This window comes from Brachyhypopomus gauderio, chromosome 1 (genome assembly GCF_052324685.1).
Source record: "Brachyhypopomus gauderio isolate BG-103 chromosome 1, BGAUD_0.2, whole genome shotgun sequence".
NCBI classification, from domain to species: Eukaryota; Metazoa; Chordata; class Actinopteri; order Gymnotiformes; family Hypopomidae; genus Brachyhypopomus; species Brachyhypopomus gauderio.
Window position 1 is genome coordinate 28,464,818 of NC_135211.1, and position 72,089 is coordinate 28,536,906.

At 47.0% G+C, this 72,089-nt stretch overlaps 1 protein-coding gene across 1 annotated transcript; it reads left to right on the top strand.

The window, feature by feature from the left end:
- Window positions 1–5,398: 5,398 nt before the first annotated feature.
- Window positions 5,399–60,526, top strand: LOC143518652 (ephrin type-B receptor 2-like). Its single transcript, XM_077011706.1, has 4 exons — window positions 5,399–5,685; window positions 52,399–52,478; window positions 59,574–60,258; window positions 60,516–60,526. The coding sequence occupies exons 1-4, from the start codon at window positions 5,634–5,636 to the stop codon at window positions 60,524–60,526; spliced, it is 828 nt and encodes a 275-aa protein (XP_076867821.1). The 5' UTR covers window positions 5,399–5,633.
- The last annotated feature ends 11,563 nt before the right edge of the window (window positions 60,527–72,089 follow it).

Sequence of the window (72,089 nt, forward strand, 5' to 3'; positions counted from 1 at the left end):
TAATATGTGTACAGTACTTTAGATTAATTAGAGGTGGTCAGGGCTTCTGGTTTTGTGATTAATGTTCTGCAGACTAATGGCTAACTTCATATTTTGGCAGACAGTCACTGAAGCACTAAGAGGATGATGACGGTGAGTAAGCTGAACTGGTACAAACCACAGTCCTCCATGGGGATGGACCAGTATGGATCAGGATGGACCAGTATGGACCAGGATGAGCTTCAAGCGATGTGGAAACAGTGGCTCACAGAATTTCTGATTTCTGAGCCTGTGTTCACACAACAAAGAGTGTAATTGCTTTCAGCATATATTTACTTATTTTCCAATCATTTTTGCAGCTTGCTAATCACTACATTTGTTTAGAAAACAATTAAATTAATAATTTGGGAAAATATCAATTTAACACAAGTTTTCATGCAAAACTAAACAACGTGATGAAGAATTTCTTTAATGCAAATTCAAACAAATACTGAGCTAATGGGAGTTTAAAGTTAGCCAGTAGAATCATGCATCACTTGATGGCTATTAAAACTAAAGAGCAATCTTTGAACACCAGTGCTCAAACACATTTGAGTTAAATGAAAGATTTGTGTAAAGACACAGGATTTCACACAGGATTCCCGTAGTCAGTTTCATGTCTGTACTGAAGTACTGAATGTGTCTGCCTAAAACCCTTCACGCTTATCTCAGACTCCTAAGGGTGTGGTACCTCAGAGCTTAACCCACATCTTCTACAGAGGTCAGGGATCTCTCTCTTTCTCTCTCTCTCTCTCTCTCTCTCACACACACTCACACACACAGCACAGCACCCCACTTCAGTGCCTGCTCTCCTGAAGGTCTTGGGTAGCAAACCCTGTCTAAACACAGATAAGGGCTGTAGACATCTTGAGTGCTTCGTGAGAGGAGGAAGGTCAACTTTAAGCGGTTTCATCTTTAGTGGCTCTTTGTTTGAAAGTGTGCAATAAACGTGGCGATTACAGGTTTAAGAGAAAGGCAGACAGGCAATAAATGACGCGTGTTAATTCCCACTGAAAGCCAATGCATTATAGCAGCAACTGTAAGATAACGTTCCTAAACATTTTATTAAAAGGTTTTATTTCCTGTGGAGAAATACATTTGATTTGATTTGGACATATAAAGCAAAAGGCAGAGCTATAGTGAGAGGGGAAATGAGGATTCACTTCCTGTAGGGGGCGCTGTTGATGCAGTTTGGCTGTAAGCTTAGCCAATGGTAGCAAAGTGTTCATCGTGGATCTCTTGACCCTTAATCATGTACTGTTTATATGTCACTGACTGAGTCCTGAAATTTGTTAAGTTGATTCATTAAATTAATTAGACTTGTTGGAATGAGCACTTGAGCAGAGTTTAAGTTTTAAGGCACTGACTGAATGTTGAGTGCTTTGAGAAAAGTATAAGTTGTATTAGTATAAAAGTAAAAAGTAATTAGTAAAAAAGTATATATAAGTTGTAATAGGTAGGCACACTCACATAATTAAACATGTCAGGATTTGTAAATACCAAAATAAAAACGACAATCTCGGTTTACATCATGCATTAGTTAAAAAAAAAAAAAACCCAGCAGATATCTGGGAAAGAAATATCTTAACTGCTTCCAGTAATAACAACTGTACCTTTGAGAATCAATAACACCAGGAGCAATAACATTAGTATTTACTTTTCCATATTCTTCTCTTTGAAGTGTGCAATGTTTGAGATAAAAGAGCATATTCATTTATCTGGGATAGTGCCTTTTAATGACTGCATGCCAGCTGTGAGTTAGCAGTTCCTCCGTAGTCCAATCACGGTAGACATTACTAAACAAACTGCTGGTCTGAAGTCTCAGTTTAGTTCTGAATGCCATTCAGTAGTGGTTCATTTATCCACCTGAATTATACATCTTCTATTATTTTTTTCCCATTAAGAACCAGTTTGTGGAAAAAAACTCAAAAGGTAATGTAAAATCAATTATATTTTTAGCAGGCCATGTTCCAGTTTTACACACCCATGCTTGTATCTCCCTCTTAGGAGTTCTATGTTTTGTTTCTAAAACGTGGTAGTCAAAAACAGTCATAATAGTGAGAAATAAAATATGTGAAAATGCCCAATAATGTACAAAATGAACATTATTTATGTAAATAGCACTGAGGTTTGGTAATTCTAACAAATGATTTTATTTCAAACCTCTGTGTTTTTAATTGAAGTTAGTGATGCAGCCATTGTGTGGACAGGCCTAAATATCCAGCATGTTTATTCATTAAGTAACCATGGAGCCTGAAATCTCAACAAAGCCACAGGGACATTGAAAAAGGTATTTATATTATAAACGTGCCAACAATTGAAAACTGCAGAATTAGCCCTGAAAATGTCAAGGTAAAAAAGTGGGCATTTTAAAACTTAATGAATAGCATCATAATTGTTGCATAAGTTAAAATAAGGGCCTGAAAAACAAAAGATTATGACACTTCACCCAAGAGTTTTATATGCGGCGGGTTTTCCCCTTTGATCTACAGCACCACTACATACTGGTATCAATTCTCCATACACATTCTTTTCCATACGGGAAATAATAAAAATTATTTAAAACATTTTTTTAACCCGATACTCCAGCAGACATGAGTGCAAACGTTCAACCCTAATCTCAGATGGTTAGTCTAGCTGTATCTCCTTTGATATTCCTTTTTCAGACTGGTTGGTATTTTTTGTGTAAAATACTGGCAGTTCTTTATGTTACAATAACAGTTTTGCTCCAAGGGAGCATGAACTAACAAAATATAGATTCCAGTTTCAATATTGTGGGCTACAATAAGTTAATCTGACCATCGCCCATGGGTCTCTGATGGTTTAACAGATAGCTAACAGAGCAATGTCTGATATAGTATAATCATCTAAATCTACTTGGCCAAGTCGCTAGACAGGCAGAAGTAAAATCAGCTACCGAAGTGAATTCTGTCTCAGCTTTTTACATACGAGTCTCCTACGACCTTGACGGATTACATTATAAAGACACTTTAGTTGACACGCTGAAAAAGTGCAGCTCAGAGACTGCTCTCCTTCAGCTGAAGACCCATCGTCTCTCTACTGCCACAATCTAAATTCACATTAAGTGCAGTTTCAATTACACCTTGAACTTGACTGACACTGCAAAACGGGTCTGTAAACCTTCGCGGAAATTCCACAGTTGTGTTTGCAGCTAGAGACACAATGGAGCATAAATTCAGTTGTTGTATTCTCATCAAGCGTGAATGACAACGTCAACTGTTTCTCCCTGAGTATTCTACTAGCAGCATTTCCCGGGCAATTTCTCTTTCATTGCTTCCTCCATTATCCTCGCTGTTGAAAACACAAATCCCAGAGACCTGAGCTGAAAGACAGTGCCACTTCTGCTCGCAATATGTGTTTTAATACGCCAACTCAGAGCTCAGCAAGCTACTTTTGAGCGAATGGAGGTGATTAAGTAAGGCTTACTCTCAGGTCACAGTCTTATTTCAGAGTAAATCCATCTCACGAAAAAGATTTCACAGAGCTGGGAGTGTCTTTCTGATTTTGGAGCAATCCTGTTTTTGAAAAACACTCTGGTAATCCTAACATTTCAAAAGACCACGTTAAGAAGAATATTAACGTGACCTTTTGAAATGTTTTAACATTTTTTTTCCAGTATGAAGTTTTACTCATTTGAAAGCAGCATTTATTCATGAAAATAGCTGCAGCGATAGTGCCTTTCAGTTTAACGTTAACCGCCATCATGCAAGCCCAGAAAGAATCCCCCATAATCACTGGGTGGCTCTCGACGCTTCCTTTCAAAATGACAAAACACAGCCAAATAACAGGGAAGACGAGGGAAGATGTGCTGCTACAACTACCTGGAAATTCAGCTGTGAAAGGCACTGAGAGAAAACAAGGACCACATTCAGCGCAGGCCCACTTAGGGCCGACGTGTTGGCAGAGGTAACAAGTGGCTTTGTTTTGATACCATGTGGAACGTATTCACCAAAATTCCACAAGACACTTATTCACGTACTTTTGTCTAAGCAGGAAAGTCTGTTTCACGACTGAAAGTGCATAATGTTAAACACAAGCCATGTGTGGTACGATTCCCGTTACAGTCACCTGGGACCAGGTATCCATTGCATGATGCTTGGGAGCTGCCCCTGTAAATGTATTACCCCCGAGAACTGAACGCTGACACCCAGATTATTATTATATTTGCGTTTTTCTCTGCAAATGATAATGCAACCCTTTCTGTTTCAAATTGTTTCATTTTACATTATCTTGGGTGAAGCTAAATGATGTGGAGAACGGTAGAGCAGACGCATAAGGTCAGTTACTCAGTATATATTATAATAACAGAACAAAGACAACCTGCACCTCTTGCCAAGAAATGTTTTCTTTGGAATAGGTGATTTGGAAAATAACATGCTTCTTTCATCACGAGACTGCATCGTTTTTTTCAAGCACCCCAGTGGCACAAAGGAGGGTATGAATTATGGTCTTTAACCATTTCAGAAAATGCCTTTCTCTTTATCTTTATATCACAAGCTGGATACCAGAAGAGAGACGATGTTTCCTCTTTTTTTTATTACTGTAAGGAACTGGGGTCATTGTGACAGAGAAACACAAACCTCGACGCTGTAAGCTACATTACTTTAAAGGTGAAAAGCAGTGTTCAGAAGTCGTTTAACTACTGATGTCAAGTTCTGTATACAGCTTTCCCACCACCTCTTCCCCTGCAGTTATAGACTGGCGAGAACATAAATATATCATTTTTCCTTCCCCACCCCCAATTCTAACCATATCATCAGTAGGTTGTAAGCGACGTCGTGTGTTATTTGCTTATGACCGTGTCGTTATATTCAAATATGGCTTAATGGACCCCGTCTTTTTATCTGACCAGTTTTTCTGCTGACAGTGAAATATTTCACACAAATGATTATTCTTATTCAGAAAATAGAAAAATAATGCGTTTTTGCACAGTTAAGCCAAAAAAATCCATCACCTGCTGGACAAATGAAAGAAAATCTGAAGTATGATACAGTGTTACTAAGTTTTACACCGCGGTCAAGCTATCTCTCGTGATCGCAGTAAGTCACCTTACCTGAGGACACAGGATTCTCAAAACACAAAAACAACGCCCACTGTTTATCCAAACAAGCACCACGACCATCCACTCTCAATCCCAAGCTTTCCATAATATTTAAACATTTTAACGACCATCCAAATATAAAGCCAAACATTAACTCTCCTCTCTTGATTGACAGAAGGGGAAAACGAGATTTCGGCGCGGGGTAGGTTTGTGTCACACTTTTATAGCCACAAGAATGGAAAACGCACTCGCTAGCTTCTTATAAATAGAGCCATCATGGAAAATACAATATTTATTTACCGATTTTGGACACCGCTATATATTTTAGTAATATTGTGAGCGATTAATCTTACGTTACAGCGGGCCCCCTTGTCTGCTCAATTTGGTTTGGTCCAAACTTGGTTGGGATTTTAGTTCTGTGTGTATGGCATCGCATTCACCCAGCAGAACGTGCAAGACTACCGCTCCGCGCCAGCGTCTGCTGTCAATGGCTTTCAGGGCTCGTTTTATTTGAATGTCTGGACTTCTTATATTTTCGCCCTGAAAACCAAGAATGGATATCCTATGGATTTTATGGATACTACCTTCAGCACTGGCTATTGAAGGTAAGCCATTTGTTTCCTTGGTTTTATGAACAACAGCATCTTGCCGAGAGTGAGAGTTGGTGGTTGTGGCACGTTAGGTTTTGAATATCGTTTCCGAAATATTTACCAAAGCAATGTGTAAATAAATACCGAATTATAGGAATTAATAAGATGACTGAACAAGAATAAATAGTTTAAACCATACCTTTGACAAACATCGTTACATCTTTTTAGGTAGGCTGTTTTGATTGGGACTCACCAGTCTGGTCTACGTGAGGTGCTACATGTGAAACGCACCCTCCACTTTATTGAGGTTGTGCGCTCGCTGTATTTACAGCTCCGTGGTTCTCCTTCAACCGGTCTCCTCATATAGGTTCGCTAGGAAACGGTGGTGTCGCTTGTGTAGAAATGAAAGCTTTTTAAAGGTATGAATTGGTATTCCTGACTATTCCTAGTGTCAGTGTGAGAATCACGGGAGCGGGGATGCTGGGCTCAGCATGTTCTGTTGGACAATGAGCGGGTCCTCACATTAGTCAGCGGTCCCACTGTGGCCGGAGGACGGGCACGCAAACGAGTTCAGTGCCTTTGGCCCAGTCGGGATTTGCGTTTCCTGGTTGTTGGCAGACAGAATCTAGACATGCAGGTAGAAAAGCTCCCCCGTGTCCAGTACCATAACTAGTGGCTATTGTAGACCGTGGTCTGTTACACGTGATACCATATCGTTTAAGCAAAAAATATAATTAAAAATTAGAGTGGGACGCATTTGGTGATTCGCAGTGTTATTTTGTGGAATAAAAGTACTTTGGAGAATGCGCATAAAAATGGTATTTCAAAAAGTAGTCTACATTGGGAAAAATCAATTTTGAGAAGAATAAAGATGAGTTTATCAATGAATAGTTTTATTTATATTCGTGTTTTGTGATCATATGAAATCCCCCTGAGGCCCTGCGTGTAGATTTCCTTTTAAAGAGACAACAAAACTGTAGTGCATTATGACTCATATCTATGCAACACACAGTGCTACACTCCTGACTGCGGACGGAAGATGACCCCTTCGGCTTCTCCACGTACAGGACCGGGCCAGAGTGCCGGAGCGCATCTTTACTGCGACATTTCTCGCAAAGCGAGTACAGCAAAGTTTCCACCGCACCACTGTTTATACTTGACTTTGGGTTTCAAACGCCTCAAGTACGTCTAAGTAGAAGTTGATTATTTGGAAAGAGGTCATGGCGTTTTGTCTCAAAGAAAGACACTCTTGAGCCAACTCTTGAAAGACCTTTTTCAGGAATTTAAATGTAAATGGATAATTATCATGCTGGCATGTGTAACAGTGGTAATAAGATTTGTTTTTTTTTAAATAAAAAACAAGCAAACAAACAAACCTGAATCAGTGCTGTATTATTGCCTGTACATTTACAGCTTGCTGCTTATTTACATAATTGATGCAGTGGTGAGTTATTTATTTTTTAAAATAAAGACATTTAATAACGGTGAACACGTGGAAGGTGCCACTCGAGGTCAAAGTCTCATTTTATTTCCGTTCGTACACCGCGGTCGTCGGAAGGCCCTTTGAGGCCCTGCTGAAACAGCCGCGTGCTGAGAACACCCCCGTCTTTTCTGTTGCTGTTGTCGGACCCTTGTAAAAGACATGATCATCTTTATGTCCTTTGCCCTCTAAGACCTCATAAAATTCTGCAACAATCGTGTAAAAACTATTAGTGTTGTATTAGTGCATGCAAGATGTATTATTATTTTTTTGCACTTGAATTTATACTGATTAATTTTGAATTCAAAATCTATGTATTACAGCAGTCTTATTGCTAACATAACATGCATCACATTTCCTCTGAATGTCACCTTGTTATATTTTATGAAGATGTATCTAAGTATTACAATAATGTTATACAGTTATATTTTGAAAGGTTGTTTTTCGGAATTAATTTTGCATACTATTTGCAATGGAATATGAAGCAATTCTGTAGTTAACATGCAATCTTTGTTTCTATATTGGTGAATTCATCATACTGGCAGTGATTTTTGTTTCTGTATTGGTGAATTCATCATACTGGCAGTGATTTTTGTTTCTATATTGGTGAATTCATCATACTGGCAGTGATTTTTGTCTTCTGTCTGTCATCCTAGCACTTTGACCAATGACTTTGAAGCATTGGATTACCATATGTAAATTTAAGAGGTGAAAATAAGGTCAGAATCACTTTAAAAAAAGATACAGTAATTATGATCAGTTTAAATATCACAGTTTAAAGTAATTAAAGCAAAGCTATATCACTTAACATAAACTCAGAATGGGTAAGACATTAATGAAAGGGTCAGTGTTTCAGCCTAACTGTGGCCCTCATCAAATGGCCACTGTGCCGTTAGGACATTTGCAGTGTGTTTGATGTCGTTTTGTATGTACGGACAGACTGATTCTCTGAGTCGCAGGATGGGTTCGCTGCTTATTATGGGCTGGATGTGTCTGCCCGTGCAGGGCTTGCCTGTGGAGCTCCTCTTCGTTGCGAGTAGTGTGAAGGCACGGCACTAGGTCACCCCAGCCTCATTTTAGACCATGCCTCCATTTAAGGGCTGCACAGAGAGATAAGGCAGACAGCTTTTGACCAATAGGCGAGCTATTGGATGTGTGCTGTAGAATGGCGGTCGTCTCGGTGACGCTGAAGTTTTCCTCTGTCTCTCACGTCCAAACGCTCTGCCCTGAACTCGGTACTGCGTGAAATTTGTTCCTGATGCTTCAACAGATGAATTTCCAAAATGGAGAACAAATAATTACAATGCGTAAAAATCTGTTGATTTCTTATATTTGCCTAAGTACATGAAACATTATAATTGTCTAAGTACAATAAATAGCAGAGCATGTTAGTAAATTATAGGATCAAGGACAATGGTATACAATTACATTTGCAACATTTATACTGGAAAGAAAGGGAAGTGATACAGATGTGTGCAGTACCCTCTCCATAACTTTTCATTACATGTGACAAGGTTACATCTCAATTAAGGCCATTAGAAATATTGTATTTCTCTAAATCTAAGTGATTTGTCTCTTGGTAGTCAGGTTTGGCACGTTATATTGCTTTTTAATGAGGGTTTCTGGTTTCACATATTTCCACATGGTTTAAAAAAGATTGGTACATCAGTATGGGTCTGGAATATACCTCAAAAACGTCTAGAAATCATCATGGTCTAAGATATTTTTATGCAATTTTGGTATTTCCTTCATAAAGCATTGGCACATAGTTATTTTTATAGGTAAGACAGCAGGCGTACACAGTCTGGTTTGGCTCTATGCACTCCCCTGTTCCATCTGAGTTGCACACTTCCATGCATAAGATTCCTTGCATTTCGTTTGAGTTTGAGCACACTTTATGATGTTTACTGATCTTGTCTCCAAAGTAATTGTATCAGTGCTACACAACTGACTGTAAATGAATCATGGCCATGTGGGTGATTTGAAATGTCTGGAGACCCGATGTCATAAAATGTCAACAAAAGCGCACAGGCATGCAGTGGTGTCGGACCACGGCAATCTTTTTTTCAGAAATGCTGTTGACTGTAGTGAATAGCTTGTATATCTCTTGTCATTCGTGACCTTTTATGTGTTTTTAAAGACTGGGGTAATTCTAGCTCATTGTAATAATAGTCTTAAACTGGGTAAGGCTATTAATGTAAACAGATCATAATTAGCAGTTGTATTTAACAACATCTAAGTGACAGCCTTTAGATTACACTGAATCCTAAACACCGTAAAAACCCATAAGTCCCCGTTTATGTGTTTTAGCGTGCTGTTGTGAGAAGGCACTGTTCAGCAAAGCTTTTGTGATCTATTGCCATAGCAGTCTGAAGAACACATACTGAGGCTGTAGTGATTAAAGCTATTGTTTGATAACTGTTGCTAGCTGTTTTCGGCCAGATATCAACACTTCCGTCCTAAAATGCCTGCCAAGTTTGAATAATCTGCTTTCAAATGTAAATGCAGGCAGTCTGCTTCCAACTGTACACAGAGTGTAGGCTGCTGAATTCTAAGCCTACACACTGCATTCGTTTTTTTTGGAAGGATAACAAAAGCCAGGGCATTAGGGTTGGGTGGGTGTGTGTGTGTGTGTGTGTGTGTGTGTGTGTGTGTGTGTGTTGAGGGGGATCTGAAACAGGATTAGGTAAAGGTAAAATGAGTGGAGACTCGTGGTGTGGTGTTTTTGTCCATCAGGCAGCTGAGCAGATGCGGGCCGATTGTCTGACCCCCCAACACCCCACCTCTACCCCCCCCAACACCCCCCCCCCCCCCACCCCAACACCCCACCCTGAATCCCCCCCGCCTCCTCAGTAGGTTTCATCAAGGCTCCGTTCCCACCCGGCACCTAATCCATGCTGCCCGCCGTCCTTCCATTGTCACTCTGCATGCAAAATTTCAATTAGTGCTGGTACCAGTTGTTTCTCTGGTGAGCTGCCGTCAGGTTTCACTGCAGTTTTTGTTGACTGGCCTGACTGAGCACATAGAATGGCCTGACCGAGCAGTCAATTTACGATTGTGGAAGGACAGCGGTGTGCTGTTTTTACATCAAATCATTTGTTTTATTAATATTACCATACCACCCCTGCAGCTCTGAATTCTACATTTTTGAAATTAGATCATAGAATACCATTTATTCTAAAAAAATTTCACAATAGTCTGAGAATTTTCAATTGTGAAATCTTTGAAAACACGTAACCGCTGTTCTTGACAATATCACTTAAAATAAACAACCTTTTGCCCTGCTGTTGCTTATTTTGTGGACATTGTAGGACTCTTTCGTTACATAGTGTGTGTGTGTGTGGGTGTGTGTGTGTGTGTGTGTGTGTGTGTGTGTGTGTGTGTGTGTGTGTGTATACCCAGTAGGGGGTGCTGTAAATGCTGTGTGTCTTTCAGGTGGCTCAGTCCAGTGTTTTAGTTTTATAATGTCATTCTGTTACATGCATGTGTATACAAAAAAACAAAAAATTCATCTTGAATAACCCCACAGAGCTGACAGAGTCCAGAGTTGAAGGAAGCTGTTTTTTTGATACAGCTTTACTAATCCACAAGATCATTATGAAATGGATAGCAAGAACTATATAACTCTTCTTATTACCACTATATCCACTCACATTCTCACTACCCGCTACACCACACGTAACATAACCTGCGATTATTTTACAATGAAACGTTATCTTTGAGTATAATAGAAGGCTACATCGGTCATGTCCAGACGTTTTACCCGCCGCGTTCTGAGAGTGAGAACGTAAAGGGAGATTCCAGCGCACAGGGTGGATGAGATACACCCCCTGCCACATTCCTGCCCTCCACACCGAGCTGTGCAGAGGGGGGAGCCCCCCTCCACTAACCCTGCTGAGACCACCGTAATCGATCTCTCTTCAAAGTCTTTTTATGAATCACAAACGCATCGCTTCCATAAACATGTGCTGTTTGCTAAAACACAACGCCGGTCCCTGAATGGTAGTTTGCGTTCAGTTTTGATGTGCAAGTGAAAAAAAAACTTCAGATTTGCTGTAATTGCATGGGAGTGCATGTCAGAAGTGTGCTCAAAGGGTTATTATTTGACTTGTGGGCAAGTTGCCTCCTGTCTGCACTGATGTTTTACCAGTGGCACCATCAGAAGCAGCTTTCTCCTTTAGGAGAGCAGCAAGGCCCTTTCAAATGGAGTTTCTCCTAAAATCATTTCATGCCGTCCAACCGAGCTGGGTCTCCAGGCCCTTTTAGAATCCACCGTTGCGTTCTGTTTCCACAGCAAAACTGCACTAGCTCCAGGTGCTGACAGAGAGTTTTGGCCTGGATGACGTTGGGACCGGTCTATTGTGTGGATGGGGTTTGATGGCCTGATGATGTTAGCAGGCACTGCTTTGTAGTGTGAGGAACAGTGATTGCTTTCACATGGCACTCTTAGTCTTCATGCCAACGCAGTAGCTGTTCAGCGTGGGGAAGATAAATTAGAAAGCAAAGTTCGGTTAATTCTCGGTTAGTCCGGATTTTGATCCTCAAAATGGATCACTTCCACAGCAGGCCGAACAGGAAAGCATCGGTGACAGATAAACGTTTATGACACAAAGCATTTGGGAGAGATGATGTACACTTTTCATTTGACATCACTGAAAAAAGCGCTTAAGGTGAAAGGCATTTCCCTTCCTCCCTGGAATGAGAGAAAAGTCTCCATAAACTCCCGCTGTATTAGACTGCAGACTCTTGGAAATAAGAATGACGGACGTCTATAAGTTACAGATTTCTTTTTCAACTAAAGGTCTGTGGAAGGTGGAGCTGTGGGCCTTGTGGGTTTGAGGTGATATTTTTTTCCTAAAAAGGTTAAATGATGGCTGTCTTGTTTCACCTTGAGCTTATAATCGTTTCAGTCTGCAGAAAGTAACTTGTCGACGCTCTGAACTTAATTATGTCTAGGGGAACATTGAAATCGTGCTTGGCAGTAACACGAGCGTTAAGGTTTACGTGACCTATTTAATTCCACGTAACATTTAAAATCGTATTTTTGTAACTGTTTATTTTTTTTCCTGTTTTTTCGTTGGCCTATTTTTTTTGGTTTGAATGATGTGTGTTAGCAGTGACCAGATGCAAAGTGAAATACCTCCTTGTATTCACAGCACTCTGAAACACGTTCCAAATGAAACGGAGCCAAACTCATAAGTGAAGGGCTAAGCCATGCATATGTATGTTGGTAATATTCATTGCTTGTTTATATAATGTAATGCCTGCCTGCTGCATTTTCCAAGGACAGATCACGAAAACTCACACGAGACGGCCATGGCTCAGATGGCGATTTTTAAAGACAGGCGTGAATTGTACCCTGTTCAGGTTTCTCGGTCCCAAACCGTGAGTCCTTGAGAGAGAGGCATATTCGTTTCTACCACCTCACGTGTGCTACCACACATAGACCTCACGCTGTGATCTGTACAGGCAGCGCGTAGCACTTGGAGCAGTTTCGCTAATGAAGTTTTACTTGGCTTGTTGCGTTCTGGGGCTAATTAAAAGAGTCCAGTCACATCAGTTCAACTCTCCTGATATAGGGTTCCTGGTAGCTGGGCCACTTATCCACTTTTTTACAGTTGTTTAACATAGATTAGTTTTAAAAATATATATGCCAGTTCTGGAGACCCTCATCCAGAAACACCCTGAGAAGTGTGCTGGAGGCTTGGCCCAGTGGATTAGTGTGGTTGTCTCCCATAGCTCTGTCCTTTCTCACGGCCAAGGGCAGCCTGATTACGACCTCATCTGCCTAACAAAGCACCGTCTCACACGCCTGACCGGCGTGTTAGTCCGCGTGATGTCCGGGAGCTTTCTTCTACCTAGTGGTACACCAGCATCTCTGTCTCTGGTGCAGTTTCTCTGCTGTACGGGTACTGTGTGTGTCTTCCCCAGGGATGATGACAGGGGCAGTTTTTGTTATAGTTGCCCCGGGCCATGTCGTTCAGAATACGGAGCTGTCGTGCCAGGTTTTCTGTAGGATGTACATCCACTGCTTGCACACGACAAAACAAAAGTGAGATGTAGGCAAGACTGCTGAAATCTAACAAAAATCAAACTGGAACAGTTTGTTCCACAAGCAGAAGACTTGGACAATGGAAACAAAAACGTATGATTTTACACCAAATTTGAGAAGTGTTTATTACCCTTGTCATTGTTGTATATGAAGCTCAACACTGACTATAAATGAAACCGTGCTAGTGAAGTGGTGCATAAAAAATACGTTCAAATGCCATAGAAAATTTTCACCATGGAAGTGAATATGTATTCATACACTCACAAAATATTTATATAAAAATTATTTTAATGGACTACATGACTTTTTGTCCACCATCAAACATAATTATTGAATTATCCAGAATCACCCCATTTTATTATTTTTTTAAAGCAAGCGTGGTGTGTTGGTGTCATGATCAGCTTACATCTTCTATTATGTTTGTCTATTCTCCACTGTTCTCCTTCAGGGTAAAAGTAAACATGACAATTTAACAATTAGTTCTCGACAGACCGCCAGCAGAGTGTTAGAAGACACTTGTTGCAGTTCAATGCTCGAAAGGGTGATTTCTTTCCATAATGCTCCATAAAGGAGGGGCAGGGCAACTCGTAGCACTTTTACCACTACAGTAAATCCTGAACATACCGACGCCTGAGCGACTGAAGCCTTCATCTGATGACTCAACGTGGGGACACTCTCTGTGGGGACACCCTCCCTGACCTGTGCATTCAGCTGGTGCTGAGAGCTGCTGTCTTAGCCTTTCGAGCAGTAGTGGTGCTAACATCACCCTGGGGACGCCCTTCGTCTCGGTCTCTCCACTGCAACGGCTCGTTAAGAAGCCCCTCGTTGCTGGACGGGTTACGGGGTCTCTGCAGACCTACCTCCTTCCTGGAAGTGGGAATGAAACATCGCTAGCACCTCTGTTCTGATACAGAGGGGGCGGATCCACTGATTGACACCTAGCCACTCAGCTTGATGTGTTATTGGTCGATACTGCATTTTGGAATTGACTTGGCCCCTCCCACATGTGGCCCTCCTCCTCTGGGGCCTGTTCTTGTGCGTCCACTGGATGTACTGGAGGAGCTCTGATTTAGAACCTCATGTCAGGAGGCTAATTTAAAGGAACTTGCCTTTACATCTGTAATTAAGTCACTCTCTGCATTCGAGCGAATCAAATTATGGTTAAATTATTCAAGGTTTTGCCATTGATCTGTGACTACATAAGCATCGATTGGTGGTGCAGTGTTATGCATTTGCATTCTGTGTTGGCCCCTGTTGGTGGGTGCCTTCATATTTCACTGTGTTTATTTTCCTGCAAGTCTGAGATTGTTTTGGCAACACAATGTGAGATGGAATGGAGGTGTGTGTGTGTGTGTGTGTGTGTGTGTGTGTGTGTGTGTGTGTGTGTGTGTGTGTGTGCGTGTCTTCATACGAATAGCACACATGCAGCTATTCACAACTTTCCCCTGACCTTATTAGCTAATCCATGGTTTACATGCTATCATCTTCATGATGCTAATGCTGTGTGGATAGTCGCAAAAAATAAATCTTCACAAGTTAAGTTTTGCTTTCCTGTCCTTGCTGTTATTTTTAATTTACTTAACTTTATTTAATACGTGATTTAATGTGGTTGTGTGTGTGTGTGTGTGTGTGTCTTAAGACAGTAATAGGCCTACAAACAGGAAGGAACTCAGTAGGATATTCAGACGGTGGAAACTGTATCTTGTAAACCAGGCAGGCTAATTAAACGTGCCTTTCACTCAGAGACAAAGTGTGGCAGGGAAGAAAAAGTGTCACGGCGGCAGGTATTTGTTTGCATATAATTGCATTAGCTAGACACATGGGGAATTAACAGAGATAATGAAGTGACTGTGGCTGTGGCCAGACTGCTCCGACATGGAGAGGCAGTTCTCTGAGGAGCACCAGGAATCTTCAAAAGATCAAGCAAACATTTCTTTCATTCTTTAAATTCATGCTTACTTATCAACTTACGCATTTTTTGGGGGTGAATTTGATCGTAGTCCAGACTGCAGTTAGAATGCTTTTAAAGAATACGGATTAATATTAATTTACTAAAACAATGGCTCTAATTCTTTATGCTAATTAAAAAAATAATAGGAAAAAGAGATCAGAATATGTAGAGAGCAAAATGAAGTACTGTTGGAGAAGAAATCTTTCTATTCCTTGAGGGTTCATTGACTCTGGTTCGATTAGTCGGGCCTGCCCTGGGGTGGAGCTATGAATATTCAGGGCAGACTGAGTCGGGGTAAGCTCGTAAGATCCGAGGGTGTTTAGATGAAAGGGGTGGTCTGTAAATCACTGTAGTTCTGCGGAGTTTTTGAGGCTTTATCGTACTTTCCCCAAAAGGCAGACGCACCCTTGTCCATACTTGTACGTTCCTTCCTGATGTTGTGAATGTTCTTGGATTGTCCCTTAATACTGCTCTCATGATATGGTTTTGTGATTTGTGAATTGTAAGTTAATAATTATGTATTTATTCATAGAGCTTAAGTATGTTCAGCAGAATGCAAATTTGAGAAAGAGAAACCTCTAGAATGCTAAATAACTGATTATTTGTGCTTGGCCCTATCAGTTAAAATGCAGTTCAGAGCAACAACTGTAATCAACTCTGTGAACTCTCTGAAGCTCGAGGCACTGGGAGGATTTTATGAAGTCTGAGTAATGAGTGGTCATTAGTGCTTGCTTGCTGAGTCCAGAATCACACCCACAGAAACATGCACACACAACCACACACATGTATGCACGCACACACTCAAACACAGTTATACATGGAGAAACGTGTACATGAACACCTGTAGACAAACACACGCACAATCACACATGCGCACACACACATGGGGTGTGTTCAGCAACGGTGGGGACTGGAACCACCGTAGCCTGTACTGCACAGAGGTTACGCAGCTTGCTGAAACAGGAGCATAATGTAGCAGTCTGGGGGGATATTTCTCCAAACCTTCCACCCACACCCACTCCTCAGACCCCAGTTCCTACGGTCCCTACGGTCCCTAGGGTTCACCGCTGAAGGCAGCTGGCAGCTCTGTAGGGCCTCTTGGGACACTCTGGAGCTCTATGGAGCTCTACCCAGGCCCACCGTGCCCCATTAAATGATACGGGTGTGCAGCACCGTACAGGTCAGTGCGTTAAACATCGCTGATCTCTCAGAATGTCAAATTGTTTTTTTTTTTCCAAATTAATATATATATATATATATATATATATATATATATATATATATATATATATATTTTTTTTTTTTTTTTTTTTTGCCAAAATCAGCACAAGCTGGTGTCTGTTTGAGTTAAGGGAACCGATCCATTTCAAAACTCTACCCACGATCCTTCAGCATGACATTCACAACAATGGCCGCCTGGCTGTGGATGCAGGGGACTGTACGCGCCAATTTACCGGGAGGCGGTGATTTCACTGCCTGACTGAAAAGGTTTAGGATAATCTATAAATTGAATCTCCTCTTGGTGGGTTTTATGTGAGCTTTCATTGCTTGTATCTCTCCCACTTCGGCCATTCCTATCAGAAGCATAGCAGGGTTAATCAGTCTAGGGAAATAAACAGTCCTAGCCAGTCAATTTCCCCTGTTTATGAAACGGCGCTCCCCAGGGGAGTGGCACGCATATCAATTACACCACCGTATGACCTGATTTCTCTTTTGTTCTCGGCACTGAGCTCAAAGCAACGACGTCTCCGCTCTCCCTTATTGGGAGAACGTGCTTAGCACACTGTCGGCTAAGTGAACAGGGCGTTTATTGGCTTCTGTAAAAGAGACGTGGTTCCGTAAAAGCTTCTGCTCTGTTTCCCGGACCCGTTCTCGCTGAAACTATTTTTCTTGTGCCAAGTTCTTCTCTGATTCTTCGGTCTCCGTTTGCCTGAGCATCATTGTGCTATATCTGTCCATCAGAGGTTTCTGTCATTGTTAAACACTGGGTCATCAAGGGGGTTGGGGGGGTGAAAATGTCTACAGTTTATGTTTTAGATGCGTTACCAGTCGCGGCCGCACTGTAGATGACTAAGAGCTTCTCCAAACTCAACATGCTTCTGAGCATCTGGTGACGATCTCCTTCCGTTACAGCCAGATTGTCTCTAGATATGTTTCCTCTCAGTATGAGTTTCTCTCTTTCTCTCTCTCTCTCTCCCTCTCTCTCTCACTCACTCTCACTCTTTCTGGGATTGTGGTGAAAAGTGGCGGACACATTGCGTGCATGTGGTAAGTGAATGGCTCCCTTGATGGGTTCCCTGTCAGAGAGGCTGCTGTGAGAATTGATGGGGAAAACATGTCTGGGATTATACCATGTTCCTCTTTTCCATGTAAGGATTTGGATAAAGCATGCATCATTTATTTTTTTTATTATTTAATGCAAACATTCCTAAGTTGTGTCTACTGAGTTTCTGGATCCTGGGCACCTTTGACTGATGCATCTCCACAAATTACAACAAGCTCCCCCTGCTGTCCTGGAAGAGAAATGAGCCCAGTGCTCCTCCTGCCCAATGTGGCGTTGTTCTTTGTGTGGACCATATGGCCCAAGCTGTTGTGTGTAAAATGTGGCTGGCTGGTAGAACACCTGCAGAACTGGCCTTGAAGGCACATTCGTTCTGCTGTGGCGTCTGCGGAAGCGAGTGCCCCTGAGCCAGATTAGCAGTGGAGGTGTGAACACAGGGTCAAGGGCTTAGTCAGCCTTTGAACCCCATGCCACCTAAAGCTGCCACCTTTGGGTTGAGGAACATGACCTGCTGGATTAGGTGACTGGGTTAACATAAAGGTTCCTTGTCCTGTGTACAGTCATGCATTAAACTCACAATCCTGTCATTCTTGTCTCTCTAGGGCTGCATTTGGCTGGTGACAATTCCTAAAAAAGTTAGAAAATGCTGATTTAGGACACATGTTCACTCAGACAGCGAGGAGACGTTGACGCCCCTGTTTTATATTAACATGCTGATAACATTTGACACATTTTAGCACTCGCGTTCACACTTATCCCACCTTGCCAAGATGGCTGTCTGGCTGATGGAGTCCAAACCTTTGAAAGATTTTAAAAGGGCATCAAACACCTCATGCAGCTGCCAATTCCTCCTGCAGTCTGCCAATTTATCGCCACTTTTATATTGATTGTGCTTTTTTGTGGCCAATCCCCTTCCCCCTTTGCGCAAATTAGTCTGAAACCTCTAAAAGCTTTCTGATAAACAAGAGGGAGGGTGCCAGTCACCGGAGATAGATTTATGCTTTTTAAACTCAGGAAAGAAGGTGGAGGATGAATGTCTATGCAGGAGAGAAGAGGAAAATGAGACTCTCCCTCAAGCTAGTCATCACCCTCCAGTGAGGATTAGCGTTGTCTTGTATTCTGTTTTATCCAAAGAATGAAAATGCTTCATCCTTAAACCTCATAGTCCTCTCCCCCTGCCATTGTAGGTCATGTTACTGTAAGTGCATATCCTTCTTTTACTGTGCTGCCACATGATTTAGACCTGCAGTCTTTGTTTGGTTCGGAAACGTAGGGCGTCGCATTTAGGTCGCGTTTGTCCGAAGTCCTGGTGTGATGACTAGCTGTCAGGTTTCTGTAGCTGCTTTTCAGCGGTTAAACAAGGGAGCGGTGAAACTGAACCAAACCGATGTTGTTACACAATGAGTGTGCATGGGATCTTGTAGCATCACACACCTGCATGGAATCTTAAGACTTGCACAACTGCTTCAGCTTACGGTGATTAGGGTCTGGCAGTGCATCCAAACTGACACTGTGATCATTTTAATCTAAAATGCGGTATATGATATATCCAGATTTGTTCTCAAGAGACCTTAAATATTGAAGACGTATTTCAGCACCTCAGTGTCATTTTATATCATGGTGTAATTTCATAACTTTTCCATAAATAGTCCTAAACTCTATGAATTTTATTTCAAAATAATACTATGAAACATCTGAGAAGGTGCAAAGAAACAACATCTTTTGTTTTTTGGCTGCGTGTACCTTCTCTGCTTATTTATCAGATTCCATGTATTGTGTTTTATATTCCCTTCATTGCTGACAGCCAATTCTCTCTCAATTTGAGGTTTTTTTTTATATATGGCAGAGATCTTTTTATATCTGCAATAGCTATGTTTCCATCCAAGATAAAATGTTTAAATATTTTAGACACGCCACCTTTTTTGTGTAGTGTATATAGTGTATATATGTATATAGTTTGTTGATAATTGGAGTTATTGTATGTAGGGATTTTCACCACATGCCTCTTCCAGAACTACCCAACAGAACCAGAACTACCCAACAGAACCAGACTGTAGTAGGAGAGGCAGCGTGCTGTCAGGGCTGCACCGGGGACGGGATGAGAACCTTCCTCAGAGCCATTCTACAAATGAAGTGAGCAATGTCAGAGAGACACTCTGAGGTTCTTGCGGGCCCGTGAAAAACAGCATTGCCGTCTGTTTATTAGCTGTAGCGATTAGCTGAAACAGAAAGAAATTGTCCAACAAGCTCCTTGCCTTGATGTTTGTCTTCCTTCGGCCGGCTGTGAAAATGTCATCGGTGCCAAAGAAATGTGCGTACAGTCTGCGATGCATGTTTGAGGAGCTTTATGGAAACGACTCTTCTTTGTTTGACAAAGCCAAACAAGCCGTCGGCAGCAAAATGCATATTTATTTATTCCTTTCATATTTGACGGTGGATTTTAATTTTATTTTGAGCAAAGCGTACGAAACGTCAGTCAAAACATTTCATTTTCTACAGATAAATACAGCTGCTGTAACTGTGCGTATGTAAAGGGCCTGGGAAGGGGTGTTGTAATACAGACTAATGTCAGCGAGAGGACTGTTAAACCTCCACGTCTTCCTCTCGGCCCCTCTCGGCCCCTCCCATGTTCCAGAGCTCTCTTCTCCCCGTTTGTCCAGCCATTATGTTCTCTCAGTGCTGCCATATTGACTTTTCCATATTGATTTTTTTTTTAAGCTGTTAAATCTTTCAAACATTGGTTATATTACCCAGCCTAACTGTGGTTAGCTATGCGGTGTCTTGGATCATCTGTGTATTTTCAGACTTCACTGCTGATTCCAAGGCTTTCATCATGTTTGTAAGTCACGTTCACTTGAAATTTCAAATGCGTGGCTCGTATCTAAGAACACACCTGTCAGGTAGCCATCCAAACAAGGCTTCTCGCTTTCCACGCGTTCATCTTTTTATCGTCTGTTATTTGCGTCTGTAGCAAAGTTCATCGGAGAACCGCGATCCAGAGTAATTATGCAGGCTTTTATGTGAGTAAGGTATGTAGGATATTGCTGCAAAGCTGCTATCGGTTACATGCACCACCCATGAAGTTCAAACGATTTCATTTTACACAATGAAAAGTGGAAAGCTGTTAAATACAAAGCAGCCGGAGTTTGGAGATGTTCCTGTCGTAAGCGTGATTCTACTGTGAGGGGCCAGAGACAAGGACATAAACAGTGTCAGATACACCTGGTTAACTCGGGGAGAAAATACTGCTTGATGTGATCATTAAGCTGCAGCTTTATCCTAAAGAAAAAATGTGTGTATATGGCCAGCAAGAAAGTCAGGTTTTTTTTCTGTTTAAGAATCAGTTGGATTGTATCACCTATAAAGGGTGTTTGTTTCACTTGTTGAAGTCAAGCGTATGTTTCTGGCATGGCGTTGTCATGAATTATGCCTCCGTTGGTGTGGAGGTTGAATAATGTAGAGAGGAAAGCACCTCTGTGACTTATATTAGTTTCACATTTAACCTCTTTCGTCTCTGGCTGTTTAAATTTTAAGCGCTAATGGAACATTCCTCAGGACGCCCAGCATCATGGGGAAGCTTTTCCTGCCTGCTTGCGAGTGAGCCATCAGCCCGTTCAAGTGCTTTGTCGTTTTCTGCTATAAATAGCAAAGTCAACCCCGGTTTTCTCTCTGAAGGGCAGTCAGTTTAATGCGACGTGCTTGAAAAGAGAAAAATTGCTTCAGGTGCGAAACAGCAGCATCTTTTAAGCTGTCGGGTTTCTGGTAGGCTGTTTCGGTTGCTGTGTAGACCCCCTCCTCCTCCTCCACCTCCTCCTCCTCCCTTCCCCTCCCCTCCCTCCTGCTCCTCCTCTCTTTCCCTCCCCCCCCTCCTCCTCCACCTCCTCCTCCTCCTCCACCTCCTCCTCCTCCTCTCTTCCCCTCCCCTCCCTCCTGCTCCTCCTCTCCTCCCCTCCCCTCCCTCCTGCTCCTCCTCTCTTCCCCTCCCAGACGGCACCTCAGAATCTCTGCAGCTGAGGGGAGAGTGGAGCTCATGGACCGCCTCACTTGAGCTGGAGGGCACTGCTCACTGACCCCTCCCACAACACAAGCACTACACTCACAGACAGGTACTCAAATGCCATCTTATACCCCATTGTTGGACCTCTATCCACTCTCTGTTCTTTGGAAATCGAGCCCTCTCCCTCCAGCCTGCGCTCTCTCTCTCTCGCTCTCTCTCTCTCTCTCTCTCCCGTCTCTGAGGAAGCCAGAGACTGAAGGGTCTCTTTTCGCCATGCCCAACTGCTTTCTACCCCCCCCCCCCCCCCCCCACTGCTGTGCTGGACACACGCAAAGAGAGAAATATTAACAGGAACGGACCGAGGTGGAAAGATCAATGGTGGATGAAGTATTACTTGTCACTCTGTTTTGTGTTAAGACTCCATCAGTGGCGGGTGATTTAGGAGATTTGGCGAGTGCGTCTGTTCGGCATGATTTGGCCCCCCGGTGGAACACGTCTTCCCTTGGAAGAGCTGCAGGCCCAGTGTGGGGAGCACATGGTTGTGGTTTCTTCACCTTCACAGAGCCAGTGCTGGCAGCCATTGGAGCAGAAAGGAGAAAAGGAGGAGGACGGAAAGGTGGTGGTGGTGGTGGTGGTGGTGGTGGGATTTGTAGCGCATGCTAAATCTCTCCTCCTGTCCTGCTTATGTCCAGGCAGGGACCTCAGCTTGACACTGTGTGTGTGCACGTATGCGTATGTGTGTCTGCGTGGGAGTAAATGTATGTGTGTGTGTGTGTGTGTGTGTGTGTGTGTATCAAGGAGGGATTACAGGTGGAGAATGACAATCCTGCCTGAATGTGTGGCAGTCCCAGCATGCATTTCTGCCTTCCCCTGTGCATGGGTAGAACAGAGGCGAGGAGAGATAGGAGAGCCTCCCTGCTGGGGAGATTTCGATGCAGGGGTGAAGACCTCCTCTGGTAGCTGCAGTGAGACCATGCACCATTCGATCAAAGAGCCCTGTGAATTAATTAACTTGCCATGCATTATTCAACACATTTCAATTGCTATACTCATAATAGTGTTTCTCTACTGCTCAGAGTAACAATAGAGCCCACATAATGTGTGATAATGCTGTGGCATCCTTGAACGGGAGAAAACCGCCCAGAGGATTCTCTCTCTCTGCCTCCTCGCTGCTCACACTGGTGAATCTAGCAGAGCCCTTGAGAGGCGGACCGGTGTTGTACTGAGACATATGACTTTTTGGACTATATAATCAAAGTTTTTTTTTTTCTTCAAGTTTTTACCCTCATTATGAAATAAAGCCTTACTTTACTTACTTTATGGGTTGATTTGTCGAAATGTTGTTTTTGGCCATCACAATCAGACACAAATTGTTTCTGCTGTCTTTTATGCTCACCTCTGGAATAGTGGATATATGAAACAGCACACCCACAATTACCATGAAGTAGTTCTTGATGAAAAACTGTCGTTCAGTGTCCCATTTATTGTCTGATTATAGTGCTTGGGGAAAGTGGTATGCTAAATCACAGGCTTCACATTAACAAATAGTTACAGTTCAGGCTGAAGAAATATGCCTTCCTCTGCATAACACTCCAGGATCTGTTTTGCCTATTTACATGCAAGCATGAAAAGACGTGATTTTCTTAAACCATAATAATAATAATAATAATAATAATAATAATAATAATAATAATAATAATAATGCTCATAATAAAAAGAACAAGGTTTATTCAAAATTGTCTTTAATGATTTGCAGTCTGCTAAAGAACTCCCCCTGTCAGGAATACTATAAATGCGTCAGTGTTCATTTAGGTGAAGTGTTTGGCTGTTTAGCTGTTGTCTGTTGCCTGTCCCCTTGTCTGGGTTGTTCTGATGGGCATGCACAACCATCGACTTCTTATTCTACATCGATTCTCTTCTGAACTCACAGAAAACACAGAATCAATACATCCCCATTTCACGTTCTTTGTTCTCGTTTGCCCTGCAATCTATTTAAAATGGGACCCAGACATTACCCTGTCCTGTCCTGATGGCAATGGATTTATCAGCCAAGAAAATCTTCTGCGGAGGATATTAATATTTCATGAGGACACCCTGCACATTCATAATATCCAACAGGAGAAAGAAAAAAAGCTACCGGCATCTTTATTAATGTCTAGAAAACAGTGCTCACGTTTATTGGTTTTTCTACAATACATTTGCAATTCTCTTTTTGCACATCACTTTGAAAAGAAATTGAGTGTCGTCTGCTCACAGGAGTTTTCATTTGTGTAATTCCTGCTAACAGCCTTTGAGAATTTTTTTTTATCGGAGCCTCCCTAAGACTTTAAACCGATGCCTTTTGGCAAAAGAATAAAGTTTGCCCCAACTGCTCTTGAGTTTAGGTTTCATATTAATTTTGGGGCAGTGTCTTTAATGTTTGAAGTGCTAACCTTTTCTTGGATTAACTATAGTTTCCACAGTTTGATAACTATAGAAAACTGGAACAGATTTTTAAAAAGTGCAAATCTGAAGAAAGGGGAAAACCCCCCCAAAGATCAATTTTAAATTCCTTTCATGTTTTGTAGCATCCTTGACTAGAGGCTGCTGAGAGAAACATGCATGCTCATTCAGTTTGATATTTAGCATTTTATGAAAAGGAGGGTGTTTCTGTATAGCTTAACTCCATCAAAGGTGGTGGCTTTATCTGGCCTGCACGCCTAGGAAGTGTCTTAATTTTTTATTAATTTGCATACAGAACCAACTTTCTTTTGCACCAGGCGTTTTAAACGTACCACGAGAGATGCATGATGTGTTGGGCCCGGTGTGTTGAGAGCGATATGGTCGTTGGTTCCCAACTGTGGGCGAGGGCGATGGTGCCTCGCACAGTTAGAGTCAACAGGAGGAGTTTACATGGGTGAGTAGGATCCAATATGATTTTCAGCGGGGACCATCTGTATAGTGAAGACCATAGATTCAGAATGTCCTGCCCTGACAGCCTGTCCTCACATAGTGAGACCCTGGACAGTCATACAGTCTTTGTTGTTTGGTCTGTAGTTCGTAGTTCAGATGGGGTTTGGGGATTGCGAGGACAAGTTTTAATTCAAAGATAATTCATTTACACAAATACATCACACAGGAAGAATATTAAGCAACTATTGCAGGACTCTGGTTCATTGTTAAGAGATGAGCTCAAGTGAGCGTAATTATGGCGGACAACCAGGCACACCACAGAAGACCACAGTAGTGGCCCTTCAGCCATGATGGACATTTTTGGTCACATTCATCAGTCATCGAGAACACGATCCAGCATTCAGCCATCAGTGTCCAAGGATACCACAAAAGAGAAGAACGTGCCGTGGCCTCACAGGGTTTACCACAAGATAAAAACCATGGGGAAGCCACGAGAAGAGAAAGCCCAGGTTACAGTTTGTTAAAAAGCCCACAGAAAGCCCGTATAGTCCTGGGACGACCGCTTATGTGTGGCTAAATGAAGACTAACACGAACCAGACTGATGGAAAGAGAAACGTTTTGAAGAAAAAGAATCTTGTCATCTATGGCATGCACACCATTCTTGGCCAAGTTCTGAGCAAGTTCTAAACATAATCTTAAGTAAACGTATAATGGCTGGGACCACAGGGAGGCTGTGTGTCAAAAGGGCTGTGGCTCTTTCATGATTCGGCTTCTAATTAAAGCTGACATAAACTCCTAATCATTGTTTCATTTCAGTATGGTGAAGTACAGGGCCAAGACAGCCACCGTGTGTCTGCATAGTCACTGACAGACTTCTGTGTTGTCCTTGTAGGCTGATTGAGTCGTCCGATCGGAGACTAACCACTGAATGCCAGAACTTCCTGAGAGAGAGAGTGGGAGTGAGTTAAGAAAGCAATGCAGGTGTTCTGAAATACCCAGAGAGCCCAAAGAGTGTGAAGAGTTAAGCATTCTGCCTTCATGTGAAGGTGTGAGTGAGAGAGTGAGGAAGAGAGTGAGGGAGAGAGAGAGAGTTAACGGTGGTACCAGGTAACGAGAAGCGGAGTGTATCCAGGACTCAGACTCTATGAGTCAGGGGACATTCTGCAGATAATAATCAAATATTTTTCTTGGAAAGCAGAGTCTTGTGTGAATATGGCAAACAGCTCTTTCCTGTCAGCAGTGTATTTGAAATGCTCATTACTCAAGTCATTTTTAGACAGCCGTAGCAGACCAATCAGACCAAAGCATTACACAGGCATGTGTACAGGGCATTGGCTTCGTACACAAACGTTCCTGATGCTTTAATTAAGAGTAGAGTAAGGACTGTGTCTGATTCTCTCCGGCACAGTTCTCCTTAATGTTCCATGATGTACGTCAAACACAGAGGAAAGTGTCTCATAGATTTGCTCAAGACCGCATTAGGTAATCCAAGTTGATTGGAACCAGATGTGCTCTGCTGTAGTCCACTAAAGGACTATCGGGTTTGTTTGAATTACTGATGATCAGCATCTCATTAATTGAGAGGAGTGACTGAAACCAAGGAAAGGGCGAAAAGTCTCGGACATCTGCTAGACTCGTTCACCTGTGTCTCTGTTGGAGTAATAAGCATTAATCTTCTACTGTGCTGCCTGAGAAGGCAGGTATCATTGTGCACCATTTGTGTGCTGAAGGCTGGCAAATGGCTTCCGTTGGCTGGGAGCACCTGGACTGTCAGAAGTGTGACATAATGACAGAAGGAAAAACAGACTGGGTACCAAGATTAAATTAATCCATATGGGACCAAGAGCTGTTCTGAGGCCATTCTGTACCTTGGAAACCTGGAGATGTTTCCTCTGGAGCTGGTCTTGGGGTAATATGGCCAGTCTGGATTAGACGTGCCGTGCTAGTTGTTTCAGTGCCCGACTTCCTCTGGTGTGGATGTTTTAGGGCGTATGCCCAGCACAAGTCTGCGTTCAGCCTTACTGCTCGAGGGTCACATGCCAATCTCCTCTCATCCCCCCCACTGTTGAACGTAACACTGCGTGTTTATTCCTGTCTTTCATTTAACATGCTGGCTTCAAAATGCCATTGTTTCCTGGTGCCCGGGAAGCTTTTGAGTTCTTACTTTGCTTGGCTAGAGATTTGCCTCACAGCACATTCTAGAAACTTTGTATTGTCCAATACATGAATTGCAGGTGAGCCATGTTGGATAGCAGTGGATGACCGCACAAAATGGTGTGGCACGGTCCTGGCAGATGCAGGATGTCGGACTGCCCAGGACAGGGACCTGTGCAGGGATGACTCTCTCTCTCTCTGATGTCTGGGCCGGGCTTGCCTGTGTTCTGACGGCCAGAGGCCGTGTCTCCTGGCAGGGCATCAGAGTCCGGGCCCGGGCTGCACCTCGGACTCCACTCACCGATTTATTCATGAAACGGATGCGACACGCGGCGGTTTTTTGATTGTATAAGGGGCGGAGGACAGCGGAGGGCAGGAGGTTCGTGATGAGCTGTTAGTCTCGCAACATTGACGGTCAACTTTAAATTCACCGCTGGTGCAAAATGTATAGCATACGTTATTGTGGGCTGTTGCCTAGAATAACCCACGCTGTCTCTTTGGTCTTCACAGGGCTGTGCTGTCATCAGCAGCTCACAGCTTCAATGGGCTTTATATTCACAAGAGACCTCAATCAGACGCCATGTTAGACTCTCCCATCCAGTGATGAGTAGATCCCTGTGTGTACAACATCAAATAAGCACCCAATCATCAGTGATTTGGAAAAAGATACACAATACTCATGTTTAGTCAAACCCAATTGCAAATTCCGTCCTGCAAGACGGGGAGTTGAGACTGGAATAAACAGAGCAGAGAGACGGCGGTGCTGGTTAGTGACACCTCGACCTCATTTTACCGCTGATTGTTAAAGCGCGACTGAGGAATCCCTCCTGCTCCGGGTTTGGATTGGAAAATAAATGAGGGCTTCCGTAGCGCACGAAGAGGACAGGGCCGGCTTGTTTAATTCATTCTGTTTTCAATATGCAATATGGACCTCGCCGACATGCACGGCGTGTTCAAATAGCTGCCACGAAGGCTAGGGTGCTGTGAGCAGACCGTCCATGTTGATGGACTGATTTTAGATCGTCACGTGCTTTGAAACGGTTGAAGTAAATGTTTTTTTGCTGACGTCCATTTCTCCTGCCACGTGGTGGTTGGTGGAGTTGATCGTCGTGTCGTTACACAACAGTCGTTATACCAGCATCAGACCTTTTCTTTCTCCCGATAACGGAGCAGAGTATCTCATTTGCTGAAAGAAAGTGAAGAAGAGGTACGGCGGTGGATTAGTCTGTAAATTGAAGGATTACTGGCACGGCACAGAGGTGTTTGAAGTGAGGCCAAGAAGTGACCAATCGATTTGTGGTCAGTACAAGTGTGAAAAGCACGTTCTGAGTTTTATGGAGACCAAATGTGGATGGGTATCTTCACCTTATGTAGGTTCTTTCATTGAAAGAAGGCCACCTTTCCTTTACTTCCACAGTTCATTCTGAAAAAAATCACTCTTTTCACCTGCCCTCAGTGTTTTAAATTCTTTTTGTTTTCAGACTTTTTTGTATTTATTTATTCATTTTCCCAATAAATAAATTAATCTCAATGTAAGAAAAAGAGTCATTGTTAAATCTGCACTCCAGCTGGCCAATCGTTTGCATGATTTGCATTATGACAAAATGCTGGAATCATGTGGCAAGCCCACACTGGCACATGCAGACAGCGTTGCGTCTGCCTGCGAGGGAGTCCTTGGAGCCGCAGTAATCCTGCTTTCTGAGGGGTTTGTAGGGCCAGACCCTGAGCAGAAGGGACACTAGGAAGCCATCTTTCAGCCTGAGTGAGGGAAGATGGCAGAGGTGGTATCTAGGAGAGGAGCTACGGTGGACAGGAGCAGTGTGTAATAACCACAGGATAAAAATAGGCAGGGTGGCCGAGCCAAGCAGTGGCGTGAACTACCTGCTGCTGAAAGGATCGTGTTTGCCACGATGATGACTCTTCTTTTAGGAAGAGTGAGAACTGTGCCCATTACAGGAATGCCTTTGTGTGTGTGTGTGTGTGTGTGAGAGAGAGAGAGAGAGAGAGAGAGAGAGAGAGAGAGAGAGAGAGAGAGAGAGAGAGAGAGAGAGAGAGAGAGAGAGAGAGAGAGAGAGAGAGAGAGAGAGAGAGACCACTGCTGCTGTAATTGCAAAAAGAGTTTATTATGGGATCTTGAACACTACCACTCACTGTGTGTCCTGAAGAAACACACATCAGCGCATCTCTGAAAGAGCATTCAAATAACATCTATGAAATATAGATGTACTATTTCCTGATTGTGGTAGTGATGATGATGGTGATGATGATGAGATGTGTGCTGCTGCTTTAGCTTGTCACTGCGCATAACCCTGAGTCTGATACATCACCCTTAATGCAATTACACACCAGACGCCACACTAACACTCTATTATTTTACATTTTTTGACATCGTCGGGCATAATTTGCGGTGTCTACACACACAAATGCAGTGTTTTTATCCCCATCAGCTGGATTTATGTGTATTAGAGAAAGCAGAGGTGTCCCCTCTTCACGTCCGGCTTCTTTATGAGAGTGCAGTGCTGGCCTGCTTCCAGATGAGAACAGCGTTCAGCTGGGTGTGATGAACAGGGCCGACCCTGCCAGAATCTCAGGGCCTGGCCCACACTCCTCCGTCCCCCTCCTCCTCCTCTTCCTCCTGCTCTGGACGGTCGCTCTCCAATTAGCTTTACGTTCAGCGATCCAGCTGTGATTTACACCCCAGCGCGGTGTACGCCGACACACCTGCCCCCACAGCACTGCAAACAAGGGGGCTGCTGACTTAGGCCAGCGCTCACATAAATGCAGCTATCAGCCTGCTGGTTATGTTTCATTGCACGCTCTCATTTTGAAGAAACCCCCTCTCTTGCTGTTTCTCTCTCTCTCTCTCTCTCTCTCTCTCTCTCTCTCTCTCTCTCTCTCTCTCTCTCTCTCTGTCTCAAGCTGTTTCAGGTGGATTTTGTGTCTCCGGTGTCGGTGAACGTCCGTGTTGCCGTTAGCTACCTTTGAATGAAGAAGTACAGAACAAATTGGGTTTCTAGTGGTTGATTCCCAGCAGCTGAGCGTGGAGGAGACGCACTACTTGTTTAGGCATGTGACTGTTCTCACCCCACAATAATCCCTCTCACATGTGTAGATGAGGAGGAAACACCCCAGGGAGAACTCTCCTGAGCACCCTGTAATGCACTTTACCATGAGCGTGTGTGGAATGCCCTTTAGTGGAAGGTAAATAAATAAAAGGGAGAAAAGTAAGACACGCAAACTCGTGTGCTGTTGAGACCTGAAGAGTTGCAGGTTGAGTTGAGATTTTCCGGATTTTCCAGGTTTTCCAAGGTTTTCCAGATTTGCCAAGGGCATAGCTCCTCACCGACCTCCCCGCCCTGCTCCTCCACACGTGTTGTCTGGCTGTGTCAGACACGCGCCCTTTACCCTGATATATGCAGCCCGGTGTGTGCAGCGCAGCGCAGGCAGACGTTGACCTTAAATTGCAGGATGAACCTGTTAAACTTGCAGCAAGACTGGTTTCCACTGTGTAGACAAATCGGTGGAGGATTTGTTGTATATTCTTTTGACTGATCTGATTGGTATTTGATTGATCCATGGAAACTTGGTTGATTTTCAATATTTCCATTTTGCACTCTCGATCTTTTTAATATTATACTATATACTATACTACATTTTATACACTATACTATAAATTATGTTACATTTTTAGACTATACTCCGTATAGTAGCTGTTATGGCAAAGCCTTGTTGTATAGAAGCTGGAATGGTAAACCCCTGTCGAGAGCACTGGTTTTAACACTAATCATCCACCTTTTACCAAAACAAAACTTTCACATTTCTTTTCCCTCTCTTGGGTGGAGGGGTGTGCTGGTGAGTGGATGGGGGTGCAGGAGGAGAGTGCTTATTTAGTTCCTGTCCGTTTTTGAGTCGGCAGGAGCCGCTGCTCTGAAAGGAGTGTGTGGTGTGGGGGTCTATAGAGCTGTGTTCAGGCTCTCATTTGCCTAATCTTGGGAACCAGAGTGGAGGCAGGGGTGTGTAATGACCGGCAGGGCTCACAGGGACGCACGGCCGCTGGGATAAAGTGTCCACAGGCGGGGGGGACTGTGGAGGGGGGACTGAAAGACATGAAGGTATTAATTGGACAAAAGGGGCAGCCAGCAACTTTGAACAGAAGGAGGACGCTTGTGGAATGGTCAAGCATTTAGCATTTTCACTGCTTTTGTCAAGGAGATGGGGGGGGGGGGGGGGGAGAGCGAGAGGGAGAGGGGTGGAGATTGTTGTTTTCTGGCTCAGACTTTCTCCACACACTTGTTCATTTTCTGCAGGGATGATGGGGTATTTGTGGGACATGTGACAATATTGTCCTCCAGTGGCTCAGCGGTCTGTATTGCAGCAGCGTGGAGGTCGGGACTGTCTTGGTCCAGACACAGGCTCACAAGCTCAAACACAGGCTCACAAGCTCAAACACAGGCTCACAAGCTCAAACACAGGCTCACAAGCTCAAACACAGCCCTACGTGTTTCCTCAGGCCACCACTAGATTTCACAGTTTTGACCTTGTGTAAAAAAGCTGTGGCAAGCTCTCACAGCCGTGAATCCGGCTTTCTGGGCTGATGAGGGAGGGGTCTGCGTTAGTCTGGAAGACGGGGAAATGGGGTGAGACGTGGTGTTGGTTAAACTGTAAGAGAGTGTGAGTAGATTAGGGGGCTGCTGGTGTATGTGATTGGCTTTCCTCGTGTCACAGTCGACCACCTGCCCGCGAATTTACTTTTGTTTATGTTTAATTAACCCTCATTTCCCCTTCACTCACAGTCTCAGGGGTTGAAACAACTGATTCTCACCAACACACCCACACATGTACCACACACACACACACACACACACACACACACACACACACACACACACACACACACACCTACCTATCAACAAACAAACAAAAAATAAAAACAAAGCTATATCAACAATCCTGCACTGCAAGCCTCGATCAGCGTAATGCTGTAATGATATGGGCATTACCCGGAGTAATCTACCAGCAAATTCATTATAATTCATTAGGAACAACAATTCTCCATCTCCCCTAACACACACACACACACACACACACACACACACACACACACACACACACACACACACACACACACACACACACACACACACACACACACACACACACACACACACACACACCCATAGGCTCTTTCTCTGCTCTTTAGACTCGTGTGCTAAATTGTACATCTCTCATTCTTCTTGGTACTCTTGGAACTGCAGATGTGCAGTTCCTGTGAAACCCAAGTTGTATAAGCAACATAATTTTAATAAGTCCAATCGTTTCTCTTTTATTTGGCAAACAACACTGCCTTTTGTTACAAAATCCCCCAGGTGGGGTAACTGCTTGTTCTACCCCAACAGCAAGGAAGACTACACATTAAAGATCTCGCTTGTAGATCTTTTGAACATGATTTGCTATCGTATTATCTTACGTTGCTAAAAGAAGCAAAATGTCTGATTAGACTGAGCAGCCCGTCTCATTCTACGTCCAATCAGCAGTTAATTAGCAATTAATGGCATGAATTTAGAGTCTGTGCCCACTCTTAGTCCACACTGAATCTGTAATCTGGTTAAGCAGGGTAAATAACAATACCTCTCCACGTTCCCACACTCCTGCTCCTGCAGGCCTGCCAGTTAAGCTGCTTTAAGTGGGAATCACCCCTGATCCGTGCCTGTTTCTATCTTTCCATGGTCATGTTCTCTGCTGGGGTCACCGCCACAGCTGCATGGAGCTGGGGACCATGTCTCTGTGGCAGCAACCGTGAGGATCCCTGTTTTGCTTTCTGGATTTCTTTTATTTGCCGAAGGACCACTTGCGGTAAACCCGCTCCAGAAAGGCCAGCGAAACACCATTTTACCCCCAGCCAGCAAGACATCACTTTTACCCCCCCCCCCCCCCCCCCCCCCAGCCAGCGAGACACCACTTTTACCCCCACCCCCCATCCAGCGAGACACCACTTTTACCCCCACCCCCCAGCCAGCGAGACACCACTTTTACCCCCACCCCCCCAGCCAGCGAGACACCACTTTTACCCCCACCCCCCAGCCAGCGAGACACCACTTTTACCCCCACCCCCCAGCCAGCGAGACACCACTTTTACCCCCCACCCCCCAGCCAGCGAAACACCACTTTTACCCCCACCCCCCAGCCAGCGAGACACCACTTTTACCCCCAACCCCCAGCCAGCGAGACACCACTTTTACCCCCACCCCCCAGCCAGCGAGACACCACTTTTACCCCCCACCCCCCAGCCAGCGAGACATCACTTTTACCCCCACCCCTGAGCTGCACTGTAAAAGAGTTCGGAATGCAATTCATTAGAGTCAGCAGTGTAATCCTAGATTAAAACATGGTTTCCCATTTAGAAAAGGGAAGCGGAGATGAGGAGAAGACGTGATGGAGGAAATGGGGGAGGGAGAGGGAGAGAGAGAGAGAGAGCAAGAGAGATAGAGAGAGATGATGATGATGGTGTGTAAATGCCCATGCCGTTGAACACACACACTTACACAAATCTGTGCTCAAGGTCATCGTGCTGAGCTGGCAAATGCACACATTGTATGCAGACACACATCCCATGGAGAATAGGCTGGAAATTTGATGTGTGCGCACACACACACACACACATACACCCAAGCACATGCCCCTCTGATAAGCCTGGGTAGTCTGTTGTCAAGGGAATCCATCCAAGCATTTCATAAAGAATACACAAAATACACAGAACCAAATTTCACGTGTAGTCCCCTTGGCTTTTTCAATGAAAGACAGCTGTAGAAAGCTGTAAGTTATTCAGCCTTATAACACGAGTCTCCTGTTTTCAATGGAGAGAGAGATAAGCTTCAATATATAAGCCTGGCAAACATGACATTGAACCTCTGAGTGGCTGCAGACAGAATGACGGACAGGAAGACGTAAGAACAAAGGCATGACGTGTCTACCTGTCCTTCAAATTACCCAGTTTGGGTTTGTTTGCTATCCAATTTCTAGTTCTGATTCTACCAGAGCAAAAGAGAAGAGCACGCACTCCGAGTCCTGACACACAAGACACCGGCAGACAGAGACTGACATGGAATTTGAAATATATGTTCTTTGGAAATCTCATTGTCAGGCAGAAGCTGTCTGTGTTTGACTAGCCTGTGATCTCCGAGGCTTTGACACTCTTGCTGCAGCAAACTTTGAGCTGCCAGAAAAGTTTGTGTAGAAAGTTTCAGACGTAGGTCTCGAAGTCCGAGGTAGGGGTGAAGTTCCCTGAATCCTCTTAGCGGAGCAGCTTCTCTGGCTGGCTGTGTCTTGCTGTCTCTGGTCGACTGAGCTACCATCCTGTTCCCAGTTAGAGATCTCTGGGACTAGCACCCTCCATGATGAATATCTGTACTGAATTCACACGTTTGCCTCTCAACCACCTACAGTGCTTGTGCCTAAACCCAAATGCCATTGCAGGCACACCTCCTTCTGGGTCTGCAACGATGTCATCTCTTTGGTTATGATGTAATCTCTTTGGACATCTCAAAAAAACAAACAAAAAAAAACCCCAAAACAAAAAAAAAAAAAACCTCATAGTATGTGCCTATACACTACACACAGACATGCACACATGAATACACACACAAACACAACAAATTTCTTTTAAATATCTACATTTAGCACATATATGCATTAGGTGTGTGTGTGTGTGTGTGTTTATGCTTACATTGTCCCCAATATTGTAAGCGATGAGAGCATTTTATACATAAATATTCAAAGAAACCTGCATGGACCTACTTTAGCAGTTAGCACGTTTGTATACCACCACCAGACACGTTTGAACAGATGTGCTTAATTATTGGTGCTTCGGACAAATTGTGAGTGAGTCTGACAGTAACCTCGCTGCATTAATCACAGGAAATTACACAGAGGAAGGCACAGCTCGGAGACTCAATTAACCTCTTAGCCTGAGTCTCTGTGCTGCGGTTGTCAGTGGATACTCGGCGTGGCTCTGACACCCTGACTGCTCGCTGGGGGAGGTGGAGAACATTCCGGAAACTCTACATTCCTTTTTATTAGATGTAGATATCCTGGGCGATTGAGCGCTGGACTTTTTCAGTGAAACCTCTGTGTTTGGAGAATTTTTAGATTAGATTAAGGTGTTAAACTTTTTTGCCACAAGGACAGTGGTGGTAAGATGTGGTAGTTTGGGTGGTTTGGATCTGTGTGAAAAGAGACGATGGCAGATCATCTCATCTCCGGGGAAATCAAGCCGTGGGGTGAGGTGTTGGCTAAGCCCCACCCTAGGCCGTCTCCGGCCCGCTGCTTGGATTTAGCACTGAGCAGCGAACGAAGCATTAATAACGCCGCGGCTGCTAACGGATCGGTCGCTTTTCCCGCCAGTGTACTGCGACGTGTCCCGCTGCACGCTCTACGCCGCGCGTGCTAAAAAGACCGCCCGTCTGCAGCCGCTGGCCTCTGTACCGTCTCTTTCGGTCATACAGCGGTGCTAGCTGCCTTTCTCATAACGACGGTTGTCAGTAGCTGGCCAGCAAGGTTTCCCTGGAGCACTGTGCGTAATTAAATCCATCAGTTTTCAAACACTGCACCTGTTATTCCCGCCAAGAGCTCTTATTCTTTCCACCTTCCAGATTGGCACCATTATCCTCATTTCGTATTCTACTCATGTCTGCCCTGTCACGTAAGGAATGTGACAGGAGGGCCCATGGTTATTATAGAGGATATCAAACCAGTGTGTCTACATTTGGCAGAGACGTTTCTTGTCATGTGCCACAGTTTGTGTTTTTGCATCTCCTGCTTCATGGACCGTGACCCAGCTTCAAGCTAATACTGCACAGACTGTCAATTGTGGAATGGATTATTGTAAAGACGGTCAAAAAGACACTTGGCCGGCGGGGCTGACCTCTGGTAACCCTCCTGGAGGCTGTCTGTTCCCGTTCTCTGTGTTGGCCCCACTGTGCTCGGCACTGAGGACGTTTGTTGGACTGCTTCGCCCTGCGGCGACTCCTCGCCACGAGTCCCAGTGCCGCATCTGCAAACAGACGAAAACCCCCCTCGACTAACCATACGCAGAGTTGCACGCCTGTTTTACACAGACACGCTGACAAAAAAAAATCATCATACAATCCAAAACTTTGAGGGCCATTGACATGGCTTGGATAAGAGCCCCCCCTCCCAAACCCCCTCTTCCCTCCGGTCCCCCCGTCTCTACTCTGTACAGACATTCCTTGTGGATCACTGCCCTTGCCCTCTTTATTCAAGTCCAGTGGCTGCTCCGCCACCTGGTCTGCCCCCCCATCCCCCCGCCCCTCCCCCGACGCCCCTGTGTTTCTCTTTAATGGCCTCTGATATTAATGGGAGGTGAACGCGGGCGCACGGCCTCGTGCGAAGGCCCTGGCGCGCACACACGCACACGGACCCGATTTACATGCCTCTCCACGCAGGTTTGTTCGGCTTTTCCCTGTCGGGCTACTGTCGGGGTCGCTAGTGAATCGCTCTCTGTGTCTTGTGTGTTTGTACCACACTCTCTTCCTGTCTTCCTTTCTCACTGTTGTCTCTCTGACTCTCTCTCTCTCCCTATCTGTCCTCTCTCTCTATCTTTCCTCTCTGTCCCTCTCTCTCTCATCTCTCAGTCTATGTAATCTGTCCTGCTATGTTTTACTTCCCTTTTCAGTCTCTCTCTCACACTTGCCCTCTTTCAGTCTCTCTCTCACACTTGCCCTCTTGTCCTCTGTCTGTCTCTCACCTGTCTGTGGCTCCCTCCAGCTGACCGCGTGCATTGGGGTATTGATATCTGTTGGACTTGTACTGGCTGCTTCATGCTTTGTTTAAGGTCTTTGTTTTTACCATACTTTATTTTGTTTGTGAACCTTAATCAGTAATGAAATGCATGTGACCTGCATATTGAAATTCAGTGTGTGTGTGTGTGTGTGTGTGTGTGTGTGTGTGTGTGTGCAGCATGCATGTGTTCTTTCACGTGTGTAATTAAGTGTTTGTGCATGGAAGGCTAGAAACACTTTAGCTCATTTAGCCACCTGTTGATGTCAGGCTATTAGGAGACTGAACAATGCAATCAGTGAAAGAGCAAGAATAGCCCAGCACTGAAGCAGCACACACACACACACACACACACACACACACACACACACACACACACACACACACCCTATTCCCGCATTTCCTTTTTGTCCTTTCTCCCTGTCTCTCTCTGTGAATGTTACTATTGAAGGCTTCTGCTCGAATGCCCCACAGTCTTCTAAAAGCTTGCGGAACCGCGCTTTCGCGCTTTGGTGCTTTCGCGTTCTTTAGAAACAGCGAGAATGGTCGTGCACTACCGAGGCTTTGTGTCCACCCTCCGAAGTGGCGGTCCCTGGAGTGGGTGTATGGGAATGTGGCTGCCTTGTGACACAAGCAGGAACAATGGGTCCTCCTGCCAGCTCGGCCCCTCAGGTGCACCCCGGGTCGGCGGATTTGGAACAGGCCGTCCGGAATCCGCCGGAGTCGTGTCACCTGGAGGAATTACTCAAGCACATATGGTTTCATCGTTTTATTCCGCTCCCCACCTTTTTGCTAGTGTCTGCTCCTGATTGGCTGATGTGGTTGAGCATAAACGAATGGTGCCTGCGGGCTGCTGGGTTTGTTGGCTGATTGTTTGGTGCTCATTATTTACGTGTTTAAGTTGAAAGATTAACAACGGAACTATGGGAAACTACACGAGCAAACGCCTGGAAAAAGAAAAACCCTTCAGTGTTGAAGGCATTGCTTTTTGAATTTGGCAAAAGGCAGGACATTTTGTTTTTGTCTGACATTATCAACAGTTATTTCATGCTTTTGATTTAGCACGAAATAGGCCTTGTTGAGGAAATCAAATATTATTTTATGTAAATTGCTGAGGTAAATAACCTGGAAGAGTTTCTTATTTCGACAGCAGACTTATATTTTGCCTCGGTGGAACCACTCCAATCAGCACATAGTTTAGCATGTCTGGAAATGACATTGGCCTCCTCAGCGCGACCCAAATGGAGGTGCCGTCTAGCCTGTGGCACACAGCCGCAGCTCGTAGCTGCTCTCTGCTAACCTCGCTCCACTTGTGTTCCTTTGGTTCTGTCTCCTCAGATGACCGGGTTTAATCACCGGACTCTGCTGATGCTTTTATCACTTTCCATTGTTCATTGGTAAAAGGGGTCGTAGGTGGACAGACGTACATGTTTAACATACAGCATTGAATAAGAGGGTTGTGGGTTTGTGCAGCAATAATAGACTTCCTGCTGAATATGTGGGTCGTGGTTTTGTGGAAGGACAGAGTCACAGGTTATAACAGCCCAAATGTGCTGCCTGATTTGGCTCTTTCCAGTTTATGAATTTATCTAAGAACATGTTAACAGGCTTATGAATGGAGGTAGTAAATTTATTAGTCTGTGAAGTGTTTAAGAATCAAGCTAAAGGTGGCCGTGGCTGTTTAAACACTGGGGTTCCCATGCCTATCTGTTGATAAGAAAATGCAAACCTCTAAATTTTCGTAAGTGACGGTAATAGACAGAGAGCAAACAGTGTGTGTGTGTGTGTGTGTGTGTGTGTGTGTGTGTGTGTGTGTGTGTGTGTGTGTGTGTGTGTGTGCGTGTGTGCGTGTGTGCGTGTGTGTGTGTGTTGTGTGTGTGAGAGAGAGATGGGGCCACTGGACATTCCAAACACTGAGGCGAAAATTAAAGGCACAGGCCTGAAGTCTTGAACAAGTCCTGCATTGTTGACTCGTATCACACCAACCTTAGCCAAATGTTTGTGTGCATTTCATCACTGAAGAGTGTGCCTGTCCTCTGTGCCTGTGCTCATGAGGTCATTTCAGGTGATGGGGCGGTCCGGCTAGCCAGCAGAACCCCTTCACCTCTGCCCTTCATCCCAATCCATCACGCACGCCCTGCCGATAGTGCGTGCACGAGTTTGTTTTGACGCCATGCTGAGCTGTCCTGCTACAGCCTTCCCAAGGGACGCAGCATTGTACGAGACTCACTCGGGTTCGCTGTGGGTGACCTGTGGGTGAGCCGGCCTTATTCCGGCTGAGCGGAAAACGTCTTCAGGCAAGGCCTCCGTCATGCGTATCCCATGGAGGAGTTGGGAGCGTGAGGTGATGGAGGGTGAATACAGACCGAGGGAATGTGATGTAAATCATGAGGGAAATGAAATATAGATGGGGTGGTGGTGGTGTTGGGGATTGATTTTACTGAATCATTCAAACGTGATATTTTCTGTTAAAATTTACTTCACCATACTTGGCACTGGTAATTTAGACAAAACGTTCTGGTAGTGCGCAAACCTTCTGCAGATTTGTAGAGCATTATGGAAAAAAGACATTTGTCTTTTGAATCATAATACTAATGAATTTTGCACAGCACTACCAGGAACATTAACTAACAGGGTAAAAAAAAGGCCCTGTGCAGCCCGTATGGGCCACCGACAGAGCTGCAGACGCCAGACCCCGCACATGTCTGCTAAACCCGGGCCTTGATGAAGGCTTAGCCTTGATTCATGCCATCAGATAAGCCACGTTGCTCATCATCTTTACTGCTCATTGGATCCAGCGACGTCTGATGGTCTTTTAACTGCCTGGCTCCTGGAGATCAAAACTGTACACACTTCATTTCGAAGCTTTTCTCCATTGATTCATTACCTGCGTAAGCCCGTGGTAATCGGAGAAACGAAAGCCCGGCCCGGGTTTGTCTTGGAAGATGCTGGTGTTGATCCTGTGGAGTTCGTGGGGAGCCCCAGTTAGATATGTACTGCTGCTTGGTGGCGACTCCTTCAGTGGGAGGAATTTAGCAGTCATCAGAGATCCAGAGGTTCAGATTCAGTGCGGTTTGTTCCTTCTGCTGCTGCCCAAGGAGGATCCATCTCAGAAATCTCCTCACTCATCCCCCGCGTCACAGAAACATGTCGTTAGCCCTCTCTGGATGCGCGGACTCTCTTAAAGCACTCCAATATCTCAGCGAGACTAACGCCAGGGCGTCAGTAACCACCGCACTAAAGTAGTGCGCCCGGTCGCCCCGGCGACCCTGAGCACGATTGCTGCACTTCGTCTGTCACTTCCAGAGTGGTGTTTGGGTTGGGACACCGGCCCGGCCCGTGTGTGGCTGGCCAGGACTCTCGCTGGGCGGTAATGGACGGGGCAGGAAGCCGACTCTAGAGCCCACTCTCTCGTTTATAGCTCCCAGAAGGCCATGGCCAGCCATAACTCATCCAGCTAAGAAGGGCTAACTCATTGGCCTGGAATCTGGGGTGAGATATTACCCCTCCCTTTTTATTCTCCTCCCACTTTTAACGTGCAGGCGCGGAGGACGCTCGTCAACGCTCACCGCGGGTGCGAGCAGCATCGCCTGTCTGCTTGGTCCGGGGAGGCCTGCGAAAGGCACGGCGGCAGAGATGAGGATTGTGAGCCCCACCCGGGCTGGATCAGAACCTCCAGGAGAGCAGCCGTCAGCTCTTAAGAGTAATCTGGGCCAGCTTTGATCCTTATCTGCAGCCCTGCCTCTCTGCTAAAACCCTACGCTTTGGCTTTCTCATCACCTCTTAATACTTGCGTCTGATGGGGAATTTTATATATTTTTTGCGTCTGTATTAAAGAATGATTTGAATTTGAGGTTTTCATCGGCTCATGACGAAATGTTTTAAAAATGGATTTTTGTTTCACCAGTGGCAAGAAAGACACAAGATTTATTGTTCGCTCGTAGAGAAACTAAGACTGAGACGTGATCATTGTCACAGGTGGTTATGAAAATGGAAGTGTCCAAGCGTAACTTTTTTAGTTCACTTCACGAGGGAGGACGCACTCGAGAAATCCGAGTTTGCTCCTTTGCTTTCAGACCAGCCTGTACCTCAGACCTTCCCTGCCAAATGAATCTTGGCCTTAGTGGACTCCGGCTGACACGGCATTGATAAAACTGGACTACACACGGGCCGCTGAGATTCTTGGCAGGCCGGCCTTGTATCAGCTTCCTTTAGAAGACCGTTGAACGCTCACATTCAGAAACCAGTGTTCCCATCCCTGCAATGAAGCATCCCTCTGCAAAAACGGGTGGGGAGCGTCTCCTCCAGCCCCTCGGACGCGAGGCCCGCTTGGGGCGGATGCTGGGATCGTTGGCTTTACGAGGCTTCACTAATAATTATAGCACTGCCTGTACGAGCCACGTAGCTTATCAGGCCTGGGTGAGCCAGCTTGATAATGAGGTCACGGAATTCCGAACATATCGCATGTCAGCAGGACAGTTCCTTGTGCAGGTTGCGTAATTTGCACTTTGGCGAAACACTTCCAGATTACTTGTGGGCGTAATTTGAGGCCGTGAAAGAGGCTGTCAGGCCGGTGCTTTCATCTTTCCTTATCAAGGGTGGGGGCGAAAGACTACACTGAATGTTATGCTTCTAAATGGTTTCTGATCACACGTTTGCGGAGATGTGATGAAACTAACTGTGCCAATTAGAGAGGCTTAATTGCGCTTGGTGCTAAAGCTAGTGTGACCTAGGAGTGTCTAACTGCTCTGCAGGAATGTGAAGATCTTCTGGTTCCTCTCCTTTAGCACCTACCCTTGTTTGTTTGATCTGTGATGTTTGGCCTGTTTTCCAGGGATCTGCTGCTGATGGCTTCATCCTGATTAAACCCAGACCTGAAAACAGATGCCAGCAACTTTAGTCATACTGTATTTAGTGAGCTAAAAAGTGTGCTCGTTTCTAACAGGCAATTCTTTATGATCTGGTCTGGGGTTTTTTTCTGTACCAATGTTCCATCCACAGGATTTAGCAGTATGGTGTGAATTAAAGAACTTTGGACTAAGCCCTATCTGGATGAATTATGAACAGGAACTATAATCACTCATAACTGAGAATTATGCCCTGTCGATACAGAATATGCGAAAAACAGAAAAGAAAATACGAGAGACCCTCTCTGGTTTCAAAGGGCACTTTCATCATTTAATAATGCTACTATTGACATTGAATAAAATGCCAAATATTTAAACAATTGCTTATTTAGGGCACAACAAAATACCATCTTCAGGTGATTTTCTGTATACGTGTTTATATGGGACATAAAGGAGGTTTTATGTTAAACCCTCTCAGTCCAAGCTGAGCTATCTGTAGCTCAGTTTACTAAAGAGAACTCACAGTTGTGTGAAGCACCTGTACAGAAGATTACATCCAGGAGACCACAATATATCGACAGCATGAAATGAGGAGTGAAATTATTTTACATTCATCAAATATGCATGTTTTCAGATTTCATACATTCATCTTTTAGCTTGAAATAGCTCGTTTTCTTTTTCTTTTTTTTTGACCTAAGGAGCTTTTCAGGTGTGTAGCACATGACCTAGAAATGACATTTTCACAACTGCTACAAAACGACTGTTTTTTTTTAGTTCTTTTTACAATATTCTGCAAATCTAATTTCCGTGCACTTTTTTGGGCGAAGAACAATTATTTTAATGGATTAATGTGTCATTATGGCTTTTATCATAGAAATGTAAAAGATAAACAGAAACGAATAAACCATAGAAACAAGCAAACAGAAAGACAGCGGAAGTCTAACTACAAACTCACGCACACATTTTTAAATTACCCGGGCAAAAAACCAAAAACAAAGAAATGAACATGGCCTTTAGTAGGCTTAAAAATTCATCTGAAAGTGAAGTCTTAAGTTCTGCTAAAGATGAAAAACTCTGAAGGTTAATGGCAATCACTGTTGTATCTCACACATTGAGATAGTTTGAGTTAGGTTGCATTAGTTTGCATTAGTTTGTGTAAGATCTTTCACTGTGGTGTTAAAACTGCCTGAGGCCGTGTCCTAATTGACTGGGGATTATACTGCTCGATGACACGTACACAAACGCACACACGAATGTGCACGTGTTGTGTACACATGCCTACACATACCCACGTGCGCGCACACACACACACGCACATGCACTCTTGATACTTTTACTTATATGAGCATTGAACTGTTTTGTTTCACAAATTGTTTCAAATTTCCTCTGAATTTCTTTCCCTATGAAGGTTGAGGGGTGTGGCCAGTGTGCTCGACGTCATACTGCAGTTCAACAAGTGCTCATTCATAGCCCCTTCTTAATCCAGGCGGTTCAGAAAAAGACACAATCCCTCCTGACTGAATTTAAATATTCATCAGGATATCAGGGGAGCGGAAACCTGACTCTCATGGCTCCCCCTTCCTTCACCTCATGAATATTTAGTGGCCGGCAGTCAGTTCCCGAACATGACAGGGTATTGTAGTACAGTGCTGGTCCCTGACAGCTCGCAAGCGGGCCCATCTGGGGCGCCGGCGCCGAATTCCTTGGCCTCTGCCTGGGGGACTCGGAGGACTTGTGGAGGTTACTCGGACTCCCACGCTTAAGACCGTTTCATTCATAACAGCCTGGCGCAGAATTAGAGCTGCCATCAGGACCTTTTATGACTTGTTTTAAAGGCCCCTAAAGCAGATAAAATGGGCAGTTAATGACATTTATTTCAGGAGGTTAATCACTCGGCCGCTCTGATTGGATAAGGTAATGATGCAGCAGTGTAGGGGAGGGACAGAGGGAAGAGTGTTGGGCAGAGGCGACCTGGCAGGTGGGAGGTGTGGCCCTGTCTGGTGGGGCACTGCAGCCGCCTCCAAGACCAGAGGAGCACAGGATGCATCAAGACTGCATCCTTCAGCTCCCGGTGACTGGGACTGGACCCTTGTTGGAGGGAGGGAGGGAGGGAGGGAGGGAGGGAGAGAGGGAGAGAGAGAGAGAGAGAGAGAGAGAGAAGAGAGAGAGAGAGAGAGAGAGAGAGAGAGAGAGAGACTCTGCTTGGTGCACTTTTAGGTTCCAGTGCTTGCTGGGGGGACAGTGAAGCTACCAGCTCCCAGAGGTGGATCCATGAGAGGTGGACAGCCTCACCACCCATCCCACCTCACAGCCGTGACCAATCAGACATCCGTTACGCTCGTGCTTGTGTGATGTAAGCGCTTTTTAACCACTAGTGCTCTGCCTCAGGTGGTGTGTCTTGTAGGGCTGGGGGTGGCATAGAAAGGTGTTTGCATCAAATCAAAATGCTGGTATGGTCTCCAGACACGCTGGCTCCAGACACGCCGTTTAAAGAGCTTCTCATGCTTCTGTGTGTTGTCAGTTCCTTTTAAGTATTTTTAGCTGTGATTTAAGTCCTCCATAAAGCAGTAATCTCTCTCAGAGAGGTAATTTCTTATAGGGATGCACACATGGGAAGATTCTGGCCCACTGGTAAAAATCGATTTAAGTGTCCAGCACTGATATTTTTTTCTATTTCTATTCAAACAATGATATGGGTGACGGCAGACTAAATAACGCGAGTTCAACAGCTCTGAATTAAACTTGTCCGACATAAACTTTGGTGTTACTGCATTTTGCTGTGTTGGAAGGTGAGGAAGGTGGGGGGAGGTGGGGGAAGGTGGGGGGAGGTGGGGGAGGTGGGGGAGGTGGGGGAGGTGGGGGAAGGTGAGGGAGGTGGGGGGAGGTGGGGGAGGTGGGGGAAGGTGAGGAAGGTGGGGGGAGGTGGGGGAGGTGAGGAAGGTGGGGGGAGGTGGGGGAGGTGAGGGAAGGTGGGGGAAGGTGAGGGAAGGTGAGGGGAGGTGGGGAAGGTGGGGGAAGGTGAGGGAAGGTGAGGGAAGGTGGGGGAAGGTGAGGGAAGGTGAGGGGAGGTGGGGGAAGGTGGGGGAGGTGAGGGAAGGTGGGGGAAGGTGAGGGAAGGTGAGGGGAGGTGGGGAAGGTGGGGGAAGGTGAGGGAAGGTGAGGGAAGGTGGGGGGAGGTGGGGGAGGTGGGGGAGGTGAGGAAGGTGGGGGGAGGTGGGGGAGGTGGGGGAGGTGAGGAAGGTGGGGGGAGGTGGGGGAGGTGGGGGAGGTGAGGAAGGTGGGGGGAGGTGGGGGAGGTGAGGGAAGGTGGGGGAAGGTGAGGGAAGGTGGGGGAAGGTGGGGGGAGGTGGGGGAGGTGAGGGAAGGTGGGGGAAGGTGAGGGAAGGTGGGGGAAGGTGGGGGGAGGTGAGGAAGGTGGGGGAAGGTGGGGAAGGTGGGGAAGGTGGGGGGAGGTGGGGAAGGTGGGGGGAGGTGAGGAAGGTGGGGGGAGGTGGGGGAAGGTGGGGGAGGTGAGGGAAGGTGAGGGAAGGGGGGGAAGGTGGGGGAAGGTGGGGAAGGTGGGGGGAGGTGGGGAAGGTGGGGAAGGTGGGGGAGGTGAGGAAGGTGGGGGAAGGTGAGGGGAGGTGGGGGAAGGTGGGGGGAGGTGGGGAAGGTGAGGGGAGGTGGGGGAAGGTGGGGGGAGGTGGGGGAAGGTGAGGGAGGTGAGGAAGGTGGGGGGAGGTGAGGGGAGGTGGGGGGAGGTGAGGAAGGTGAGGAAGGTGAGGGAGGTGGGGGAAGGTGGGGGAAGGTGGGGGAAGGTGAGGGAGGTGGGGGAGGTGAGGAAGGTGGGGGAAGGTGAGGAAGGTGGGGGGAGGTGGGGGAGGTGGGGGGAGGTGGGGAAGGTGGGGGAAGGTGAGGGAGGTGGGGGAAGGTGAGGGAGGTGGGGGGAGGTGGGGGAGGTGGGGGAAGGTGAGGAAGGTGGGGGGAGGTGGGGGAGGTGGGGGAGGTGAGGGAAGGTGGGGGAAGGTGAGGGAAGGTGAGGGGAGGTGGGGAAGGTGGGGGAAGGTGAGGGAAGGTGAGGGAAGGTGAGGGAAGGTGAGGGGAGGTGGGGAAGGTGGGGGAAGGTGGGGGGAGGTGGGGGAGGTGGGGGGAGGTGGGGAAGGTGGGGGAAGGTGAGGGAGGTGGGGGAAGGTGAGGGAGGTGGGGGGAGGTGGGGGAGGTGGGGGAAGGTGAGGAAGGTGGGGGGAGGTGGGGGAGGTGGGGGGAGGTGGGGGAGGTGGGGGAAGGTGAGGAAGGTGGGGGGAGGTGGGGGAGGTGGGGGGAGGTGGGGAAGGTGAGGGAGGGTGGGGGAAGGTGAGGGAGGTGGGGGGAGGTGGGGGAAGGTGAGGAAGGTGGGGGGAGGTGGGGGAGGTGAGGGAAGGTGGGGGAAGGTGAGGGAAGGTGAGGGAAGGTGAGGGGAGGTGGGGAAGGTGAGGGAGGTGGGGGGAAGGTGGGGGAGGTGGGGGGGAGGTGGGGGAGGTGGGGGGAGGTGGGGAAGGTGAGGGGAGGTGGGGAAGGTGGGGGAAGGTGAGGATGGTGGGGGGAGGTGGGGGAGGTGGGGGGAGGTGGGGAAGGTGAGGGAGGTGGGGGAAGGTGAGGGAGGTGGGGGTGAGGTGGGGGGAAGGTGGGGGAGGTGAGGAAGGTGAGGAAGGTGGGGGGAAGGTGAGGAAGGTGAGGGAGGTTGGGGGAGGGTGGGGGAGGTGGGGGAAGGTGAGGAAGGTGGTGGAGGGAGGTGGGAAGGTGGGGATGGTTAGGGGGAGGTGGGGGAAGGTGAGGGAGGTGGGGAAGGTGGGGGAAGGTGAGGGAGGTGGGGGGAGGTGGGGAAGGTGAGGAAGGTGGGGGAAGGTGAGGAAGGTGAGGGGAGGTGGGAGGGGGGGAGGTGGGGGAAGGTGGGGAAGGTGAGGGGAGGTGGGGGAAGGTGAGGAAGGTGAGGAAGGTGGGGGAAGGTGGGGGAGGTGGGGGGAGGTGGGGGAGGTGGGGGGAGGTGAGGAAGGTGAGGAAGGTGGGGGGAAGGTGGGGGGAAGGTTGGGGGAAGGTTGGGGGAGGTGGGGGGAGGTGGGGGAAGGTGGGGATGTGAGCATATCTCATCCTGTGCTTTCTCTAGGAATTTGGTCATACTACCCAGACTCTGCTAACTCCAATAAATCCTGTTTCACATGGTGAAAATTCTGAGTGTGAGTGAGTGCTGGTGTGTTCTGCAAACATTTGGTCAGTCTTCGGGAATATAGTTTATCTTACACACGGTCTGTAAATTTATGTTCATCATTAAAATGTCATTTTTTCATGCTATTTAGAGCTAAATTTATTGTCTTGCATTTGCTTTGCAACATGGTAATGATTTTGAAATACAGCCTTCATTCGAAAGCAAAACACATTCATATTCATAGCACTGCCGCAGGTTAATGACTGTCACGAACTGCTGTTAATAGCAATAACATTCCTTGTGCATTCAAGAAAACTGCAGTTCTGAATGGCTGGCAACAACAGCAGGATGTTGTAATCCAGCGTGATGTAAAGGCCATGGGTTTAGAGAATCGTTACTATGTGCTTCAGAATTGTAATCTGTTGGAAAAGCAATCTGTCTGTCAGCATGGGCCCAAGCTCCTTCCACACTTCCCCATGCTGTCGGACGCAGCCAATCGTCTGAAGCAGAGTCTTTCCATGGGGGGCGGAGTCTAGTTGGAGAGCAGTGGGGGGGGGGGGGGGGGGGGGACCTGAGCGAGGTCTGCAATTACCATTTTGTGGTCCCCTTGTGAGGCCCATTCAGAGAAAATAATTAAGCTTTTCACTGAAAAAACATGGAGCCATTAAACGTGCCGTTAAAGAGGCGCTTAGGGTTGAAGAAGGGGACTGGCCTTGAGACAAACATAAATTAGAGAGCGTTCAAGGATGTCTCGCTTGTCAGAATGGTGTGTGAGTGTGTGTGTGTGTGTGTGTGTGTGTGTGTGTGTGTGTGTGTGTGTGTGTGTGTGTGTGTAAGCGACTGTCAGTTTGCAAGAGAACTAAAAACAAATTGTGCACTTTTTCACTCCTCTTTTCCTTCTCTCTGCTCTTTCATCCCTCAGTACTTTTCCGTGGCTTTGAATGATGTTCTAGTCAACCTTGTAAGGGGGCGGTGGTGTTGGTGTTGGTGGGGGTGGCTGTGGTCCGCCGTGCGAGCAGACTCTGAGAAAAGGGAGTTAAGTCATGCTGTCAGCGCCCACCAGTACTCTACTGACTGTGGTGGCGTGATTCACGCGGCACCCTGAGCTGTGCTCTACTGTCTGGTCCTCAGAAGCACACTTCGACCCTATTGTTGGAGACCCCCCCCCACAATTCCCTCTGCTCCACTGCATCACTCTACTCCTACACACTCTCACATCGCTGTCATCATCAGGCCCTCCAAACCTCACCGCTTGTGCCTAACAGTGACCCCAGAGTCGTCATAAATCTCTCTGGTTCAGTGCGATCCCTCAGCAGACTTGTGTAAGACATGGTGCATACTGATTGGGTGTTTTGACTGCTCAGAGAGGCCCCTGAGGTAATGCTGTTGGGGTTTGGGTCGGTGCCACCTTACCCGCTCCCTCCCCAGGACCGATCCCACCAGCCGCTTCTCTGACATACGGACTCCATTACCACACGCACGTCGTTGTGTTGCGCGGTGATCTTACACACTCAAGCTGATTGACCTCGGTTTTGCTGAAAGACGTTCGGGACCTCCAGGGTCACCGTTACTCCTGCAGTCCTGTGCTCTCACTCTTGGTCCTGACCACGAGACCGCGGGACCTTCAATCTGACTTATGAGGGTACAACGCAGTTGTCATGTAAACATGAATTGTCTCTACCAGGGGGGTTTCCCACGAGATCCTCATGTTACAGCAGATCCTGATGAGAATTCTCCTCTGTGCGCCAGAAAACCACCACTGTGACTTGCTAAAAGCAGCACGTTACTGCTCATTTGAAGCTGCCTTGTTGGGGTTTGAGCAACGACGGTTGTGATGATGCTTGTGGTGCTGGTGATGGTGGCAGTAGTAGTGGTGACGAGTGGTGTACTCACGATTTTAATCACAGCACACATCCTAAACACTCACCGTGGGCTGTTGTGAGAGACACCAGCACGTTATGCAGCCAGTCTCTGCTCCTGTTCCACCTCCACACTGACCTGTTGGTGCTCCCTCTCCGTCTCCAGCAGGGGGCGTTTACCCCGACAGCCTGTCCGAGAGCCGATTGACAGGGAAACCCGGAAGCATGTTCCTGTATTTTCCTGGATGTTATTGGAGTTTGTCTGAAGGCCTGTAAGAGAGACAGAGAGTCCCACGCATATTGGGCTCAAAATCACACAATGACTATGTGATTACAGGGCAGCATGTTTTTGATTTAATCTGTTTATAGAATTATTTCTTCTATAATTTTTTCTGCATATTAGACACAGCTGTCTGGATGTCATAAGTGGGTGTGGCCTTTTGATCTTGTCAGAAGTAGGTGCCTGGGACGCGTTCAGCGCTAGACTCTAGCCAAAAACATTACACACACAAAAAGCTAGTTCCTTTGTGTGTTCAGGGTTGTTGTCCTGCTAGAAGCTGAAATGGTGTCCTGTGAGGTTTTTTAGGCATCTGGCGCCCCACACACACACACACACACACACACACACACACACACACACACACACACACACACACACACACACACACACACACACACACTACCAGTCAAGAGTACAAAGGAGCAGCTTATTTTTACAACAGTGTTAAATGGCCATATAGACTTCTCAAACCTTCACCATCATTAAGTGGCATTGTTTTATTTTTTGGACAGACCTAAAAAGTGCAACAAAAATTGTGTTTCTCTCCAATTACTCGCTGACTTGAAGGCATTTTTGCATCTGAGTGAGTCCTGATGGGTCTGTGTGGAATTCAGTTTCCAGCGCCAGTACTGATCACCTCCCCAACATAAACAGGCCTCATGCTAATGAGCAGTAATCGGTTTGCACACCGCACCGCTCCCCAAATAACCTTTTGTAGCCATTAGAATCGCAGTGGTTTGAACAGGTGCATCTTTTTTTGGTGCTGGAGTGTGATCGACTAGTCTCCTCTACAGTAATCCTCGGCTCGAAAGGATCCTGTTTCCTATCAATTAATGTGTGCCAGAGTCCAGGGGACCCTTTGTTTATGGCCCTGTGATGAACAGCTGGTCTTTCTAACCTTCATTTGCAAACCCTCTGGCTCCCTAAAGATGGTACTGGGCTGTGTACTTCCTGATGGCTCAGCTGAGAGTAGGTTGTGCTTGCGTGAACACTCTACCCTCTGGGGCTGCCCTTTCCACACGCCTCCATCACACCAGGAATATGTGCAGTCTGGCCTGACGTTTAGTAGGTGTTGCCAAACGAGTTTGGAGCTCTGCAGGCCTTTTGAAGGCAGCTCACAGCGCGGAATATTCAGATTTGCCTTTGGAGGATCAGAGCTCTCCCCTCCAGGACCCGTCCTGCCGAAAAAGCTGAAGTTCTACATCCTCTGGTGTCTCGTGAAGGCAGCGCCACGTCCGTCTCGGGCTGCGTGGTAACTGGGCTGGGCTCAGAGGCCCCGGGTGGAATGTGTCATCACCTCTGCACAGGGCCAAATCTCAGCTCCCTGCCTTCCTGCAGATTTCTCTCTCTCTCTCTTTTTCTCTCTCTCTCCCCCCCCCCCTTAACCCCCCCCCCCCCCCCCCCCCCCCCCCCCCCCCTTCTCTGTCATGTCGCCAGAGCTCTGAGCCAGGTTGCACCAGTCACTCACAGATGAGTTCATCCAGACTGCTGCTGAATTCTGGGATCTCGTGTGTGTGTGTGTGTGTGTGTGTGTGTGTGTGTGTGTGTGTGTGTGTGTGTGTGTGTGTGTGTGTGTGTGTGTGTCTCCTTCCATGGGCTGTGTGGAGGTGTGGAAACCCCGGGGCTGTCAGCCCAGCCCAGTGTGGGTTGGCCAGGCTGGGCTACAGGAGCGTTCTCCTAGTACCTATCCACTGTTTAGTGGAACCAATTGCTTCAAATTTTCTCTTAACTTTTTTCATGAGAAAATGTGCTCATTGTACTTTACAATTCACCACACGCCCTCAAACACGGGCGACGGGCCTCGTGATGCCTCAGAACGCCTGAGTCTCACTGAATCTCATCATTATGACATATAATTATCTTTTCACAAAGCCACTGAAGGCATGACTCTGCTTTGTGTTCCTTTATCAATGGCAGTGCCAACCCTGTTGTACCAGTCTAATTGTAAGATCTGAGGTTCTGGATGAGTGAATGGGACGTGAAGAGTGCTATTATACTTCTACGGCCTGCTGTGATGCTGGAATGCTGTGTGCCCCTAAAAATAAATCTGTTTACATGGGGAGCTGGTTAATTGGAAACTTTGGGTTTGAACAACTAGATGAAACCTGAGGTTACGGTTCTGCTGAAACCGCGCATGCCCAGCCAGAACCGCACAGAGAGGCATTTCTTTGCCTCTGGGCTTCTGGACGATCGGAATGAGCAGGGTCCGTCTTCACCACAGCTAGCTCCAAGACCCGTCTGAAATGTTCCAATGTCTTGGTTCATGATTAATGAAAATTCTGTAAATGATTAAATGTTTCCAATAGCAAAGGCTCGTAAAACCACCAATTATGTCAGCTTCAAGTTAGGGCTACAAAAAAAATGTGTTTTATACTCAGGGGCTTGTAGAAGGGAAATCAAAACAGCTGTTTTAATCTGTGATTAAAGCCTCTTTCTTCATTTTTCATCATCAAATGTCATCATCTACCTTCTTGTGAAGTCTGTCAACTCGGCTTAGTTCTAATTAGCAAATGAGATTAATTAAGACGTTATCGTGGATCAATCACATCAGAATTGCCACGTGGCTGACGTGACTGACGTGGCTGACATGGCGGACGCTCCGTGCGAACAGCACACGTCCACCTGCGTGCCTTTGAGGGCTTCATGTCAAACCAGTGCGAGAGCTCCTTTTGACCCCAATTACTGGAGCTATACTATTACACCAGCTAATTCCAAACAGATAGGGTGACTGCCCTCCAGAGCTCGGGAGGCTAAGCTCAGCGGCCACGCCCCTCTGCCCGGGTGCCGCAGGAAATAGACTTGGGTTATCGGCGCTGACCGATGTCCACTGGAGACCGGTGGCCTGTTCCCTTCCATGTGGATTATCATTCCAGACTCCCAAGCCGGAGCCACGTCACACGCATGCACAAAAGGGGGCTTGTGTGTGTACCCTGCAACGGCGTAGGGATATGCGCTCATATTAGCCGGGGCAGGGGGAGGGAGAGGGGGACAGGGGTGTGAAGGGCATTGAATGAAAACATACTCCGACCATAACTGGAAGCCTTTGAAAGGAATCTGTGGTTTAGAGGTCATAGTGTTCTTTGATAAGCATCATTAGCAGCTGGTCGATACAGATACATTTACATTCATACGACATGCATAATTCACCCTGGCATACGTAGGGGAGTCTAAAAACGAAGTGTATGTGTTCGTGCATGGAATGTGTTTTTATTTCATTTTTGATCTTGAAATCATATACCGTAGCCTAAATTGTTATCTTTGCAAATAACCTAAAAGTCTACAAAGACATATTGAGGGCAGAGACTGGGGCTGATTAGCGATTCCCCATGTCAATCTGGGAGGAAGTCTTTATTGGAAGTGTCCCTGGTGGTTAGCGCAGTGCTATCCCACTCCTGTCCCACATCCTGAGCCAAACGTGCCGTCCCCAGAGAGGACGCCTGAGCTCCGTCAGCCCTCGTCTCCGCCAGAGCGTGGCTGAGCGGTGTGGTGGGAAGACGCTGAACGCCCTATCCTCTTCGCTCGCGGCGCGGCAGAACGTAGCCAGAACGTCGTTCGGTTTTCATGCTTTGGACAGTTGGGATAACACAGCCGATTTATTGCTGGCACTTGTCTGATGTGTTGATAATATTTTACTAAGCAGACTGTTCTCTTCTGTCTGAAACACGCATAAATGACTAAATGAAGAAAGACATTATTCTGGAGAAAATGATGAAATATTCATATTCCATATTTTATTACATTTCAACATAAGTTCACCAAAGACTGAGAAAGATTAGGATCTATATTTCACATTTATAGCAGTGTTCTTTTAGTCTCGGCTACCCGTACTGTGAAGGATGATCAAAAGATTATGAACTTCTTAAAATATGATGTGAAATGAATCATCTCGCTGTGACCTGCCATGTTTAAAGGGCTGAGACGACACGGCTGTGGTGTTTAGTTGGTTGTGACCTTGAGTGTTTTTCTTTGCTTCCACAGAAACGTTGATGGACTCCACCACGGCCACGGCGGAGCTGGGCTGGACGGTGTTCACTGCCTCGGGATCCAGCGAGAACAGCGTAAGCGTCATGTTTTTGTGACCGATGACTTCATTTGCCAAATAGGGTGTCTGATGTAATAATTACTGAGGAAGTTAGCCTGCACATTTTGTTTGCACATGACCGTAATTTGCTCACGTTCACGTTGACATAACCGATTCTGCACTTGTGCAAAATGCGGAAACATTCCCTGTTCCTCTTGGCCCTTTGAGCCGTGTTGGGCTGTGGTGGCATTCCAAACAGTAGGACACAAAGTGAACTCTGCCCAGGCAGCAAGCCGCACGCTAGCCCGGACCCTGCCGGTCCAGGAAAAACAGGACTCCGAGCCTCTCACCACCTCAACCCCAGCCCTCTCCACCTCAACCCCACCCCCCTCTGCCCAGAATCTCCATCCGCTGGGTCTGAAAAGAGGAAAGATATGCTGTGGAGTCATTTGCTTGTGTATTTCAGAAAAAAACACTTATTTTAGTCAATTATTTATGCTTCTGTGGTCTGTTTTGGGGGGCTGGTTTGAATTTTGCTGTGCTGTGTGTCTGCATACAGTCAGAAAACAAGACATGGAGAGAATAAAGGAAGGAAAAAAATAAATGGAGAAAATAATGGAAATCTTTGGACAGGCCAGCCGCGCAACTTCAAAGTTTTTCAGACACAATTTTGTTCACCCTCTTCGCGTCAGATCTGAGGCTACGCAGCCTTGTCCTTATGGCTGGTGTTAACAGCGAGAGAGAACGAAACGTGCGTCGTATCAGGCCCAGTGCTTCTGGAGCAGATCTAACCAGGATGAGATCCGCATTCTTCTCAGCCCACAGCCAGGCGCTGGCAATGACACATGCTTTGCATCACCTCTTTTATCATGTGCAGAAAAAAAAGAAAGTTTGAAAGGAGGAGTGACACAAGTCCATTTAATTTGAACAAATGACTCGAAGCCCGCAGACTTCAAAGAGAGCGCAAGGCTGGAAAAATACAAAGTCACCTTAAATCATTCACTGAATTGTAATACAGCTTTTCCTTTGATACATTTATATACCTTTCGCCTTAACATGCAAGCATTAAAAATCGCTCATTCTGTTTCACACAGAGAGGAAATTGACTTTAAAGAATTCTGTTGATCGGTCCAAGTCCAAGGCTGAGATTTGTGCAGCTTATTCTCAATAGTGCATTTCAAAACCGGTCGACCAATCACATCACTCCTTCCTCAGCATGGTAGGATTCTGCTCGAGGTCAAGGAAGCAGGGCATCCACGTTTGTTTTGGGAAAAGCCAGAGCTCCGGCCCAGTCCAGAACAGGTGGGCTCCCAGAGACCGTAGTGAGAGAAGAGGCTTAGGCTATTCCCGTCCTCCCCTGCTGAGCCTCTGGGGCCAGCCCACAAGATCGATATCAGTCAAAATATGGAGTCCTCAGTCAACGGTTGGCTTTCATAACACAGCATAGCTCTGTTAAATAAACTCCAACCTATTGCGTGGTGCTCACGGAGAAAATATCCAGATGTGACGGGCGTTTGGTCCTTCATCCCTGCATCCCACCACTGGGCCCTTGGGTCTCCAGTGAGACTGGGAGGGAAGGTGTGTGACAAGCATGTGCTAAAGTAAAGGGCGTTATTATTATCGGACCTTTATCGCAGGCTTGTGTGAGCAGGGTTGATCTCTCGTATGCTGCTGTCATGGTCTGAGCAGCAGATCCAATGGCAGCACTGAATTGCATGCTTGCGTACTTTCCAGCATTGTGCTGTGTGAAACGTCTGATATGTCACCGTAGACTTGCACTGTAGTGAGACTCACACTCCCTCTATGAACACCAACGCTTGATTAAATATGGTCACTGCAGCCAACCAACCAAACAAACAAACAGACCGACCAAACGATCCGAGAGTGGTGTGTGAGACGCAGGATCCGGACCGGCCCGTTCTGCACAGCCTGAGCCCGCCACATCGGGACCCGTGCGTGTCAGCAAACACTTTGTGTTTCCGCACCCTCCTTCTCGGGGTGTGTCGGAAGAAGGGACGTTCCTGATAAAAGAATATTGAGAATCACGCTGCAAGCATTTTGTATTTAATGGAGGTGTGTAGTGCTTCAGGGAGATGTGATGGAACACCTCTGGAGCCTGAGCACACCACAGCGTCTTCCTGATTCACAACTGCTGCGTCATCTACACTTCCTGAAAGTGCTGCAAGGAAAATCATACGACTTTTGTATGTCAGCGTACACTGGGAGAATGCGCAAATACATCCTGTTTGCTGTCCAGTGCACGACACCAACGCCTGCGTCTTGGTAATGACAGCAGTGGAGGTTTTTATACTTGTACAACTAATAGAACTAATTCCTAAAAAATTATTAATAACCCGTGCAATATACCTAATTATTTCAACATATTATCACTGCTCTTCTGACTAATGCTCATTTAAATGAAAGCTAATGGATTTTGAATATAAATATGAATATGCACAAGGAAGATGATATCAGTTTCTTCATTAGCCTGAAACGTGACTGACACTCTTGAAATTGCCTTGTTGAGATTCTCAGTGCTGGAGCACACAAAAGCTCCTTTTCCAAACATTTCATGGTTTCTGTGTGTAATTATATGCAGCACTGTACTGAATATAGCTGACAACACACTTTCTGTATTAGTGGTCAGCGTGAGAGGAGCTACAAAGCGTTGTAAAGAAACAGATGCCCCCAAAGAGCTTGCGTCTGGTTATAATATGTATTACCAAACATAGCGTACCAATTCCTCCGAGATCCTCTAAAGAGGGATTTGGTTTAGGGTGTATTTCACGGACGTCATTTCAAAACCCAAATGACCGTTAGTTCTGTTTCCATGTCAATTAGAGCTGGTCTTTAAAACTACATTTTACAATTTTAGGGTCTCCTCATCAAAGACAAAAATCCCTGTGTGGTCATGGTGTAACGTAAAGATGGAAGCATCGGGTCTAGTTTGGCAGCATGTGTTCTGATGCCTGTGACGTATTCAAAGGGAATATACAAACCCGAGCCACATGGACACTGGGAGGGAAAGGGTTAAAGGGCAACAGGAAGCTTATTGCTCTGCATTCACATGGTCTGCATTACCAGTGGATGGAAGCAATATTAAAGTTGACTACTAAAGACAGTTCAGTTAGTGGATCTCTCTCTCTGTCTCTCTCTCTCTGTCTGTCTCTCTCAATCTCTCTCTCTCTCTCTCTCTCTCTCTCTCTGTCTCTCTCCACCCTCCTTGTGGTGAGCGGCTCAGGGATATGTGGCGATGTTGATGCACAGTGCTGTGTAATTTAACACAGGGTCTGGGTGTCGTTGGTCCCGCGTGGCCCCCTCAGGACAGATGTCTCTGCTGACAGGTTTCCCACAGCAGAGGCCGGGCGGCTTTAGCCTCTGGTGTGTTTCCTTCTTGCCAGGGTGTGAATTATGTTTTTATGCACAGTCCTGTGACAGATTCCTTCCTACCAAGCCCTATGTAGCCATTCTCATTCTGGCTGCGTCTTAAACGGCGAATACATGGTGGTCGTTATAAGACACTTCCTGAGGTTGTGGCGGTTCATTAGAAAAGTTGCTGAAGTCGAGATAAAATGGCAAGACTTGTGTTATGGTAGAACGATTCATTTTGAAGAGAGAAGAAGGAAGAAAAACAAAAAAACATGGTGCTTGCTGACGACTCCGTTGCACCCTTAGCTCCCAGAACATCCTCGAGCGCTCTGCTACGCTCGGCCGGACGGATCACGGCAGGGGAGGGAATGGCGAAGCAGCAAATGGATCAGAGTTCAGTGGAACTTTCTCCTAGCGCGTTAAGAGAGTCGTTGATCCTAAAGTTCATTCCTGGGAACATTCCGCTCTGGAGCAGAAGAGATTTTCCCTGGAACTCGTCAGGGAGCGTCAGTTTCCCTCACTTATCTAGCGCCTTGTGGCTTCGGTTTCAGGGTGCCGAAGATGAGGACACACATGTCTTTAATGACACAGCCGACGTGTGTTTGTGTGTGTGAGATGCAGTGCATTCATAAGCCTTGAGGAGAGGGGAGTTCACGATTGCCTCAGCCTGTGCTGCTATCTGTTTTAGGCAGGACGAAGCAAATGAATTTCTATCGCATATTTCATACACGGAGGTCAATCCAAGCTCTTTACATCAGCGTAGTACGGTATTGGCTCGAGTGAAGAAAAATGCTTCACTTCGACGTCCAGCCGTTATCGTAAGATGGCAGATACGGGGCCATGGATTGGACAGACCCCAGGTGTGCATTCCCACTGAGGCCCTGAACGCGATGGACATCCAAGATCACACCCACAGTCCTCCATTTCACTCCCAGAACTGAGGGTTCCCCCCACGCATCTTCACGCTGAGCTCCAGCTCTGAGGAGAGGCCTCTGAAGAGAGAAGTTTGGCCCTTGTGTTCCTGTAGGCCCCTGCATGGTTGGTCTGTCTCAGTTTGTGCTCGTAGTTCTCTCCCCGCAGAGCGAGGTGACCGACCCACAGACTCGCAGAACAATACTCCTCAGAGCACGCTAGCTGAACACCCTTCTTTGGAAACCATGTTCAAAGGCCTTACTGACGTTTCCATCACCGTTTCGGAATTGTGCAGCTTAGTCTCCGTTGTGCGTGTTGTTCCCGTTGTGTTTAAAATGAGGCTAGTCATCGTGAGCACCAGAAACGCTCAGAAGTCTTAATGCATAACTTGCGTGCTGTTCCCTTGCGGCATGAAAATGTCGAAAAATCGACAGATTGCAAAGTGTTGGTCCTGTGTGCACTACCCCCTGCCACCATCACACCTTCACATCTGAAACGCACGAGCACCTCCAGCTGCACCGCGCGGGCCCGCCAGAGGGGAGGGGCCCCGTGAAAACGAAGACGCTTCATTTCATTTCACACTTGGCGCTTGATCGCTGGGGCCTTATTATGGACAATTTGGTTCTGTCTGCTGGCCGCGATGAAAGAGTGGCAGAAACGCCGAAGCAGGACAAAGGGAGAGGCCCTCCTTCAAAACACGGCTGTGTGGAGCCTCTATGGTCGCCTCCGCCCAACGCCCCCCCCCACTCCCACCCTCCCCCTTCCCATCATGCTCTGCACCTCGCTGACTTCCCATCTCTCATTAGAAACCACGTTGCTTTTCATTGGGGTCTTTTTTTTTGTTTGTTTGTTTATTCACTTCCATTTCCTTCTAATTTCATCAGCCAAAGCTTCAGGCTCAGAAGGATGCGGCGTTCTTCGGGTTAACCGAGCTCCTGGCTAGCCGACCCGTAGAGGAACGCCCTCTAAATGGAGGCAGCTGGGTCATCCGCCTGTGACCCCTGATGCATTTGCTCATTTGTTTGACCCCGACTGTAAATTTTCCGCACAAGCTACTAATGGGAGTGAGCAGTATCCAAGCAAGATAAATGCTTTGCTTTAAATCCTTCCTTCTGAGCCCTACAGAAGCCTTAATTTCAATTATTTTTAAAAGTATCACCCGACAGAAGTTCCAGAAGTGACTAGATCCGGCTGTCCAGACTCCTGAATGCTGTGTTACGCTGTTCAAGCGTTCATGACCCAGAATGTATTCAGAATAATTTTGTTCTGCCTGCGGAGAATAATTGGGACATGGCAGTGACGAACAAAAGGCTAGTGAGGGAAGGCTGCTCTAATTAGTTGGAGGGTGTTTGATAGAACGGGGGCCTTGTACACGAGGCCTGACTTTCTCCCCAAATCCCGTCAAAACTCTGTCAAAATCCTCGTTAAGCGCCGACTAATTTGGGAAATTATGTCAGCTGTGAAGTGGAGAGTGAGTAGACCTGGGGGTGGGGGGTGGGGGTGGTTTCTGAGGGGCAGGTGATGAGAGGGCCTTAGGGGTGGGAGTGTGGACAGGGCTTTAAAGGTGAAGAGAAGGTTTCCCTCCTGGAGGTGTTCTGAGCTCAGAATCCCTCCATGCCTGGACGCCCGGTGATTCAGAACTGAGGGGCTTCAGCTTGACTCTTGTCCAGCTGGGAGGAAAACCACAACGGAGGCATCTGGACTCACTTTAGGCCAAGCAGTGAAGTCTGTGGTGCATGTAGCCGTTAGTGTCTGCTTCAGTGTGCACGGTATAGGGCTATAAACATAATACAGAGTCTGTTTCCCTCTCCCCAAATGGTCATCAGTGTAATTCGATTATCCCAGGTTTGTAATGTTCAAGGGGATGAAATTTTACATGTTGGTGTTGCCAAGATTTAGCATGGCTGTCTCTGTTACCAAGGGATTGACTTAATCAGGCGTTCTTTCATGTGTAAATAGATGACAGAACTACATTTAATGTGTCTACGTTTCAAAGTTTCAAATTAAATTCATGGCCATATTTTTCTTTTTTTGTGTGTATGGATGTCATTTGTATACTTGCAGGACATCGAATAATTAAACATTTATCTTATTATTTTCTATTTAGACCTCCCAGTGGCATCATTATCTACATCCCATATGTTAAGTTATGTTATAATACAGGGCGTTCCACGGTTTTCCTTCTGGGTCAGCAGAGTCACTTCTGACAGATGTTATGCGACTGTACTTTCTTAGTCTAAGCACCAAATCGAATAGTCAAAACGTGTGTAGGATACATCAGGGAGTCTTCATTGAGAGCAAGTTAGGGCAGCATGGTCTCTTAAAGGGCCGCATGCCAACGATGCTCCTCTCTTCCGGAGGACGGTCCAGAGCTCAGCAGAGAGCAGCCGTCTGCATGGACGCCGGACTGTATCACCCGCTCTTCCGTCCAGAGCGACCTGTGTTCATAATGCATCCTTTCACACAGCAAGGGATGGATAAACATGGAGCGGTCTCGCTGACCGCGGCCAAGCGGGGTCTCGTTCCATCGCTCCCCAGTGCCAGCCCCTTCCCAGTTCAGTGCCAGCCCCTTCCCAGTTCAGAGCCAGAGACTTTTTGGCAGGGCAGTTAGAGGATTTTCCCCCTCACCCTGACCACCCCCCCTCCCCCCCAACACCCCCACCTACCCCCCTGGCCCTGTAATCTGGGCTCTGTCTGTGGGGAGACTCGATGAATAAAGGCAAACAGGGGGCGGGTTCTATATTACAGGGGGCAGGCTCTATATAACAGGGGGCGGGCTCTATATAACAGGGGGCGGGCTCTATATAACAGGGGGCGGGTACTATAACCTGCTCTGCTCTTTGTCTTGCAGTGGGAGGAGGTGAGCGGCTATGACGAGCACATGAACACCATCCGCACCTACCAGGTGTGCAACGTCTTCGACAGCAACCAGAACAACTGGGTGCGCACAAAGTACATCCGTCGCCGCGGCGCCCAGCGCATCCACGTGGAGATGAAGTTCTCCGTGCGCGACTGCAGTAGCATCCCGCGCGTGCCAGGATCCTGCAAGGAGACCTTCAACCTCTACTACTACGAGTCGGACGCCGACACGGCCACCAAGACGTCCCCGCCGTGGATGGAGAACCCCTGGACCAAGGTGGACACCATCGCGGCCGACGAGAGCTTCTCGCAGGTGGACCTGGGCGGCCGCGTGATGAAGATCAACACGGAGGTGCGGAGCTTCGGCCCCGTGTCCCGCAACGGCTTCTACCTGGCCTTCCAGGACTACGGCGGCTGCATGTCGCTTATCGCCGTCCGCGTCTTCTACCGCAAGTGCCCGCGTGCCGTCCGCAACGGCGCCGTGTTCCAGGAGACGCTCTCCGGGGCGGAGAGCACGTCGCTGGTGGCGTCCAGGGGCGTGTGCATCCCCAACGCAGAGGAGGTGGACGTCCCCATCAAGCTGTACTGCAACGGCGACGGAGAGTGGATGGTGCCCATCGGCCGCTGCATGTGCAAGGCCGGCCACGAAGCGGTGGAGAACGGCACCGTCTGCAGAGGTGAGCTCACCCTGTCGCCCACCACACCCCCTCACACACCCCCTCACCCGTTCCTCACACCCCCTCACACACCCCCACACCCCCTCACCCGGGCCTCATACACCCCCACACCCCATCACACACCCTCTCACCTGCCCCTCACTCACCCCACACCCCCTCACACAGCCCTCACCCACCCGTTACCAGAACCCCAGTGCTAAATGAAAGCTCCATTTTAACGCCCTTAACGGTATTGATTCATTTTTGTGGGTCTCCAGGTGCAGTTTAAAGCCCTGGTATTAAATGTTTTAAACGCCATCTTCTTTTTCTGTTTGAAATAGCAGAGAAATAAAACACGAACAGGCATATTCCCTTGTTATATCATACGAAATGCTGTCTTTTCAAATTTTATACTAAATTATATTGAATATTTTATATCAAGCAAAGGAAAATAATCATGGAAGATTATACGTTTTGCAGTCTCACTCTGATTATTAAGGCATGGATTGGCGTGTGGTTTGCTGTCCTAACACCACATGACCAGCGTCTGCAGGGCCTCAGTCGAGTGTCGTCGTTCTTGTACGCGTCTCATTGTGCAGCCTAAACTATTTCAGGCTTATTTATGTGAAAGACGTGTGTAACAAACACAATGCCAACGGGCTTGGCAGTACTTCTGTGTTGTTGTACACTGGGCCTGGGCCTCTGTGTGCGTGTGTGCGTGTGTGTGTCTGTTTCTCTCTCTCTCTCTTTCTCTCTCTGCCTCTATCTCTCTTTGTCTCTGTCTTTCTCTCTCTCTCTGTCTCTCTCTCTATCGACCGACCGTTCCATCCTAGTTACACCCCCCCTCCCTCTCACCTGTGATTCAGTCTGTTCTACTGCAGGAGCTCCGAGCTTGCCCAAACCACCGGCCCTGTTCCCACGGCAACGCCGGCCTGCAGACGGGCTCCATGCTGACACAGACGACACAATAAAACACCCACCTGTGTTACACCCCCCCTTCAATCCACACACTCTCATTCACTCACACACACACGCACACAAGCACGCACACGGACCTGTTCTGTCTGCTTCATAAGCCAGGCTGTAATTACCACACGGGCTGCCCGGCTAACCCGGGCTGAACACTGATAATAACCACATAGCCTCCGATGTGCCGGGCCGGCGTTCCAAACCAACGCATTCAATGACAGTTAATGAGGACGGTCACAATTCCCCCTCAGGAGCACATGCCAATAAAGGCTGAGCTGAGGCCTGATCTCGTCCAAATTGAAAAGCCTACATAATTACACACATTTGGTTGTTTCTGACCTACATGTAATTTACTGGGTGCTGCGGATTTTAATATCCCCGGGGTCTCCATCGCATCTTTTGTGTGCAACTGGATTTAAAAACTATTAAAAAGAGAGCAATTAATGGAAGGGTTGACAGATCAGTCAGTACATCCTGAGAAAGGGCGCAGATCTCGGTCCTGGGTCCATTTCTGCCTCCCCGCGCCTTAATCGTTTGTGTAGAATTTGTTTTCCCAACCAAGGACATATTAGATTCCCATGAACTCTGCTCATATAAAGTGGCTTGGAGCAGAAGCACTGACTCTAAATCAGTTTGGCTTCTCCAGTTTTTAAGATAACATCAGCGTGCGCTCCGGTCCAAGAGAGGCTTTCCTGCCCCGAGCTGCCCTGTAAAGGCCGATATCGGGGCTGCTGGTAGAAAGCACCTCATGCCACATCATCCATCAGCCTCTCTGCCTCCTTCGCTGTGTCAGGACTTCTCAGTGAGCAGATGTTGAGACTGGCAATTGTCTCCCTGGGTCGAGAGGCACGCTCCGTCTCTCTCTGGACGGTTCCGTCCTCGCCCTCACACTGAGCGGCCCGCTAGGCGGGCGGAGGTTGCCGGGTGTGTGATGTATTACCCAGACCGTCCACGGTGGCACGCGGTGAAAACACACCGCGGGGCACGTTTCCTGTGGACATTCAATACTTCTGAGTCCCTCAGCCATAAGAGGAGTGTGTTTGCTGTGGAAAAACGAGGTGCAAACTAAATAAACGGATTCTAGAGAGAGCTGCAGAACTGGTGGTTCTCCTTATTGTTCATAAGCTGCTCTGATTGGGTCCTGCTGTCAGTTCGTCTCACTATTTGTCTTTCTGGCAGCAGAAAGCTGATAGCACTATGGGAGATGGTGTCGGAACCATATCTGTGGTCAGTGTCTTTTAACAGCCAGTGGTCAGGGCGAGTGGATTGATTTATGTGAGGGTTCTTTCTCACTGCCGGGAGTTGAGCTGTAATGGATTGATTTGTGAAAGATGCCGGCCCCGGGACATGGCTGTATCTTCTTACACCGTCGGATTATGGGAGGCCACGGAGCAGTCGTGAGCAGTCGGCTGATGAAAGAGACGTCTTGCTGCCCCATTAATAAGACCATAGATGCTTTGTTCAAACAAGCCTCTGTGACAAACCATATAATTACGCATGTATCAATTAAATTCTTGGCAGGGCCGCTTGACAAATAGTTATTTTGACAAGAAATCTGTCAAAATATTGACAACAGACAAATGTGTTTGTAGTTTTGAAAGCTGCGCCCCCTCGGTCTGTGTCTCGCTGCGTGGTTTACGTTTCCTCCCGCGGAGGAGCATGGAGATGAACCAGACAGGCCGACGTCTCGTTAGCAGAAACGTCCTTTGTGAACAGGCCCGTCCAGTTTCGTTGGGTAAGCTCAGGAAGCAGGTTGTCTTGTTCCTGCAGTGACCTCCATCTAAAATGGAAGTAGCCTCTTAAACCGAACACAGCAGGAGCACTTCGTTGGTTAGAAGGCCCACAGCTACCAACAATGATTGTTGGCGTGAGGAATTTTCATTAATCGTTTTGATCTTGTTATCTCATCATCCGGTTCCATCGCACCTTGCTGCGTGAGAATAAACCGAGACGATGCGTGAACGCGTGGACGTGCTTCCGTAAGCACCGATGTTACTGCTCAAGCAGCCGCAACCAAGCAACCGCGTGACACAGACGGCCTTCAACTCTGCCGGAGACAAAAGTTACAAACATGGGGCGTGGGGGAAGTTCAGGACGTGGACATTAGAGTGGAGACGGAGCTTTCGTGCACGGCAGCGTTCGACTGTGACTGCGTTCACGGGCCAGTGCGTCTTTCCTGTTTTCCACTGTAGTCTGGAGAAGCAGGTGAGATCGACAGTTCTTTATTTCTGGCCTTGTAATGATGGCGCTAGCACGCCATTGCACTTAAAATACCAATAATCATCAAAGGGAGTTATACTCAAGTGTCCAACCTGAGCCATAATGTTATTTAAGAAGTACCTCCGAGTCTTTGCCCCCGTGAGTGCTAAACTGGGACGGCGGTAAACACAACCTGCCTTCCTCGCTCTCTTCAACACTGCTGCTCACTTGGCATAAGCTTCTGGCTCGGGCCGCTGGGAGTGTCGGCACATTCATAGCTCGGAGATTAAGGCCCGTGGGCTTTTCCCTAATCTCCCACCTCCCGGTAATGCCGGGTAATAGCTGTCAGCGGAGCGCCGGCAGAGAAGCGGCAAGGGAGGGTGTGTAGTTAAATGAGTGTGGGGCCTTCCTCCAGACACCCGCTCTCCTCCAGCTCCTGTCACGCCGAGCAGGAATTAGCGCCGCCCAGGAGACGCCTCGCCGAGGGCCCACTGGCGTCCCACCATGCAGCGCTTCTAAAGACAGCTCTCATTGGCTGTGACCCGGCGCGGCCTCTGCGTCCCAGAAGCCCCTGCTCATGACGTGAAGGAGAATGAACGGGTCCAGCGGCCCGGTTCAGGCCCCAGTGGGGACCGTCTGCTCGGGTCCGCAGCCAGAGCTCCAGCTCGATGACTGATTGCCTGACTGTGCTGATTTCACAAGGAGTCATCGCATCGCAACCCACACTGGATATGAGAATGAAAACAGTTCCAGGATGAAAAGCAAACGGTTTTCAGCCTGGACACGGAATCCTTCATTTATTTCTGTTTGTTTATCTTCACACCAACATCTGTTGCCGTGTAGAACTGGATGTTACCATAAGGCAGGTCTGGGAGTGCCAGAAAAATCCGCCCCCAGTTGTAGCCCAAGCCAGATCCTTGTGTTGTAGATCTCACTTATCGCGTGTTAACACTATAGACCAACAAAGCTGCGTATGCTTCAAGTGCAATAGAATCTTTTAAAATTGACCACAACCCCAAACCACTTCGCCCAGTGTCACAGTGCGTAGCTTCTACCAGAAACTCTAGCCTGTCATTCCAGGGTTGTCTCCTATGTATGCATCATTGCCAGATTGCCAGGAAGGAGTGTGTGCAGTATGATTTTCAGAGCAGCACAGGCAGGGGCATGTTGGCAGAACCAGACAGGCTCTTGTTTGAAAAAAAAATGAGATTGAGATTGAGATGAACTCCCATGACATCAGATGTTTAGGCTGTAGCATCTGATCAAAGACCACCGATAGTGGCCTGCTGTGAGACTCATGGAGCCTCGTTGATGGTCTCCATCTCTACATCGTCTACCGTATGTGTCGTGACTGGAAACACGCTACAAAACACGCGCGCACACACCCACCCACATGCTTGTCCTGGCCTACATAAACACCACACTGAGTGTCGCAACAGTGGTTTGTAATAGTAACGGTGTCTGGGTACAGGAGTCCTGGTGCTGTGATACAGAACGTTGCCACGTGACTAACGGTGATGTGAGTATCATGGTGGGGCATCTTGCAGTGTCGGAAGTGATTCAGTGCTCACTGTGCTCAGCAAAAGCAAATATTTCTAGGCTATACGTCTGTTCAGCTGGTCAGCATGCAAATGTCTCAACACCACAGACTGCTAGACGTTGGGAAGTAATGACGCATCCATCTGCATCTTTGATATCCGGCAGGATGAGCAGTAGACGCTCAGACACATTCATCTGATTCTGCGTGCTCGTTCTTTTATCAGATTTATGTATTTTAATTATTGATCAGGTGTACAAACGTAGTAGTTATACTTTTGCATATTAATGATCTCATAACCATTTAAAAAAATAACTTGATTCTTCTGTGATTCATAGTGTGAGCAGAACCTTATATTACACACACACACACACACACACACACACACACACACACACACACACACACACACACACACACACACAGGACATTTAAAATACTCAGCCCTGGATGTAACATAAGTCCTTCCACATTATCCTAAGTGCTGGCGAGTGCTCACCTGGATTAAAGTGCTCATGCTGAGGCCTCTCTGTGGCAGTTTTGAGAGGGCAGCCGTACCCATACATGACCGCTGGAACCCCCAACACCCTCTTCATGCCCCTAACTGCCCCCCTGCTGCTGGCTCAGCGCTCAGGAGAGAATGTTTAGCAGTGAAATTTAAGCCCCGTGTAGCAGACTGTCTGCTGGAAGAGCCCGACTCTGGGGGAGAGCGTGCCTCAAAACTCCGATTCCTCCTGGTAACGTTGCGGATATGGTAATGAGGCACAGGGAGTAGGCGGGGTCTGCAAAGATCAGCAGATGAGGTGTCTGCATCCTGTTTGCTGTTTGATGTTTGCATCCTTCCGTGTGAAGTTGTTGATATGGTAATGAGGCAGGGTGAAGAGGTGGGGTCTGTGCACATCGTCATTTATATCTTCTTTGTGATGTTGCAGATATGGTAATGAGGCGGGGTCTGTGCTCATTACTATTTGTGGCCTTTGCAGCCAGTGAGAGACTCTGCAGTAGTAACCATGCATTAGGATCACCAGAGACCCAGGAGAGCTAAGCTGTGATGGAGATTTCAGCTTGTCCATATGTTGGTTTTTTTTGTTTTTTGTCTCCTCGCTACTCTTCATTTTTTGCCTTTGAAGCTGATTGGTTGTTGCACTTCTGAGACTGTAGACACCCTCCTGTCCCCCGCCTGTCCCCCGCCTGTCCCCCGCCTGTCCACCGCCTGCCGCCCTGTTGAGCCATGGTTGTCATTTTTCTCTCAGCACATTCATCACTCCTCTGAAAAGTGATAACGGCAGAGCTGAGCGACTGGGAGCGGTCTGGCGCTCGCCGGGGCCGCCTCGCTAACCTGTTCCACATGCACATCCACGCCTGACGATACCTCACACCCCCAGCTGGAATCCCACCTCCTGACCCGACGGCTCATCTTCAAAAAATCCCTGTTCGCTGACCGTCCCTCCCCCCAAATGGATGGAGAGCGTGTCAAATCCTGGCCCTCAGATGCTGATCTGGGCCTTAAGCAGCCTGGGGTTTTGTGGAGAGAGGTGTGGGGTGAGGGCCAAATCTCCTCCGCAACAGTCATTTTCTTTAATGTCTTCTGAGGCTGGAGACGATCCTGAGCTGTTTTTCTTAGGTGGTACAGGCCAGAGGCTCTTCCAAAAATACCACGACTCTCTTTCGTGAGATGGGTTTCATGCTCTAGTGCAGTTTATGGTGCTGTAGGAAAGCTTTAGCAGGTATGTGGACTCATTAACTGCAGTTCCGAGACGCAGAGGAAACGGGGCATGTTTAGACAGAGTAACGTTTCATCCTAAAACTGCTGGCAAACGAGGAAAGTGCATGTTGCATCACAAATACCGCATGACTCTGGCGAAGAAATCAGCATCAGGTTGTGATTCAGCTGCTGCACCCATTTGACAACAACAAATGATTGATGCCTCCCACTGATACACTGTCCAGTCTGAATTGCAATTCATTTACTATGGCTGACAGGCTAGGTTAGAAGAGACGTTGAGTTCCTGACCATTTTAGTGTCCGCAGCGACTGTCCCGAGAGAGATGTCTCTCATTCCGAGAGAGGTCGAGGAGAACGCCATCTGTGTTATGTGGTCACGGTGTCCCCCGGATGGATCCAGTTGTTCTCACTCTGTTGACCCCTAACCGTGTACTGCAGGGTAGAAAGAGGGTTTGGTTTCCCCTTCCCTGTCATACGATCTCACAAAAGATCATTCATGAGATTTTTGTTGCACTATGTGGTAAGGCCTTGAATTCAGATGCAGGCGCCGTGTAGGGGATGGAGCAAGAGGAGGTTTCAGAAAGCCTAATTCCACTTAGCAGTTCTGCTGCGGAGAATTTCCATCCACACCTCAACAGATTCTCAAAAGAATATCGAAATAATATCAAACGAATATCAAAAGAATCTCAAAAGAATCTCAATTTGTTTCTCTTCTCTGGGCTTGTCGAGCAGCAAGATAGTACAGGAAAGTAACGTTTGAGCTCTGAAAAGCATTGGCGACAGATGTCTCAGTTTGAGCTGAGGGACATCAGCCCAGCATGGATGAATATTTTCTTCTCACAGCCAGCAGAGATGTCATGGATTCTAAAATAAGAAAACCTCACCTTCCACAAAAAAGCCTGGCTGCCTCCGTCCCCCTTATTAAAGATTAAACAAGAAGGGGCACGAGGCAGGGAGGGTAAGTGTGAGTACTCCATCACCCCGGCCCACTCTCCCCCGGACGGGTTTATCAGTAATGGAGGCCTCACAGCTGGGGCGATGTGCGATGTTACATTCACTGTCAGCGTTTTAGTGGACCTGTTGCTCTGTCGTGCTGGAGAGTGGAATACGGGAAGCTGTCTTCGTCCTGATTGCGCCGCGCTCTGGTAAGTGCACCTCTACAGCTTGACGAGTGGAGGACTCACAGGAGGAGAGACAGCGGAGAACAAACAGGCAGTAGAGGGCCTGAGAGAAGACGGCTGGAACTCCGCGTGGGGTGGGGAGTCACGCGGGGTGTCCAGGCGAGGGCCGTGAAGGCCTTCGCCAATTAGAGCACAGCGGGAAGATTAATATCAGCAAAAATGGCATTGGTTTGGATCCACGAGAAGTCTGGCATGTCTCACACTGATACGGGTCCAGTCGGGCTTTTCTCCACTGAGTGTCACACTCGAGAACACCGTGGATATTTACTGTCCTTATCTGGTAGCCTTAGCTCATTACAGATTCAACTCTGTGCCTTTTCAGACAGTTTTGAGGATTATCTAAAGCCCTCTGCATCCATAAATTTAAGTCACTGGGTGATCTAACCATGAATATTGTCTCAGAAGTTACATGGATGACAAAGTTGTTCATAAGTGCACTCTGAGTCCTCTTAGGACTGTGGAGGAGTGACATCTCAGGTTGAAATGGAAGGCAGTCATAAAACCCTCCTCAGCAAAGTTTAGCTCTGCGCTATCACCGGCAAACACACCCTGGAGGATTACCGTCTGTCTCTCTCTGTCAGGGCACTCTGTGATCAACAGCCTGTGTGAAAGTTCCATCCCAGCTCAGACTTCTCCGTCATGCACCACAGGTGTAGAGGACCCCGCTGAGCCTCCCGCTGCACCTGCGCACCACCTCACCCCCACCCACCCCCACCATCCGACGACATACATGCCGAGTGTAGCATTCGCCGTGTTAGACACTCAGTCCTGTGATTCTCTCTACTGACCCCAAGCACTGCTTATAATCTATATATGCATATATATTAATATATGAATGACAAGCCCACTAGTATTTATAGTTATGAACCTGCCTACAGATTAATTGTAGAGGCATGTATTTAATGCCACTGGCATGTTACCATTGAGATCCATTTTCCCCTGTAAACATTATGGTGCTTTAGGGGAAAACCAATTCTGTACATGCAGCAGTTACTAAATATTGTGGAAGTAAAACGTCTAGTTGCTCCAGGTGTCGATAAGCAAATAAATAAGAGGATTTAATGATCTGCTTATGACCTCCCCCTCCCCCAGAAGACTCCACTGCTGAACGTCCTCACACTCACACGGGTCCAGAAGGCTCCACTGCTGAACGTGCTCACACTCACACGCGTCCAGTCGTGTTCAGGCTCAAAGGTTCACGAAGAGGATACAGTGACAAACTCACCTGCTGTCTGACTTTGCCGGGATAAATCTACAGCCAAAAAAACGTCCTGGACTTTATTTTAGCGTTGCTAATGTAAATATACATTTCGCTCCGATTCTCCTGTCTGTGCTTGCCAAGTTCAACATGGTGTGGATGCCGTGATCATCCTATCTTGAGTAATGATTTGTCATTCATTTAGTCGAGGTTTTCTCTGGCACTCTCTGGCTGGAAGATAACTCATCTTAGTCAGTTGTTTCACTAACACCTCTTTATACAATTACTCTCTCGTACATGCACAGTCCCTGTGCTTCTTAAAGTCAACAGTTATTGTAGTCATGCTTTCTCCTGTCTGTCCTACCGTACCTACAGGGCCTCTGTAAGTGGCGTAACTGTAACCATGACTTAGTTTGTATACACTCAGGATTGTTAGCTTGTAAGAAATGAGATGCTAATAGCCGATGTTTGGTTAGAGAGAGAATGTGCAGGAAGGCGTAAACGTGAGAGTCGGTGCAGATCTGTGTGGTCTGCCTGGTCGAAGAGGGCAGGAAATGCCTCTTGAGGGCATTCTTCTCATAGTCGTGCTGCACATAAGGACTAGTGTACGACCTGCAGTGAATGGCACACAGTCCTTTTCTGTACTTGTTTCTCTATGTGAATAATAGATTGCAATGTTTATATTTGAGAAGCACTTCATGAAATTCACACACACACACACACACACACACACACACACACACACACACACACACACACACACACACACACACACACACACACACACACACACTCACTCACTCACTCACTCACTCACTCACAGCAGGAAATTCTACACAAGTTTGCTTGTTCTGTCCAGCTAAGGAGAACAGCCCTGGCTAATGTGGTTACTATTTCATTGGAGGCTTGGTGACCACATCCCAGTGGCCAGCAGATGAGGGTGGGATGTTCTGGTCATTTTCAGCCATGATCATGGTGACCAGCCTGTTCTAACCCAGAAAAGCCCGGACCAGCTCGGATCAGCTCGGCTTGGCATTCTTGGCCTTGGTCTGTCTTCTGGGCTCTGCTGGATGGTCTGCACTCTTCCCATGAAAAGGAACATTCCAGAACTAATACGATAATGCCCAGTTTCTAACAGTGGAATAAGATGTGTGGTGGTAACTGGGGTCTGGACTGTGTCCAGTGTGTTGAGTGGTCTTGTGCCTTCACTGGGTTTGGAAGCCCTGTGTGGGAGGAGCATCTTCACGACGTCCTCCAAGAAGGTCAGACAGTGGTAGCACTTCTGAGACACAGCAGTCTCCCATCCTCCAACTCAAACCACACCGCTGCTGCGTTTTAAAACACATCCTACTGACACCACCTGAACCACCTCATTGCCATGTGTGACAACTTTTGGATGGACTGATGGAATTCCAGTGCAAACTCCCATCAACGACAGATATGGGCTCTGCTGAGCTGTGCTGCTTCTTGCATCAAAAAATCCCATGTTTCATATAATCCCATGTTTCATATAATCTGTTCCGTTCATGAATCCCGTATATCTAAGATAATGAAAACCCAGATTTACTGAACAGACAAAAACTGCAAGGATATTCTGATTCAGTAGTTTTGCTGTAAGGATCCATGTTAAATGTATTTAAAATGTTTATATGTGCATAAAAACTACAGCGCATGGGTTTCTAGACCCATCCAGTGTTTGTTGTTCGGGATTTATGTACCTGGGCAAGACTTGTGAGGAACCGAACGGGCGGCACTGCGTTGCCACGGTGCCGGAATGTGCGCCGCGTTGCCACGGTGCTGGAATGTGTGCCGCTTCTGCGGGAGAGTGTTCCGGGGTTACCGGGGTTACCGAGCTTCTGCTGAGGTCCTCCAAGGCCGGCAGGGTTCCGCTGGCGCCGGTTCCTCTGCGGTGGGGCCAAGGGCGTCAGCGCGGCCGCGGTATTTGGGAGGGTCCTTCCACGTGCGTAGGGAGGCGCCTGTGACGCGCTGGGCTCACGAGGAGGCGCTTCCACGCCCCGGGCTGTGCGTGGCGCTACCACGGAGACATACCGGGACTGTTCATGGCCAAGCTGGTGGCCGGCCCGAACGGAGGCAGGACCCTTCTGAGGGGAAGGAAGGCCTGGAGCGGATCAGGCCCTGTTGTTCATAGCGGTGTTTTTGGTTCTCTTTTTCCATATGGTGTGTTCTGACCATAGAAGGAAAATGGTTTTGCTCAGGGTTTTCACTGAAGCCAAAACCCAAAGAGGAGAGTGAGTACAACGGGGGAGTGTTGGGGAGATGCCCACTGTGATAGACGCAGAGACGGCATATGTTTGACTTTTATTCCGAGTCTGTCTTCTGGGGGTTTTTTGTATCTCAGTGTTTTATTTGCTTTTCGGAGTGCACAGAATAATAAAATAGAATTTTCCTGAGCTAAATTTGGGTGCATTTGTCCATATTTTGCTTGCGTGTTCTGTTTACGTCCCCCCCTCCCCCCTCCTTCTTGGGACTGTCCACCATCTGCCTCTTCTCCAGAGTGGAGTGGACCTCTGGCTGGACTACAGCAGGCTTTGTGCCGCTGTCCAGCCTAACGGAGCTGTTTTGATGAATGACTTTGCTAGGCCCAGTACAACACATTAGCATTATTGACCAGCTCCCGGTGATCAAAGTGTCTGGCTGTGCATTGGCCACGCAGGCCTTGTTTAGACTGGCTGGACCAGCGCTTCTCATAGTCCACTCGGCTGATACATGCGTGTGAGGCTGCTGGATACATGCGTGTGAGGCTGCTGGATACATGCGTGTGAGGCTGCTGGATACATGTGTGTGCACTAAACTGAGTCTTTCAAGCTGTAGAATGGCTGTTGATTTCATACGATTCTCAGAAGACGTTGAGTGTTGTTGTGAATGGCCAGCAGCGTTCAGAGAGGCTCAAGATCTGGCGACTCTGACACTTTGAGTGGAATTTGGCATCATCAATGCAGCCGGGGGATTTTTTTACTCTCAACAGAAAGTTTTGCTTGAGAAGACATTTGGAAGTCATCTGCATGTAAAGTAAGCAGGAATT

Excerpts from the sequence above, each read along its gene's own strand:
- LOC143518652 (XM_077011706.1), top strand. The coding sequence starts at position 5,634 with ATGGATATCCTATGGATTTTATGGATACTACCTTCAGCACTGGCTATT. Across the intron at positions 5,686-52,398 it reads TTCAGCACTGGCTATTGAAG|AAACGTTGATGGACTCCACC; the intron begins GTAAGCCATTTG and ends TTGCTTCCACAG. Across the intron at positions 52,479-59,573 it reads CGGGATCCAGCGAGAACAGC|TGGGAGGAGGTGAGCGGCTA; the intron begins GTAAGCGTCATG and ends TTTGTCTTGCAG.